Source organism: Dreissena polymorpha, chromosome 9, assembly GCF_020536995.1.
Source record: "Dreissena polymorpha isolate Duluth1 chromosome 9, UMN_Dpol_1.0, whole genome shotgun sequence".
Taxonomy (NCBI): Eukaryota; Metazoa; Mollusca; class Bivalvia; order Myida; family Dreissenidae; genus Dreissena; species Dreissena polymorpha.
Genome location: NC_068363.1, coordinates 90913800 through 90985888, shown reverse-complemented (window position 1 = coordinate 90985888; position 72089 = coordinate 90913800). Strand labels below are relative to the sequence as shown.

Here is a 72089-nt window from a genome sequence, read left to right as displayed (position 1 = left end):
AGGGACTAGAAGCAAGTTACCATTACAGAAAGATGGTGGAGGATATTATCGGGCTTCCGTCGAAAACAATTCCGCTAGTGGCATATATTGACAACAAAAGTGTTATAGAGGCCTTATCGTCTACAAAGTTAGTGGACGACAACAGACTCAGAGTAGACATAGCAGCCATTCGAGAGTCGATGGAGAGGAACGACGCCATTGATATCAAGTGGTGTTCAGGAAAATTACAACTGGCTAACTGCATGACTAAACAAGGGGCGTCTGGATATAAACTTCTGAGGATCCTTCAAAGTGGCAAAATGTTAAAAGACTTTCTGTTACCAATAATAAGCTGAACAATTGATGGATTACCAAGTACTTCATTGAGTATAACTTCTTAAATGGGGCAGAATAATCCCCGAGACCGGAGAACAGTCTAATTCCATGATGGTCTCTTAAAAAAATACACAAATATTTTTTAATTTTTCCTCTTATGTTATCAAGTAACACTGTGTCAACAAAAGAAAAAAAAAATTAGATCATGAAAAGACAAAAACTTAAATATAAGGAGGGCCATGATGGCCCTGTATCGCTCCACTGTTTTTTCTTTGCGAAAAAAACGTGCAATGCGCATGGGTTGAAATGTACTCAAGCATGTGACTTTCTCTTTCTATCCCTCGTCCCACTGGGCGCTTAAAGTTGAAAGGGTGAGCATTTTTATATATGGAAAAAAGTTACTACCGTGTTAACTAAACAGACTAAAAAGCCCGGGAATTGTTGCACAGGTCCTTTGCTTATAACGTAGGTACATTTATTTTATCTCTCCAAAAGATATTGTCGTTCTTTCTATTTCACATATTTTTAGATGCTGAAGCTCAAATCTACGCATTTGATTTGAAACAGATTCACAAGACCCATAGGAATCAAAATGCCTTAACCCTTTACCCAACAACACATTTTGGACTTTCCCAATTTGAAAGAGGTTGTAGACGTCAATTAATTTAAAATGGAATATGAAGGAAATGATCAGGTAGGATAGAAATAATTGTGATAAAAGGAGAAATTGCTCATCAACCCACACATCCTTAAGACCAACAGGCCTGAGAATATTATGATAATTTAAAGATTATTTCTTTATATTTATAAATGTATTTAATTAAGTAATACATTTGACTTCTAAGATCAATTCATAACTTATATTAAGAAAATTATAAAATGGTCAGAAATATATATGGATTGTTGAGCAATTTACAATCATATCCACAATTCATGAGTCACGATTCACAAATGGAACAATGAATCATTAGTTATTAAAAAGCAGCATATACGATAGTTAAGAACATTGCACTTCATTAATTTCAACACCTCTTGGATACAAAGTTTGAGTTTACCGTGCAGTATCATATATTGACTTTTCTTGAAATAATTATGTTCATGGAAGTTGTGTTTTTAAAATCAATAATATATTATTAAACTGGTTTTAACACTACAAAAAAGACATGAAATTAACATGTCATCCAAAATATTTTCATCCGGATATATGGTCACTTTCGACATATTTAAATAAAACCCGACTTTTTTCAGTTTATAATAAAAACATTCATAACACATGTTCTTACTTCAATGCCTTTGTAAACAGTCACCATCTGAACTAAAATGGCACTAAATGACAGGGTTTTATCTCATTTTTACAAGATGTTGATGTTGTTGTTGGTCACAGCCAAACGGCCGCAGTAATATCCACTGGTAAACGTCATATGTTCAGTTTTGTGACCCCCGGGGCCGGGTCAAATTTGAGCCCAGGGGAATAATTTGAACAAATTTGGTAGAGGACTATAAGATATCACTACATACAAAATTTAGTAGCCCTAGGCTCTATAATTAAGAACAAGAAGATTTTTAAAGTTTGCACAAAATAGGCCTTATTAAAGCATATGTTCATTTTTGTGACCCCTGGGGCAAGGTCAAATTTGTTCCTAGGGGCATAATTTAAACAAACTAAGTAGAGAACTATTAGATGTCACTACCTACTGAATTTGGTAGAAATAGGCCTAATGGTTATGGACAAGAAGATTTTTATAGTTTGCACAAAATGGGCCCAATATAAGCATATGTTCAATTTTGTGACCCCTGGGGAACGGTCAAATTTGACCCAGGGGCTTAATTTGAACAAACTTGGTAAAGGACTATAAGATGTCATTACAAACCAAATTTGGTAGCCCTATGCCATACGGTTATGGACAAGAAGATTTTTAAAGTTTGCACAAAATATAAGCAAATTTTCGATTTTTTGACCCCCCCCAGGGCAGGGTCAAATTTGACCCTAGGGGCATAATTTGAACAAGCTTGGTAGAGGACTTTTAGATGTCACTACATACCAAATTTGGTAGCCCTAGGTCCAATGGTTATGGATGAGATTTCTTTTAAGTTTTCACAAAATAGGCCTTATATAAGAAAATTTTCATTTTTTTGACCCCCCGGGGCAGGGTCAGATTTGACCCCAGGGGCATAATTTGAACAAACTTGGTAGAGGACTATAAGATGTCACTACATACCAAATTTGGTAGCCCTTGGCCCAATGGTTATGGACAAGAAGAAAAATAGGCCTTATATAAGCAAATTTTCAATTTTTTGACCCTCGGGGCAGGGTCAAATTTAACCCCAGGGGAATAATTTGAACAAACTTGGTAGAGGACTATAAGATGTCACTACAGACCAAATTTGGTAGACCTAGGCCCAATGGTTATGGACAAGAAGATTTTTAAAGTTTGCACAAAATAGTCCTTATATAAGCAAATTTTCAATTTTTTAACCCCCCGGGGCAGGGTCAAATTTGACCCCAGGGGCATAATTTGAACAAACTTGGTAGAGGACTATAAGATATCACTACATAGCAAATTTGGTAGCCCTAGTTTGCACAAAATAGGCCTTATATAAGCAAATTTTCAATTTTTTAACCCCCCAGGGCAGGGTCAAATTTGACCTTAGGGGCATAATTTGAAAAAAACTTGGAAGAGGAATATAAGATGTCACTACATACCAAATTTGATAGCCCTACGCCATAAGGTTGTGGACAAGAAGGTTTGTAAAGTTTGCACAAAATAGGCCTTATATAAGCAAATTTTCAATGTTTTGACCCCCAGGGGCAGGGTAAAATTTAACCCCAGGGGCATAATTTGAACAAACTTGGTAGAGGACTATAAGATGTCACTACATAGCAAATTTGGTAGCCCTAGGCCCAATGGTTACGGACAAGATTTTTAAAGTTTGCACAAAATAGGCCTTTTATAAGCAAATTTTCAATTTTTTGACCCCCGGGGCAGGGTCAAATTTGACCCCAGGGGCATAATTTGAACAAACTTGGTAGGGGACTATAAGATGCCACTACATATCAAATTTTGTAGCCCTAGGCCTAATGGTTATGGACAAGAAGATTTATAAAGTTTGCACAAAATAGGCCTTATATAAGCAAATTTTCAATTTTTTGACCCCCCGGGGCAGGGTCAAATTTGACCCCAGGGGCATAATTTGAACAAATTTGAAAGAGGTTCACCACAGGAACATTCCTGAAAAATTTCATCAGAATTGAACTAGTAGTTTTTGGAGAAGAAGATGTTTAAAGAAAAAGTTAACGCACGGATGCACACACGACGGACACAGGACCATGACATAAGCCCCGCTGGCCTTTGGCCAGTGGAGCTAAAAATAGTAATTTGTTTAGAAAGAAATAAGTAAGAGAAAAGTATAATGAATGTTAATATTACCAATCCAAGGGAAGTAAGCCATACTAGAATAGAATGGTTGGTTCACTTGGGTTATCTCTCTTGAATATGTTTGCTAATCTCCAACTAGAGAAATTAGGTTAGGTGTGGAATGGTGTATTGTATTGTTTTGTTAATTCTAATTATCCCCACGCTTTTTGAAAAGCGTGGGGATATTGTGGTTATCTCCGCCGTAGGTCCGTCTGTATGTCTGTCCGTCCTGGCCACTATCGACTCCTACACTATAAGCACTAGAATCTTGAAACTTACACACATGGTAGCTATGAGCATATGTGCGACCCTGCACTATTTGGAATTTTGATCTGATCCCTGGATCAAAAGTTATGGGGGTTGGGACGGGGCCGGGTCAGAGATTTTCACTCATTTATTTGTGTTATTTTACATTAACTCCTTCATGTATGCACCGATTTACTTCAAATTGATACTGATCCTCTCTTATGACAATACAGTCAATCTCAACTATGCATGGCCCGATTACCAACCCTGGGGCGCTCTGCCCACATAGACCACACCCACCCAAAATTGCCTTTTACTAAAATTTCTTCATTTCTACACCGATCCACTTCAAATTGATACTGAACCTCTTTTATGACAATACAGTCAATCTCAACTATGCATGGTCCCATTACCAACCCTGGGGCGCCCCACCCACATAGGCCACGCCCACCCAAAATTGCCTTTTACTATAATTTCTTCATTTCGACACTAATTTACTTTAAATTGATACTGAACCTCTCTTATGACAATACGGTCAATCTCAACTATGTTTCCCCCCATTACCAACCCTGCGGCGCCCCGCCCACATATGCCACGCCCACCCAAAATTGCCTTTTACTATAAGTTCTTCATTTGTACACTGATTCACTTCTAATTGATACTGAACTTCTCTTATGACAATACGGTCAATCTCAACTATGCATGACCCCATTACCAAGCCTGGTGTGCCCCTGGGTCAAACATGCGGCGTGGGGATACGCGTCGGCCTCTGCTGCGCCATTTCTAGTTTAGTTTTTTATGACTACTGTTAAAGCTTAAATCATGTCATCAATGGAAGCAGTTTCAGTTGCAATCAATATTAAAATCATCCCAATTGTGTGCCACGTTTCAGCTATTTTTTACCCAATTGGGAAAAGTACCAGTGCCTTACCAATTGGGGAAAACTTAGCGCCAAATACACTGAAATTGGGAAAATTCGCGTCATGAAATATTCAGATTGAGGATTATGTGTCTTTTTATTGCTTGGTATACATTACACAAACCGAAATTTCTTTAAAATCATGCAGTTTTCCCAAAAATCCTAACTTACACCAGCATTTTCATTTCCCAAAGCAGTAATTTTAGCGAGAATTAATCCCAAAAGTAGCAATTTCTTCCCAAAATCCAATGGCTAGGGCCTCTTCCCAATGAAGCAAGGAAAACCCCTGAATTCAAAACCATAAGCATCTTGTAAAATCTTGTATCAGAGGGCCATTTATGCAGTTTGGGCTGATTATGGACATCCGACAAAGCTCTGCCTTGGGTTATTGTTAACAGTACTACTACATATTACTGTATTTTGTTCACTAACCAAAAATTATTACCAGACAAGCTCTCCCCTTCTTTTATTTTCATTCACTTGAAATTTATGATGTTGCATCTCTTGTGCTGTAATTTGTCTGATGAAACACACCAGTTTAAGCTAGACTCTGGATTTTAGCAATAACAATACGGATGTGGTTGTTTTTTAACACTAAAATATTTTTTAAAGCATCTAACAAATCCAAAACGTATTTCTGATTGTGTATTTGTCATGCATGATTGTAACCCTTGAATGGCATGCACCCACAGAATTGGAATTACATACAGTCGATTGGTGTATAGCGGATTTTAGTGAGTAACGGATAGGTTAAACGTTTTTTGCAAAATACTTTTATTTATGTTAAGATTTATAGTTTTCTATGAATTGAATACAGAAAGCCTATCATTGTTAAGTCGATTCATGTTTTTGTTGACGTGTGTCAATGTTTACAACTGTTTCTTTTTTCGAAAGCAAAACAAGGTCACGTTATGTACGCACCGTTTTTGTGACGACAGGAAGAGTGCAGACGAATGGTTTCTTGAATTTTGCAGATTTTGTTTGGTAAACAAAATGTTCATTGATGTAATATTTTAGTATTATGTGTCCTTTAAAAAGTAAGAATGCTCAGAAACCAAATTGATGCGTACCATATAAAATAGGCATGAAAGCTGCAACTCGGGATTTAGTGAATAACGGATATGTGGTGACCCATATTCAGGAATGTGGGGATTGTCTCAAAATAAATATAAACTCAATTGAAGTTGTCCAATACACATGTGGTTAGCGTTAGGCTATGATATTAATTAGTGAGCACATCATTTTTTAATAAAAAATAATCAAATTATAACGAAAAATCGATTTCACTGAAAACATATTTTTCACTATCAAATCTATATATATAACAAGGTATTCAACTCAAATGACCCGAATATAGGGTGCATCACTTTGAACAGCCATTACTTCATCAATTGTGCAACGATTTCCGAGAACTTGGTCTTATAAAACGCAGAAATGAATTTCCTTCCTGGAAATGTACATATATTGCAATTATTGTTTACAAATGCTGTGTCAAAATTCAATAAATAACCCGATACACATGTAATCCGATAAAGACCTAAGCGATCCGGTAATGGCTGAATCAGTGTACCATAAAAATCGCGCTGTAAACAAAAAATATTTTTTCGGAAATTTAAAACCGCTGGAATGTTTCAATAGGAAAGACATGTGCCTATCTAGGTTTAATGGTTTAATTACTGAATGCATGGTGTTTACGTTCAAATGAGACTCGAAGTCCTTAGCTATCCGTTATACACCAATCGACTGTAGATCATTTTATGGGTCAGAATCGTTAGCATTCGATACAAACATTATTACGAAATATAATGGTTTTAAATAGATTTCAATAAAGGGATGAACTAACAGAAAATGAAAGTGCATATCGTTTTCACTTTATGAATGTCAACTACCCAGCCCCAGTGTGTATTTCAACACAAAAAATAAACAAAGATGTGCATACATTATTATTTGTTTCTTGAAATATAGGGGGAAACAGATGGACAAACGAAAAGATTCTTGTACATATATATGGTTGTTACTGGTTGAGTTGTGGGTTCTGTTTGATTCGTGGGTATAGAAATCGCGTGAAATCTCGCAATAGAACGTTCGCACATGATGCAGTTCGTTACGGAAAAATGTTTTGACACGGTCACCATTTTTATCCGATCAAAAATGCGTCAAAAACAATTAATAGTGTAATTCATCATAACTTGATAGGTCCTTATGAAGTATTTCCTCATTTATGTATTGTTCATATAGTGTTTCAAAGTAACACAAAATTGTTTATTTATGAGTATTTACCATGCTAAATCGTCTGTTGACATTTTTTCACAAGAAATTAACCTGTCCTGCAAGGTCAGTTTAAAGGCTATTTATAGTATGCAAATCTTGAAATTCTGGCAGCCAATCTGAACCCACGAATCAACCGGAAGCTTATTTTCATGATGGTAGTTTGACACTATCAACACAGTCGATTATTTTGATGTTTAAAGACGATAAACATTTGGAAAAAAGCAACATATCTTAAAGAAGAAAGGTTAATTATTATTTTCATTATGATTCATGGTCATATATTTATAAAATGTTTGTGATGTATAACAACTTTATGAAAATAACCCACGACTCAACCAGACTATAGCATACAGATATATGTACTGCCTTAGGTCTCCCTCTAATCCCTCCCCTCTCCACAGGCAGCAGTATCATTAAAAAAAAATGGTTTAACTTTCCAACAACGAATATCGACAAAAAAGAACAGTTTAAAAAAATACCCCTCTTATAGGTATTATATATACACAAGGTATGAAACGCACTATATGCCTATTGCTGAAAGATTGTGGAACAAGAGACGTGACCGATTTCATCGAAAACACACATGTTTCCATGCACTTGCCGGACAAAGGCAACTGGATTCAATAAATGACATTAAAAGCTACGTAATTACACACCTTATCGATCATCTCTTCGGCAAATAACCTTAATATTCAATTAAATTCAAGTTTCTCGCTATATGTCTGTGTTTTGCTGTCATATTTTGTCGATCGAATGCTCGGTTCTTAAACGCCATATCATTGGCCAACAAAATGAGAACAACCAACCAGGTGACGCGTTATAAAATTAAAATGGTGTACATGTGTAGATGAAACACCGAGTGACATACAGGGTTGTCATTATTAACCGATTGCCGATCGAACTCATCGGTTAAAATCGCCAGAAAATCGGTTGTTTTTCCCGAATCTTTAAAATTGCGATCGGAAGTTTGTATCATGCAAACCTAAAATAATTGACGAGGAATAAACGTACTATAGTAGAGCGACGCCCGGTCATTCAGTCAGTCCATTAACTCCGCCTAAGAGCTACTGTTTTCAATGAATTTCTCAGCGAGTGGCCAATATTGATTTTTTTCAGCTGTCAATCAAATTCTTCTTGGTAAGAACGTCAACCAATCAGCGCTCGGGCAGCCGAATACACGCCGACTCCACGTGAAATTGTATCAAATAGCTGTACATTTGACAGATTATTACTGACCGTATCTCAACAAATGCTGCACTGTAGAGCGTAATTAACTAGTTTTTTTAGTTAGAGAAAAAGTTTCCACATATTAAAAAAATCATATTAAAAAATGCTCTCTGATTTTCTACCATGCGACCTCTGCGCTACGAAGTTGTTATTCAGCATCTAAATATTAAAGTCCACGCTTTCTCCAAGGAAGAATGACGTGATGTTATACATGAAGTCTAACTTTGGCATGATTTTAATCTGTACATGAAAAACACGAGAAATGTGTCTCTGTTGCTATAATTTTCTTAATTTTCCATGAATAATGAAATCTGAAAATGATTTCGGATAACACATTTAATTATACGCATTTGAAAATACTTTAATTAAATAATGCATTTTGTTATACAAATGGTCATAACACATAATGTAATAAGTAGGTAACTAACGTGTTTTGAGATTGCCAAACTATGCATACATATAGGTCTACATGCATGAATGATCTGACAAGTTATACCACGATCCGGAATGAAAAGTACTCGGTAAAATTTAAAGAAAGGCGCGTTTTTATTTTCAGAAATCCACTTTCACTTTCGCAAACTTTTCTGAAAGGAGGTACCGTACATGTAACAGTTTAGATTGACTGTTTGACTTGTCGTTATTACTAAATATAAACGGTTCTCAATGCTCTCAAATCGCGTCACGTGATTCACGCATGTTCAATCGGAATTTCCTAATCCCACAATTCAATTTGTATATGCACTTGCACTAAATGGCGGACGACATTCATCGTCAACATTGGGCGTAATTTGGTTTTAAAAAAAAGAAATCGTAATAATACTGGATTATCGGGTAATGGATATTATTGGAACATGCAAAGATCTATCAATATAATATGTTTTTACATTGTACAGTATACTAAAAATGTGAAAATCTTAAAATTCGCTATTCTTTTTAGACCTCATTTTAACTTTTTATGCTCTGAGAATAGCAGTATTTTGTCCCTAAAATGTCTATAATTCGTTTTCGGTCGGAGGGCTTCGCCCACCTGACCTCCCTACCAGGGCCTTGCCCTGGACCTACAAGGGGGCCTAGGTGGCCCCCTTGACACCCGGCCGAATCGGTTACTTTTCCAAAAAAATCCTTTGTTTACAATCATAATGACAACCCTGTGTGACATATAGCGAGAAAGTCGAATTTAATTGAATATTCAAGTTATAAGCCGAGCAGACGATCGGTTAGTAGTGTAATCTCGTTGCTTTTACTGTCTTTTAACGAATCCAGTTGCATTTTGTCGGCAACTGCATGGGAACATGTGTGTTTTCTATGAAAAAGGTCACGTCCAGTGTTCCACAATCTTTCAGCAATAGGCATATAGTGCGTTTCATACCTTGTGTATATATAATACCTACACGAGGGTTATTTTTTCAAACTGTGTATTTTTGTCAATATTCCTTGTTGAAAAGTAAAACCATACACAATAGGTGTACATTTAACAATCTGGAACCCTTGGGGTAAGCTCGGGGGGGGGGGGGGGGGGGGTATGGTCCGGGGGGGGGGGGCAATTTTTTTTATTTATTTTTTATGATACTGCTGCCTGTGGCTGTGCCCCTCTCAGGCTCTTTTACGGCAATTTTTTTTTTTTTATTATAATATTGAGTTTCAAAATGTTGATTGGATATTCATATTTTAACCATCAAATACCTTTTTAAATGAATAAACAAATATTTACCGGTTCCATTTCTTCTGTTAGTCCAGTCTGCCATGTCAACAATTTTGACAGTTCATCTAAATCACACAAAGTGCTTGTTTTTGAGCCAATGCAAAATAATTGCTTTGTTAAAATGCTAAAGGTCACATTCCACTTACAAATACTTGAGCATGTGGCATAAGCGAAACAAAACGTACACGAAATATGTATATATGATTCTTTAGATAAATAGAAATAATATGATAATAGGTGCTACCTTAAATACGTGCAAAAGCTTATTTGATAGCCATGTATTGTAATACAAATTTGGACATTATTGTTTACAAAACAGTTGAGCTGTTAAAAAAAAACTTCCTAAAACTAAAGCTATAGATTCTAGCATAAACTGATTTAACATGGGTAATCAAAATATTGTGTCATATCAATTTTGATTGTTAAGATTATGAATGTATACTTATGTGGAACTTAAGGACAGCATACATCTTTTGAAATTGAAATATTGCATAAATACAGGTATCACACAGGGTTGTTATTATTTTTCTCAAATTTGTGTTGCCTAGTGTAAATTATGTCGCCATTACAAAACTAGTTATTTTGTAACAATTCATAAATCACAGTCGCAACTGCAAACACTTAATTAGTCTGTTAATTGCTGTATATTAAAGAATTGAATGAAAACACAATGTTATATCATCAATATTTTGTATAACACATGGGACAAATATAGATATATCAGTAATCATATGAGCTTGTTTATATGTCAGTCATTGTCTTTCTCATTTTGCTTATACATATATATATATATATATATATATTTACTTATATGGTAATGTATGGTGATACAAAACACTTTGTGTCATTTCTTTGCACTTAAAAGAATAGTAACGCAATACGCTATAATGTTTACGAATACGTGCTTACAAATTGAAATAATCTCTTTAACAAGAGTTCCGCGGCCGGAAGCATATGCCCCCAAACAATTAAGGCTTTAAACTAGTGACCCCAATTTCAATACGGGTCATCTACTATCCGACGCCAATGCACATGTGAAGTATCAAGCCAATTGTTCATTTTGTTGACGAGTTATTGATTGAAAACAATTTTTATACCTATTGTGACAGTGACCTTTGGCTTAGTGACCCCAATTTCAAAACGGGTCATCTACTGTCCATGGCCAATGCACATGGGAAGGATCAAGCAAATCGGTTGATTCGTTGCTAAATTATTGATTAGGAACGATTTTCACACTTATTGTGACAGTGTCCATGACCTTTGACCTAGTGACCTCAATTTCAACAGGAGTCATCTTCTGTCCTAGCCCTATGCACATGGGAAATATCACGCAACTCGGTCAATTTGTTGACGAGTTATTGATCGGAAATGATTTTCACACTTATTGTGACAGTGACCTTGATCTTTGACCTAGTGAACCCGAATTCAATGGCAGTCATCTCATGTCCAAGGCCAATGCACAAGTGAAGTTTCAAGCTAATCGGTCAATTCGTTGATAAGTTATTGATCGGAAACGATTTTCACCCTTATTGTGACAATGACCTTGACCCTTGACCAAGTGACCCCAATTTCAATAGAGGTCATCTACTGTTCAAGGCCAATGCACATGTCAAGTTTCAAGCCAATCGTTTAATTCGTTGGTGAATTATTGATTGGAAACGATTTTCACACTATTTGTGATAGTGACCTTGACCTTTGACCTGGTGACCCCAAATTCGATAGGGGTCATCTACTGCCCAAGGCCAATCCACACGAGAAGTATCAAGCAAATCGGTAAATTTGTTGACAAGTTATTGAAACGAACTGGTCTACCGACAGACAGGCAGGCAGACCGACCGCTATCCAGCAAAGCAATATAACCCCTCTTCTTCGAAGGGGGGGGGGGCATACACAACTGTCGAATCAATGAATTATAAACCATTCAGTGCATGTAAAAAAAACAAGTATAACACAGCATGCAGTATGCAGTTTTTTCAATACAATATCTAATAAGTTAAATCGTATTACCTTAAAAAATAACTATGCTGCGTTCGTAATAGCTTATTATTATTCATTTATCGTGGAACAACAAGTAACAGCCTATTTATTTATTGCAAAATAAACAGGAAATCATAGTAATCAATTTATTCAAAAAGATGGTTGCTACTGTACACTTGTCATACTAAAAATGATCACAACACAGTGTTATAGGTACTAAGTGTAGCTATACATACTTGTGGAAAGTTTTTTATTAATAGTTTAACATGTATTTACAGGCACTGGTCAATTTGCATGGGAAAAATCGTTTTTCTTCTTCAACATGCTAATTGTCCTCAAATAGAGAATTTAACTAGTCGTTGACAATGTTTGAACATCCGAGCATTATTATTCATAGCTGTTTCTTGCTTACCGACATACTAATAAAAGCTCTTTAAAGTTTTATGACAGTTCACATATGTTCCATCGAAGTAAAGCAACAGAACAAAGTTAAAACCTTGGCTAATAACTTTATTCCATGTTGATGTAGGGAAACCAAATCTGCCAGTTTTGTTCAACAAAATGGCTTGTGTGATGCCCAGCGCTATGCAGAACAGTTTCTAAAAAATGAAGAACAAACAAAAATCTTAAAATTTTACATCAAACAAACAAAAATCTAAAAATTTGATAAATGATGCTGTCGTATTTTAAATGTCCGTTTTGTATTGATTTCGAACAATCCGGGAGAACTGATGAATATTGTTGATTACTTCAATAACAATCCTTTTCATAAACGTTATTTAAGAAGAATTTTTTTACCATCAAACCCCATTCGTCATTTATATAAAATGGTATATTTTTTATGTTCTCAGTTACACTAGAGAAATAACCCGCGACGAATCGTTTAAATAAACGTTCAATACTTGCTTGAGAAACAGGAGTTTCCACGGTAACAAAACTGCTGTAAAGACGTTGAAAGTTCGCATCAAACTCGAACAGTTCAAGTCGCTAAGCGTTTATGTTATCTTTAAGTTCGCACCGTAATGTTAGCTGGGGAATATGTAAAACACTTGAATTCAGAAGAAATTTTTGTAGTCGTGTATACATAAATAACATTTACTAAGCATTGATATTTGGAATATTGGTTATTAAGAAGCATATCGTTTTTAAAACAAAAGTGTTGACTTTCGTACTAATTTACACATGTAATCCATTGCTAACGCATGAACAAATCGTGAACTTATCGATAAATTATACGTTCAACGATGTAAAGGTTGCTTCATTTACTTGTCAATGTCGAGTATATTAGTCTGGACGTGAAACACAAAACCTGGATTTATAGGACGCATACAATGTATTTGCATAAACGTGTTCTACAATATGTCCTGATTTAGAATCCTTCGGATGCCACTCTTGATATGGTGAGCATTTTTGAAAAATCCAAGATGGCCACCAAGATGGCGGCCAAAAAATGAAAAAATCATCATATGTCTTCAAAACATTATGTATTTGCGTTATTTCGTCGCAAATTAAGTGTACGTTTGTTGTTTCTTTGTTGAATAATAATGTTAGAACATTAAATAAAAATAAATACAAATTAAAAACACAAAATGAAAATCCAAAATGGTCGAAAAAATGGCCGTTTTTGAGACAAACGCGGCATTTTTCACGAACAAACTTTCACCATATTGTTTTTGAGTAAGACCCTTTATCTTTTAATCATTTTTTGATTTCAAATGCAAAATTCTGATTTGAATACAGTTAAAAAAATGGAGGTCAAATTAGCAGACAAAGTGTGATATCCATATAAAACAAAGCCCCATATAAGTTGAATACTACACCATAAACTTTTTTTTAAATTTTGACCAAAACAATATGGTGCAGGTACTCATTAGAACCGTCTCAATTATACGGTTCTAAAGAGTACACACAACATACAGGGGGTGGATCGTACGCAAGTAACTGGCGTGGCGTAAGTGAGAAAAAAAGTAACTGTTGTTCAAAATGGCGGTTAACGAATGATTTTTGAATGTTTTCGTTGGGAATTTTTGAAAGGTTTGTACATTTACCATACTTATTCGGCATTATGCTTACGCGCAGGATGATCTACTGATATCCAGTTAACATCGGTATAAATCCTGTTGATTTATAATCAATATCTAAAAAAACTTTGAAGACTTAATACGCATGTGCAGCGTTGTTTACGATTGACACGGTTCACTGTATGTGCATTTTTATGTGCACTGTATATAAGGTTATCTCAGCAGTTTTCATGGAACGGTGGACTCAAGAACCATCATAGTTTACCTTGCATGCGAACCAGGATGCTTCTAACAGGCAATCGCAATATATGCACTTAAATTCGAAAATTAACCCCCATTTCCATAACTGTTGAGCACAGTAACCCCACTTTCAGTAACTGGTATTTATGCAAAAGTAACAAATATATGGACCAAACACACAATTGTGGACAGACGATGTAAAAACTATATGCCTCCCGTCGCGAGAATTATAAAACAGTATTTAAATTTAATTGTGGTTTTTGGATTTCTCTTTATGTTACAAACATTAATGTTTCAGAAACCATGAGTTTGACGTAAGGACTCGGCACAAAAGAAAGTAGGGAACGATCAGCAACCTCGGCGGAGTTCCGAAAGGCGTTCAGTCCATTCGGGAACACTACAGCGTTAATGAAGCAAAACTACTACATTGTTTAAGACTTGACATAAAATGATTTAAACGAACTCAAGATAGAAAACGAACACGGCCCATTTATAATACATGATTTAAAGTGATTTTGACATTTAAATGGGATTCATATCGACGAAGTTTTTTTTAATTATAAATTAATGATACAATTTAAGCAAATGCAAAGTTATGCAACAGAGATCATTTTATTGTTATCAGTATTCGAACATGAAATTATGAAATTTAATGATTTGAACCCTTTACCCTTTTCTGAATTGTTAATATTCTTTATAACCGTACTAACTTTATAAATCATTGTCTCGTAGTGATATATGTATTTGTTATGGTACTGTCAAATGTCATGTAATAAATATTAATGTTAAATAAAAAGCTTTGTTAGTTGACTAGACGCCTAGGGTTAAAACACGTGTGCAAAGATCAGGTGATTTTATAACAGTGCAATTATACGTATTGCATACAAATGGCAACATTGTTCAATATCGTTTTGCGCGGATCAGATTGGGTATTTTACTGGTTAAAAATCATGAACATTCCCGGATGTGGACCTGAAGCATACCAATTTATATTTTTTTATTAAATTGGAAAATGCGTATCATGCTAAAACGAGTTAGTACATGTATTTGTTATACATTACAATATCATTGTCTTGACAATATGAGCTGATAAAAAGCAATATCTATAATATATATCTATGAATACACTTTAGATGTCCAAGATGTCAAATTATTGATCAGTACGATATTTAAAGTAACTTTTACATGAATGCATGATTATGTATAATATACAACAAATTAGCTGTTCCATAATCATCCACTTAAACCTTTTCCACAGACATGGCAAGACACTTTCGGAGCATCGTGTTTATTCATATGCTTTGTTTCAACAGCCTTCATGTCTTAAACGTGTTGGTGCCTGTTGCACATGTAACCTTTCTTTCTTCATGGTCCGGAAGGCTGCATTTGTTCATTCCAAGAATCAATGGGTTTTGTGCGATTTCGAACATATTTCACAGACGTATATTTTTTCATCAGAATGTGTACTTAAATGTTGTTGAAGAGCGTATCTTGACTGACATGGCTTCGCACACAGTTTACAAGAATACTTCGATGCATTGCCTAGATGAAGCTCATAATCATTATTGTTTAAACAATGCGTTGTAGTGAACACCTTCCCACACTGACTACAAACATTTTGACTATCGGCGTAGAACGGGTGTGACGCTGCATTGAATTTTTACAATTAAATGATTCCACACCTTGCACACGTAGGTGGATCTACTTAGAAGCTGCATGTGACGCTTTAAAGAGTATGCGAACGATGAAGCAACACCGTACTCTTTGGATGTAGGTCGTCTCCGTTTGACGATGACATCTGAAATAAGACATGAAATAATTCGCCTAATATGATTCAAGGCTCACCGATTTCGAAAATGACTTTGCTAGACTGCGTTGATTACACATTCAATGACTCCAGCTATACTTGTCCATGAACAATAAGTGTATCTTATGTGTGTGTAGTATTTAAGGTTATAAAAAAATTGCACAATATGGATTCATATTGTATAATTGTAAGGTTTAAAACCTTTCACGGCGGCATAGAGGGGACATTGGCTTTTTTATTTTGAAATTTTCCAAATCTTCAAAAGTGGTGTTCTTGCACAATTCTCACACATTTAAGAGATACTCGTTCTCATGTCTTACTAATGATAAGTTTATGCATCAGCAATAATTTAACAAGAAAAGTGATATATAAGTTGAAATCAGTTTGCTATGTAGGAAAACAACGTTAACCGTTTAGACGTATGCGGTATATTTTGTCTAATTATTTGAACTAAAGTGAATACTTGCGCACGGAGGTGTGTATAAATGTGTATTAATGCGAATGCATTTTCTAATTTTAACATGCGCACGTTAAATCAATATGTGCGCATGTAAAAGCAATACGAGCGTACGAGAAAGCAATACGTGCGCATGTGATAAATAGATCAATGAAAAGGTAAAACGTGCGCACGCAGAACGTTAAACATGCGCACATAAACATCAATACGTTCGCACATAAATGTAATTCGTGCGAAAATGAAAGCAATACGTCCGCACGTGTATTGTAAAATATACTGTCTTTTTTTTCTATGCCCCCGTACACTGTATTATGACTCCACAAATTATAGTAACCGATCACCTATATGAAAAGCAGATCTAACATGCGTATTTTTATTTTGTTTTCCTGTTTTATCTGTGTACTCTGACTTTTACATAAATACCAGTTACTGAAAGTGGGGTTACTGTGCTCAACAGTTATGGAAATGGGGGTTAATTTTCGAATTTTTGATGCATATATCACGATTGCCTGTTGGAAGCATCCTGGATTCATGCCAGGTAAACTATGATAGCTCTTGAGTCCACCTTTGCATGAAAACTGCTGAGAAAACCTTATATATGGCCTAAAAATGCACATACACTGAAACGTGTAAATCGTAAACAAAGAGACACTTGCGTACAAAGTCTTCAATAACTTTTTTAATATTGATAATGCATCAACAGGATTTATACCGAGGTTAAATGGATATCAGTAGATAATCCTGCGTGTAAGTATAATGTCAAATAAGTATGGTAAATGTACAAACCTTTCAAAAATTCCGACGAAAACATTAAAAAAACGTCCGTTAACCGCCATTTTGAACAACAGTTACTATTTTTCTCACGTGCGTCACGCCAGTTACTTGCGTACGATCCACCCCCTGAATATAGGGATTACAGAAGAACAACTAGTTATTTCTTGATAAAGAGTAACGTACTCCCTCTTATTGTGTTATGTTATTTGTTTGTTATTCTTCACATTACTGCCACACTCCTCCGCTTCAACGTCACTATTGTTATCTGCCTCCTTTATTAATCTGTTCGCATAGTTGCACGTTTGAAAGCAGCGAAAACAGTTTACTATAGTCTATGTGTATGGACCAAATAATGATAACACCGCTACTATATACACACCTTTTTCTGATTGGAAGTATTGTGGACGAATGGTTTATAATGGTTTGTTGATTTCAATTCAGTTTTAATAACAAATCTTGATTAGTGTTAATACACAACAAATACTTATAACGTAAAATAAATAAACATTTTAACACACTTTATAGCTAATAACACATAACATGATCGGTTCAGATGAATAAATGGAGAACGAAAACATGCACATTTGGTTTTTCTTGGTTACGCATGACTTTTTACTCTATATGAGAGATTGTAAAATCGGAATTACTTATCGTACATATTATTTGTGTATCAACCTTGTTTTGGACTTTGAGAATATTCCACATGGTAAAAAACCTTTGGAATTTAATAATTCCTTTCATTCAGATAAAAATGCATCATACTCTACCAGTGTATGGTTTCGAAAATATTTCTTCAGTCTGTAATGTGGATATAGAATTTGTAATTGACGTCGCGCTTTATTTAGAAACACGATATATGTAAATCTGATGCTCGACAAGTGTATAGGCCTCATTAAAAAAGAAATGTAAAATAGATAAAGAAAATTATATAATGAAACAATGACAATGTTACGATTAATTTCAATCAGGACAAGGGCTGTTTGTAAAACATGCATGCCCCCCATATGGGCTCTCCGTTGTAGTGAGAGCCATCGTGTGAATATGTTTTTGTCACTGTGACCTTGACCTTTGACCTAGTGACCTGAAAATCAATAGGGGTCATCTGCCAGTCATGATCAATGTACCTATGAAGTTTCATGATCCTAGCCATAAGCATTCTTGACTTATTATTCGGACACCATTTTACTATTTCGGGTCAACGTGACCTTGACCTTTGACCTAGTGACCTAAAAATTAATAGGGGTCATCTGCGAGTCATGATCATTCTACCTATCAAGTTTCATGATCCTAGGAATAAGCGTTCTTCAGTTATCATCCGGAAACCATTTTACTATTTCGGGTCATCGTGAACTTGACCTTTGACCTTGTGACCTGAAAATCAATAGGGGTCATCTGCGAGTCATGATCAATCTACCTATCAAGTTTCATGATCCTAGGCCTAAGCGTTCTTGAGTTATCATCCGGAAACCATTTTACTATTTCGGGTCACTGTGACCTTAACCTTTGACCTAGTGACCTCAAAATCAATTGGGGTCATCTGCGAGTCCTGATCAATCTACCTATCAAGTTTCATGATCCTAGGCCTAAGCGTTCTTGAGTTATCATCCGGAAACCATTTTACTATTTCGGGTCACTGTGACCTTGACCTTTGACCTAAAGACCTGAAAATCAATAGGGGTCATCTGCGAGTGATGATGAATCTACCTATCAAGTTTCATGATCATAGGCCTAAGCGTTCTTGAGTTATCATCCGGAAACCATTTTACTATTTCGGGTCACCGTGACCTTGACCTTTGACCTAGTGACCTGAAAATCAATAGGGGTCATCTGCGAGTCATGATCAATGTACCTATGAAGTTTCATGATCCTAGGCCCAAGCGTTCTTGAGTTATCGTCTGACAACCACCTGGTGGACGGACCGACAGACCGACCGACCGACAGACCGACCGACAGACCGACATGAGCAAAGCAATATACCCCCTCTTCTTCGAAGGGGGGCATACAAATGTGGAGATATTGATCACTCTAAAAATGATAAACAATTAATAAGAGTCGAAACAACTACAGGACATTTAATTTCGTAATTTAGAAAAGTACAATTACATACACAACTATACTATTCTTAGACTAGTGTGAATGACCGATCAGCTTACACAATAGATATATTTAGATGTGCAGGATTGAACATGAAGATAAGGAGAAGGATAAAAAGTAACATCAGAAAGCAAGACGATGTTGACGATAATAATGATACTGATGAAGCTTATATATTTATGACTATGACGACACTGATGATGAGTATGATGATGTTGGCGGTTCTGCTGATGTTGATGATAATGAAGAAGAAGATGATGTTGATGGTGCTGTTGTTGTTGTTGAGGATGATGATGATGATGAAACGAAAGTCATTGTCGTTATTCGTATTTAGTAACACTGCAACTTTCAGGCGGCATATGTCAGCACTTCAAGTGAAATACAAGCTCAATAAATCCAGACCATCGACCATTGACGCGGGATTACGAAACAGCAATAAAAATTCTGCAAAATACTTGAAGGCATTGAAAAACAAGTTATAAATGACAATAAGAATGGTTTTGGTAAACTATACAAAAAGAATATTCTTCGTAAATCACTCGTTGGATAATCAAGCTGTAAAGCATAATCGAGTAATTTTAATTTTCGTAAAGATCGACTAGTATGATGGAAAGAATTTCCATTAATTGCTAATAAGTCATTATATCATACTTAAGTAACGAAAACACTACAGCAGTTTATATTGTATAGTATTTTTGCATATACCCATATTTGATTTACACATGCGTTAAAGAAGAAATAATAGTTTTCTATCATGGTTTGTTGTCGAATAACCCACAGTATGGAATATAGATGCGTAGGAATCAAATCACGAGTGCGAAGCACGAGTGATTTGATAACACGCATCTATACAACTTACTGTGGGTTATTCGACAACAAACAATCATAGAAAAATATTATTTCGATTCTCACACGATTCTGATTGATTTGGTTCAAGCTTTAGGACGTGAACTATATTTTTCAATACTCCACCCTTCTTAGTACTAAGTTCACTATTTATTAACGTCATTGAATTGTACAAACATATAACCTCATTTTCATTCATAAATATTTTGCAAATGACGTCACTTTCATTGAAAACAACAATCGTAGAAACTTAATGACGTCATGTTTATTGATGCTACTGAAAAGCTGACATGCTATAAAGGTTTTCTGAATTACGTTTCCTAATAAATAACATTCTTTGTAGACGTGGTTATGCCACTTATCACCAGATATACAATTTATTGTTTCATTACATTTATATACATGCTACATTTATTACATTTCTTTTAGAGCAAGTTTTAGCACGTGCATTTTACTGCAATATTTTCATTATTTATTCGGAACTATTTTCGAAACATTAAGCTCCGCCCATAAGTTATTGCAGAATAACCCACACTTGATTTCCTTCTTTGTCTATAAAAAACAAGTCGCGTGCCGCGTTAGAACTAAGAAATAATATTTTTCTATCATGGTTTGTTGTCGAATAACCCACAGTAAGGAGTAAAGATTGGTTACCTCCCCTTATCTTTCGCTACTCTCAATATAGGGATCGGTACAAGCTAATTTTACCGGTCCAAAATTGGACCGGTTATTTTAAGAAACATATCAGGGGAAATAATCCGTGTACCGTTTCCGGTTTATTTTCCCGAACTTTTTGACAGCTGACAGGTAAGAATGAAAGCTCGTTCTAGTCAAATAAGATTCATAATACATATGCAACTTGAGTACTTCATGATACATAATATCCTCGCGTTACTTAAAAGTGGAAATTCTTGATTTGTGAGCATGTGAATTTTTGTATTTGATCTAGTTATCAACGGAATGATAGAGAGATTAAACAAAATAATCCGGGGAATGCCGCGCGCGAACCATAACATTGTAACGTCACGTCACGAACGGCGCTACCGATTGGTCTTCGCGTTATCCAATTAAAATCGCCAATACATTAGCCTGTACCTGTTGTGTATTATAGTCAACGAAGTCAACGGTTATATTCAACGGGGGACCAGTAAATAAGGAGTATAGATGCGTAGGAATTAAATCACGAGTGCGAAGCACGAGTGATTTGATAACACGCATCTATACAACTTACTGTGGGTTATTCGACAACAAACCACCAAAGAAATTTTTTTTTCGATTCTAACACGATTCTGATTGATTTGGTTCAAGCTTTAGGACGTGAACTATATTTTTCAATACTCCGCCCTTCTTAGTACTAAGTTCACTATTTATTGACGTCATTGAATTGTACAAACATATGACCTCATTTTCATTCATAAATATTTTGCAAATGACGTCACTTTCATTGAAAACAACAATCGTAGAAACTTAATAACGTCATGTTTATTGATGCTACTGAAAAGCTGATATGCTATAAAGGTTTTCTGAATTACGTTTCCTAACAAATAACATTCTTTGTAGACGTGGTTATGCCACTTATCACCAGATATACAATTTATTGTTTCATTACATTTATATACATGCTACATTTATTACATTTCTTTTAGAGCGGGTTTTAGCACGTGCATTTTACTGCAATATTTTCTTTATTTATTTGGAACTATTTTCGAAACATTAAGCTCCGCTTATAAGTTATTGCAGAATAACCCACACTTGATTTCCTTCTTTGTCTATAAAAAACAAGTCACGTGCCGTGTTAGAATTGTAGGCAAAAAATAGAACATTCAATAAGATGCATATTTCATAATGTTTTTATGTAAAACTAAGGATGGTTGTTGCTTCAACAAGATTCAGCTTAAAATCTGAATATTACTACAGGCAACCGTACATTTATTTGTTAACATCGACATTAAAAGAGCCACATTAAGAGCAATGGGCGTGTTGTTAGTAATGCTTGTCACAAGAAATTCTCCTTCTTTAATATACTAATATATATGCATATTCAATAAAACAAACGTGCATTTATTTTAATAACTGCTTATATAACTTTATTCTTCAAATGAATAGCACAACATATTTTTTATCAGCGAACACAAAATGTTATTGTTTTTATTAAGTCAAAAAGATATAAACCATTTTATTTCAAAACGCTGATTATTTGTTTGACGTTCAATATACGTAAATGTTGAGCGTCCCTAACGTTGATAAACATGACCTGTTGCACCAGCAAGGGTACTGTAATGCACTTCAGACTGTTCAATAGCTATATTGTCATAAACGAGTCTTGTGCGTTCGTTCCTTCTGTTTCTATGGCCTCGTTAACATTAGCTTGTACATAAAGCCTCATTTGAGAAGCATGTTGACCTTCCGGTTTCATTCCTTTCAGTGCCCATGAAGGATTATACGGGGGTGGTGGCTGTTCATTTGCTTCTGCATTATGCCTCATTTGAGAAGCATGTTGACCTTCCGGTTTTATTACTTTCGGTGCCCATGAAGGATTATACGGGGGTGGTGGCTGTTCATACGACAGCGTCACTTGCGAGTAATTCGCTGTTGTACGTTGCATAAGTATGCCGGAATTCTCGATCAAAAACCCTTGGTCAAAATGGCCAGGATTGGGAGCTGTTGCGTCAACATCATGCATCTGAGGCGCTGTAGGTCGGGTTAGCTGCAAAGTGTGTAGTTAATATAAAATAATGACGTGTCTACAAAACTGAAGCTTCATTTTATAGCAACAATATCCGTAAGACGCAACCGAGTATGTGCGAGCATTAAACTTAGACAGTACTTTAACAGCAACGCACTTAACGCGTATTATGCGCAGGTCTGAACAATAAATTTATATACACATGTATGTGCTTGATCATATACCATGTTTATATAGCACATTTATCAAGAATATACTAACCTGTGCGGGTGTTCTGGTGGCTCTTCTTCTGCAACAGATAAATGTGGTCGTGAAAACGGTGGCGGCAACGCCAACGGCAACGACGGCGACAACGCCAACAACAATGCCATCACTTTTTGCACCAATTTTTTCTCCAGATGAGGGGCGATTTAAGTCGCTGCTGTCCAACAAACACCCGGACTTGTTACCGCAAGAATTGTAGCCATTGCATTTTAAAACCGCATCGATGCACCACCCGTTGTCGCAAACGTGGCCCCAGCTTGGGCACGTTCCTTTTAAATTATTGCAGAAAATGCATTAAAAATATGTATTATTTATACATTTGTTGAACATCATTTAATGAATCAAGGCAGATACTGTTATTAATACATACTAAAGAAACTAAATAATAAAACGCTTTGCACAAAGTTTTTGCCATTTATAACACATATTGTAACCAAATAAGACTGGGGAAACTAAAATCAACAACCTGGGTGTGGGAATCTTGGTTCCAATCGAATACAAATTTGGAACTGCATTTCATTAAGAATGTCATCATATTCATTTTCTATATTCCTGCTCCAATAATAACATAATAAAAGATGCTACAGCACAACCAAACAGAAACTACCTGTCTAAATATATCTAAAAGAATTGACTTTGGACAGCAAATGTATGTTGAAACTGCAAAGGTATGTTATGTTATATTTGACTGCAAAAGTTTTTGGTTGAATTATAACGTAGTATACAAGTTCTGTAATGTGTTTACCTGTTTACACATAAATGGTATAAGAAAAACATTACAATTAAACATTACCTGAATCCGAATACAGTGTTATGATCAAAGTGAAGAAGGAACCGTAAGTCCATCCGATTTTTTGGGGGTTGTATTTTATCTTGACTGCTCCATCGCTTGTGTACATTTTGCTGGAAGGAACGTTACCGCATAGGGCTTCCGGTAAACCTTTAAAACGAAAATACGTTTAAATAAGCCCACAGAGTAATTTAATCTGATAGCTGCATACATTGTGCAGGTAAACTATTGTAAAAATAAACGAAACTCCATTGGGTTTTATTGTCGTATAATTAAAAACAATATGTCACATATCACCTTATACGTTGTTACATTTGGTTTGTTATATAGAATTTCGTCTTAAATTGCAACATGCGCGTTATATATTTGGGCTAATTCGACATGTGTTGTTGTGTTACGTGGTCGCTGGTAGATCGGTCAATGTGAGGTCTTCATAACAATATACATTTCATATCAAAAGATATATTTTTGAATGGCTGCCACATTAACTGTATAGTTTTACTTTTTATGCCCCCGGATCGAATGATCGGGCGCATATTGATTTTGCCTGTCTCTCTGTCATTCTGTTATTCTGTCCCAAAGCTTTAACCTTGGTTAAACTTTTGAGATAACTTTTGCAATATTGAAGATAGCAACTTGATATTTGTCATGCATGTGTATCTCATGAAGCTGCACATTCTGAGTGGTAAAAGGTCAAGGTCATTATTCAAGGTCAAAAGTCAAAAAATACAATCCAAGGGAAGTAATAAGCTTTAAAAGGGAGATAATTTCTAATCCTGCCAAATGATATATTGAAATATTATTTCAAAGCGGCGCAATAGGGGGCATTGTATTCCTTGTTAATATACCATCTGGTGGCCGTCCATATTGATTCCTTATGGTGACATTTCCGTTCAAGCAGCTCACTGAAAAACTTTTGAAATACAGCATCATCATCGGAAACTGGCGTGTTGTTTCTATTGTAACCTTACACTCATAGTCGTAGGCAAATTGAAGTGCAAGTTGATGATCATCGTTAAGTGTGATGCGCGACCCACAGTAATCATCCATGTCTTCTGAAATACAACAATAATCACATATGTCTTGTGAAATACATCACTTATTTTCTATTTCTTCTGAAATACAACAATTATCATCTTTGTCTCCTGAAATACAAAAATTATCACCCATGTCTTCTGAAATATAACAATAATTTGCATTGTCTTTTGTTATATAACAAAAGACATTCAATTCGCAAACTAACTCCAGACACTTTATCAGAAAAAACTTTTTGTTGTGTCCACTACTTTAATAACAGAACACAAACATGAAATGATTAAAAGATGTCATTAAATGATTACCATTAATGTCTTCTAAAATATAATAATACTCATCCTGTCTTCTGAAAAATAACAATAGAAGTCTAATCACTTCTTTAATTCAATAATAACGATCAATGTCTCTTGATATAAAACACAAATCATCCATGTATTCAGAAATTACAATACAGCAATTTTAATACAACGAAATCAGCCTTTTTTCTGAAATAAAACAAATATCCTCAATGCCTTTTGAAATATAACAACAGTATTCCTAATAACAAACAATAAAAACTCCAGAAACTATATCAGGATATACACTCTTTTCTTATCAACAACTTTTGTAACAAAACACCAACTGTAAACACAAAAATATCAAAACATTATAACAATAATCATAAATGTCTTTTGAATTTAAACAATTATTATCAATGTAATTTGAAAATAAACAATTATCAATAATGTCTTTTAAAAAGCAAACTAAGAAATATATGCGTATACAGGCAATAGTTTTCACAATCAGCACGAGATCCGTCATTTGTATCAAATATAAACAATGCGATACTTCAGCTGCACCAGCAGGAGATATATCTTATTAAACTACTTTATTAACTCCTTGTGTGTCATATTAAACTACTTTATTAACTCCTAGTTTGTCTTACTAAACTACTTTATTAACTCCTAGTTTGTCTTACTAAACTACTTTATTAACTCCTTGTATGTCTTACTAAACTACTTTATTAACTCCTATTATGTCTTACTAAACTACTTTATTAACTCCTAGTGTGGCATATTAAACTACTTTATTAACTCCTTGTATGTCTTACTAAACAACTTTATTAACTCCTAGTACATTCATGTCTTATCAAACTACGTTATTAACTCATAGTATTGCATATTAAACTACCTTATTAACTCCTAGTGTGGCATATTAAACTACCTTATTAACTCCTAGTATGTCTTACTTAACTACTTTATTAACTCCTAGTATGTCTTATTAAACTACTTTATTAATTCCTAGTATGTCTTACTAAACTCCTTGCATGTCTTACTAAACTACTTTATTAACTCCTAGTATGTCTTACTAAACTACTTTATTAACTCCTAGTGTGGCATATTAAACTACTTTATTTACTCCTTGTATGTCTTACTAAACTACTTTATTAACTCCTAGTACATGTATGTCTTATCAAACTACGTTATTACCTCATAGTATTGAATATTAAACTACTTTATTAACTCCTAGTGTGGCATATTAAACTACTTTATTAACTCCCAGTATGTCTTACTTAACTACTTTATTAACTCCTAGTATGTCTTATTAAACTCCTTTATTAACCCCTAGTATGTCTTACTGAACTACTTTATTAACTTCTTGTATGTCTTATTAAACTTCTTTATTAACTCCTAGTATGTCTTATTAAACTACTTTATTAACTCCTAGTATGTCTTACCAAACTACTTTATTAAATCCTAGTATCTTATTAAACGACTTTATTAACTCCTAGCATGTCTTATTAAACTACTTTATTAACTCTTAGTATGTCTTTTTAAACTACTTTATTAACTCCTAGTATGTCTTATTAAACTACTTTATTAACTCCTAGTATGTCTTATTAAACTACTTTTTTTAACTCCGAGTATGTCTTATTATCTACTTAATTAACTCCTAATATGTCTTATTAAACTAATTTATTAACTCCTAGTATGTCTTATTAAGATACTTTATTAACTCCTAGTATGTCTTATTAAACTACTTTATTAACTCCTAGTATGTCTTATTAAACTACTTTATTAACTCCAAGTATGTCTTATTAAACAACTTTATGAATTCCTAGTATGTCTTATTAAACTACTATATTAACTCCTAGTATGTCTTACTTACCTACTGTATTAACTCCTAGTATGTCTTATTAAACTACTTTATTAACTCCTAGTATGGCATATGGTAAATACATATATGCAGAAAGTGGGTTGCATATTAGTAAAAGTAATACTAAAAAAAAATCGTAGTGCATCAAACAAATACGTAAATCATGACTGTTAAAACAACAAAACTATCTTTGACCGTAACATTTTATTTCTATGCTCGCTATTTTTTCTAACACCCCTCTTTGGTCAAAGCAATTGAACGACACTTTTCCTTCTGCTGTTTTTGTTCAATAATTATCAGTAAAAATGTATTCGGCTTGCGTCAATTATTCGTTTCTGAACCTGAATTGGAGCAAATAAATTATATGCGAAATGGTCATACGTGCCATGTATAAAAAGAATCATATACCATGTTTGTAGTGTGCTATACATGTTAATAGTTTTACCATTTGTATAAGAATCAATACGAAAATACACAACATAAATGTACACTTTTATTTCATACACGGTATGAATTTGAACAGGATCTTGTAAATTAATTAAACAGTTTTTTCAATCCTTTTGTCTGATAAATTTGGATCGATTCGTACATTCGATCTTGTTCGATAGGTAACGTTGAAAAAAATGTATTATCAACCTTATGCTTTATTGCGTACACATGTTTATAAGGTGTTTTGTAATCTTAAAAGCAGAAAGTAAAATTGTGAGTATAATGTATAATACTTACTATTATTTGTTCCATCCGTTAGGCAAATTTGTATTTCACAATATATAAATATGTTCCTTAAATAAAATAATCATATTCAACAATAAGTTAAACAGACTTACTATGGACTGGAATAATGTTCGTACGTGTGCCCCCTATTTCCTGAATAGCCTGAAAGTCCGCGACCTGATCTGACACAAGCGGGTTCACACTGTGCTTCATAAGGTAACCTAAAAAAAGCACAGATCATATGGTTCAAACACAACAACAAACAAATAGTGTAAGACTTTGAAGCTATATTTACGTTTGAAGCTAGTGTTTATGATTAATAAAGCTTTCATAAAAAAAATACTTAAATGTAAAGGATACACGTTGACTCTCACCTAAATATCATTACAATTTTGAAACTATCCACTGCTATAAGGTCTAACTCCGCTCATAGCCCATATATACATAATGCATTTGCTCAAATTAAATACAAACACTATGATTCCATGTGATTCATAACTAATTAATCTCCTGTGACAATTAATAATCTATAACACACGTTACACCGGTCAACAATTCAACAATGAATTTTTGATATACGGAGGTATTAATTGCTATAAACATTAGAAAAGTTCTACTAATTTTAGTATTTATAAACATGCATACTTTTAATACATACTATTGACGGATGACACCATGGTTTACTGTGGTATTGCAATTTACCTGATGAGGCCGATCCATAAGCATAGAACAATGTAAAGTCTTCATTTAGGTTAAAGAAATCGGTCGGCCCCTCCGCGGCCCGCTTCTTACGCCCAATGTTAGATTGGGCGACTTTTTTCCTTTTAAACTTGCATATAATGACTCCGTCTTTTGAGGATGTCATCACATCAGTTAAACCAAATTGTGGCTGTATGATAAATGGTGTAAACAATAAGACACAGGTTTAATGCGTATGCAATTTCAACCTTACTAGAACCCCATATTTGTAATTTTTGAAGTCAATGCAAAACAGCTCTAAAGTTAGAACGTTAAAGATATTAAAATTCGTTTTAAATTATTTCCGAGTCCATGCTTTTAAAATCAAAAGCTGACTAATGTATGCCAGAAGAAGTTATCGAATTTCATTGTAGCGCATGCCTATAAAACCGTTTGATTTTCGATGAACAAGATTAAACACGCAAATATATATTTCTTATTTTTATTTAAAACTATCTGACTTTATTTATAAATAAAGCTGTAAGCGAATACCTGCTCCAGACGGCTGTTACTGCGCCCATCATTGTAGGACGAGAACACACTAACTTTGTCACCATATGCGACACATTCAAAAACACTGTCGTCACCCTGAAAGTCAACACAAGTGAAAGGAAAGAGATCAATTAATATGGTACGTTTCGGATACATTCAGCTGTCATGCTTTCCTGAATTTTCTAGCAGTAATGTATTCATTTCTGATTATATATGCAGGTAATGCCACAATTTAAATAATAATTCTTCTGGATTGTCTTGAATATAAGCACATACACAGAAAACATCATCCAACATATGACTACGGTATAAATTTGACGAATAAAAACAAAACAACAACCAACCATTTTCTTATCCTTGGACAGCCCTATTGCACAATAGGCATTCTGAGGTCTTTTGCAGGCAAGGGAGAATAGAATGTCATCCCCAGTTTCCTTCCAGGTCAGCATGAAGTCACAGTTGCCTCCCTTGCAGCCATCGTGAAAGCAGCTATAAACTTTACCACAGTCTGAAGGACGAGAAATTTTCTGAAATACAGGCCATGTTTACAGATTCACTAAACGCATAGTGATTAAATAAATAACTTAATGATTGTAAAGTAAGGACAAGTAAAAATTAGTAATGAATAATATGTGTGTTGCTTTCAGTTGTTCCACCAATATATCTTTTTTTATTTAAACAATCTTCTGCTACGAAAATACTAATGAAAACATAGTTGCGTTTGGATAACCATTTATGTATTTTTTATGTTCTAGTATTAAATACTGGTTAATTAATAAATATGGATCGTTCAAATTGTCATCATTTGTTTAGGATATGTCACTCTGTGTTACTATATGTGTCTATGTCTTATGTTCTATTGTTTATATCCGTTGTCTTGTATGTGTCCATTTACATCTCTTGTGAGATTCAGTCCCTTGTCCTGTGTGCGTCCAGCCATGTCATACTTTTTTGTCCAGTGAGAATGCGAATTATCAAATAAACAAGATTTGGATTGGTCAGTTCCAAAACCCTCGTAAAATCCAGTGAAAATTAATACTTTCCTTTGCTTCCAGGCTGTCGAAAGACGTACACGTTTTAATACTATTGATGTGTTTCTGTATCTACCAACCTGGCGAGTTTTATATTATTATTATTATTATTTTGTAATTATGTATTTGTATGCAATTTAAATGAATTTTTATTATCTTAAAATAATGTATTAATGTTTGGAAGGTTGTGACATGCGTTTATTGTGTTATTTCTTTAGGTTTCTGTGTTCTGTTATATGTGTTAATACAATATATACGAGTATTCCGATATACTTTCGGACAGTCACATAAATATCGAACCTTGGGCGGCGTTTCTATTTATTTGAACCCCTACCCCACTACATTTGCTTATGTTTCCGTCTTATCCGAAATTATATTTACGCATAGTTATCGGGACAGGAAGCATATTTGTGCGTTAATTTTGTGTTCACATATCGTATGTTTAAAATAAAGATTGACCAGAAGACGAACGCATGTGTTGTTTGGTCAATATTTATTGTCAACGATGTGGCATTATTTACCACTGCATTTTTAATAAATACTTGTTTAACTCGATACTTCATTCAGAAATATACATTTGTAAAATATATGTATCTTCATCCCATACCCCTGTTTGTGTGTCCGGAACGGGCTGTGTTTTAGTCGTCCAATCATAAAGCTTGGCTCCGCCTAGGAAGTCGATCTTCTCAGCGGAGTAAATGTCAGGTTGCTCAGAATGCATATAAATGTTTCCTGAAATATGAATGTGCACGGCTTTATATGTTTCACTTTTGCATGAATGTTTTCATTTATTTGCAAGATTTTGTAGATGTCAATTTGTAGCCTTTTGAATATTTTGTCTAGAATTTGTTTCGGCTTTTATCTTTCATCTCATTATTTACGTTTTATATTAAAGGTGAGTATGGCATGTTGCGATATTTGTCTTTATTTAGATAAATATTGTCAATACTGTCCTTAGCTGAGACATTGATATAAGTTCTTTGAGGTAACTGTAAAATGTAAATGTAAATTATTGTTTAAAGTAAAATATTCCAACAATATTTTGCTACGTGGTTCTATTAGGCCTGTGTAAAGTTTTTTTAAAGCTTTGAGTTTCTTTTAGTTGAATAATAATTACTATAATTTATAAATTATTGTACTCGGTTTCGTATCCAGTAGTGATAAAAACAAATTGACACAGCACAAGTTTCACTCCTTCATGATATATAAATATGCTTTTTTAAAGTTTGTTTGTCCAAATTGGCTACATTACATCACTGACGCAACATATTATCTTAATCAGCTAGAAGAGATTCAAAATACAGCACCACAGGGAGCGCTACTATGGTGTTTTGATCTTGCCAAACGCTACCCGTCGTTTTGAAAAAAAATAAAATTAGAAGCTTGTAAATATGCATTAAATACAAGAACATGCAAGACAATCCCAACTGTTATCGACAACGATATTATAGTATTCAATGGTACAAAATATAAATAAATAAAAGATGTTGCCATAGGAAAAAAAAATAGGTAGGTGTTATGCAAGTAGCTAAATGCGTAAATGGAATGAGCAACTGATGAATAATTCATGTCTACCAATCTTTTATAAGAGGTATATTTAAGATGGTTTTGGACTTAAGACTCATGGGGGTGACCAGCTTGATAAATTCCTGGACCAACCAATATGATCAACGAAAGCATACAGGTAGAAATGAGAGTAGATGCCAACCAGATAGCATTTTTAGATACAATTGTTAAGATCGACAATGGGAAGTTGGCTACATCATTATACTCGAAACCCACCAATATACACATGTATCTTAATCAAAAGTCAAGCCATCCTACAAAAACGGAAGAATCCATTCCATACAGCCAGGCCATACGACTCAAAAGAATATGCGCCAAATGGAGAAGAGTATCAACATCATAAACTAAAACTCAGACACCATGTTCGCAAGCATGGATAGAGTGGCAAGATGCTTGATAGACAGTTTAAACGGGTCGATAGATTAAGTAAGGGAAATCGCTTGAGACTAAGCGAAAATAAGAAGAAAGACAAGAGAAAAGTACCTCTCGTTCTGACAAACTCAAGAAAACTGCCAAATATTCACAATACTGTACGAAGATACCAGCCCTTGCTGCATCAGTCAGAGAAGAAAAAAGAAATGTTCACTACAACCCCGCTTATCGCATATAGAAGGGATAGAAATATATCTTATGTTCTTGGTCATGGGAAAACAAATCGTTTTGTGAGACGTGGGGTTAACCAAGAAGCAAGATACAACTATGAAGGTTGTTCTCTTGCTCTGGATTCATCATTTGAGTAAATAAATTCCATAACTCAGAGCAATATATGCTTACTCGGATATTTCGACTATATCACATAGTCTTCATCAGCGATGTGCTGGTCAGTTGAACGAGTCACGTGACGTAGGATGGTCACGTGACACGAGGAGAGAATTGTACACAGGCGGAAGTTCTGCGTCGGGTCAAGGAGGCAATAAACATTAAACAACGAAGACCGTCGCTAAACCGGGACGAGGGGCTGGAACTTCCGCCTATTATAGTTATTATTCGTATGATAATTGATTTATGATTATAATCAATTCTGTTTGTATTTATTAAACTATTTCTATATCATGTGTAGTAATTTTTGTTAATAGTAAAACATACGTATTATTGGATTAATCATGGCAGTAGAGATTAAATATTTTATTGATATTAGTACAAGGATGAAGATGTTATGTAGCAAGTATTGTAATCATTATTATAAGGGTTGTAAGTATTAGTTATTATTATTATTATTACTATTATTACCTATGTTTTATAATAAGTTTATGATTATGTACCTCATAATACAAATAATTGTATTTTCATTTGCATAATTATTATAACATTGTATTTGTATAAGCACGTGTCTTTACGTCGTTGCCGTTTTAACGCCACGACGTCATTTCCTGTGTATTAGTTTTTTGACGTCACTTTACAGTTGTTTAGTTGAGAAACATAAAGAAAATTTAGCCTATTTGCAAAAACAAACTCTGAAAAAGCCTATTTAGGCGAAATATATCATGAAAGAGTAAAACGTGTTCTGTGTCAATAAATTATTGATAATATGATCATTTCAAGATTATATAATACCGATGGTATTTAGGCTGCAATATGTCCTCATTTTAGTCACAGATGGAGAAGCGGAAAACTATAACGACGTTCATACTCAGTTTTTCATACTAACCGGCATACGCATTGCCATGAGCAATTAGAAGAAAATATGGGTAGCTAAGATCAAAGAAACGACTGTCCTCGCTTCGTAATGGTGCACCTGAGAGAACGCTGACCCTTCTCTCAAATTTACAAGTGAGTACACCGTTTATGTAATCGCCAATCAACATTGTAACGCCAAACGTCTCCTGCAAAAGCATTAATTACAAGAATGCATATTTATAGTAGATAGCCATTGTGAAATTAGAGTTAAATTGGAAATACATTAACAGCAAGAACGATCGAGGAAATGATTGACATTATAACACGTATTAAACACGAACTCTTTACATTAACAAATAATGGACCTGAGTATTTAAAAGGTAAGCAATATTACGTATTAGAAGTCATAATTAAGTTCAATTTAAAACTATTCAACTGAGCATAGACATTAAAAAGCATTGGGATCTTTAACTTAAACACAATTAGATCAAAGCAACGATAATGCCCCCCCCCCCCCCGTAAAGGAATGCTAGCATTGGAACTTGAAATACTAGGACTCTTCTTGTTAAATTCATTTTATCAACTTTAGATGAATTAAATAAAGACTACAATTATGATGAAAGAAGGTCAGTATATCTGTAATACACAGTCAAGCTAATGATCATGATATATTATTAACGATGCCTATACCACGTGACTTTTTAAGAAATGTGTAGGGAGAATAAAGCGCGACCCAGTTAACATTTTAATGATGTCTTTTTAAATATTTAACTATTTTTAATGGGATAAAGTGGAGAGCCCGCTCATTCGTGAGAGTTTTCTATAGGTAGCATGATCTTTTTAAACAAATAAGTATTTTTTCAGTAAAATGCAACCGCGCATTTGTAATAAGAAGTCCCCTCACTGATTCGGCATTTTTCTAACCTTTCAAACGCGCGGTTGCACTTTACTAAAAATACTTATTTGTTTAAAAAGATCATGACACCTATAGAAAACTCTTACGAATGAGCGGGCTCTCTTCTTTATCCCATTAAAAACGGTGAAATAATTAAAAAGAGATCCTTAAAATGTTAACTGGGTCGCGCTTAATTCTCCCAACACAGATCCGAAAAAGTCACATGGTATAGGCACCGTGTTATCAATGCTCGGCCATACTGGTCAATCTAAGTGATGTAAGGATTTGCACTTTCAAGTTCATTCGGTACTTTGCATTCTTTATTCTACAGTAACGTAGCTTACATTAACCTTTGTATTTAGTATGCTAGATATAAACTCGTGGCATGAAAAAACACAATTACAGAAATGTTTCTATGATTATATCACAGCAAGATTCGTGTTGTTTTTGTATCGTCCGTACTCAGTGTTATACGAGGAGAGTGTTTTTGGTACTCCATTAAATGTCACACATTCTGTCACACTATCATGGCCCTGAAAAGAAGAAGGCGTTTATGTCAGTATGTCAATGTCGAAACTCATATGCAATTGCTGTTAAGCTTTGTCAGCTTTGTTTTATGGTAGTGCTGGTCTGTAATAAGATAGATGATGCATATAAGCCTCGCTCTGTGAAAAAGGGGGTTTAATGAATATGTGTTAAGTGTCATCCTAGATAAACCTGTACAGTCCGCACAGGATAAGCAGGAACGACACTTTCCGCTTTTAATGTATTTTTCGTTTAAAGAAATTCTTTTCTTAGCAAAACTCCATTTTAGGCGGAAAGTGTCGTCCTTGCACATGCTTATCTGGGACGACACTTAACGCACATGCAGTAACCCCCTTTTCACAGAGCACGGCCCATTTAAAATTTATTCACTAAAGCCATTTTACGTAGACACACCCGAATAGTCAGTTTACAGAAGGCTTTGCTTATCAGCTGTAGAATAACAGGTACTTAGCACAATAGGATAATATTAAATGACCTATGTCCGTCATTTATTCAAAAGTGTAATAATGTACTGATGAAAATTGAAAATGAATATGCTAATTATCGGAGGTACAATTGGGATATTATCACCATCTGAAGGTCTTCTGAAAATCCCAGAGCCATGTAGTAATTGGGTGACGACGTCTTTCTCTTCACTTCAAATTCCACCACGGTGTTGTTCTTGGTCGGCCTCCACTGGACGCTGTACTGACAGTTTTGTGAGCAGTTTCGTGGCATTATGCAGCTCACTGTGCTCCCGCAGCCGATAGGCTTGTTGATCTGCAACCGTGACAAAGTAGTTATTTCTTCGTGCGCATGATATCAAATTCAGATTAAACTATTAACAAATGGAATCAACTTGATCACGTGATGTTCTTGTGATATTGCCTTATCTATATTCATGTGCTTAAAGGGATCTTTTCACGCTTTGGTAAATTGACAAAATTGAAAAAAGTTGTTTCAGATTCGCAAATTTTCGTTTTAGTTATGATATTTGTGAGGAAACAGTAATACTGAACATTTACCATGGTCTAATATAGCCATTATATGCATCTTTTGACGATTTTAAAACCTAAAAATAAAGCGTTGCAACGCGAAACGATTGAATAATTTGGAGAGTTCTGTTTTTGTCGTTAAATTTGTGAACTACGAAGATTGCTTATATAAGGTATAAAATACGTTAAGGAAGTGTACTCGGCGGAATAGCTCAGTAGGCTAAAGCGTTTTTACTTCAGGACTCTGGCAGGACTCCAGGGTCACTGGTTCGAACCTGGTCCGGGCAATGTTCTTTTCCGAGTGATATTATGGGCATCTAACAGTATATGCTATGTTTATAGATGTCTATCGCAACCGTTGTCTATTTTTGGTGTTTCCTTCATATACACTTATATTTGTTAATGCAGCATCAACATACTAAAACAATATCCCGGAAAGAGAAAAAATGCATTTGAATATCAAGCGTACTTTCGTTTTGAAAACTGACGACAGAAATGATTCAATGTACGATGTGAATCTAAATTTAGTTTTAGTGCAGGTTCGTTCATACGACACAAAGACACAATTTTGTTTTACGGATCATTTCGACTTAGTGGACTGGGTGAGTCATGTAAAATATCGAATATAATATATATTTTTATAAACAACTGGTAGCAAGATGAGTTGCAGATAATTGGTCAGTAACCACATTTTAACTAACTTTTGACCTGTTAATTCTTTTCAGCTCAATTCAACAGTGAAAAATGCCCATAATATCACTTTAAAGTTTAATTCACGACTAAATAGGAGATTGAAAAGCCTTGTAGTCATTAGGGAAAAGTATAAAACTATAGCTCAAAATGGTTCTTTAAGTTAATTATTAAAATTGCATTGCATATGATGAACTTAAACTAGATCGAACAACACACTGATGTTTAAAATAAAGTGAATCTGTCGAGTTTACATATCAAATAAGTCGATTTTTACCTTATCTAAGTATTCCAAAATCGATGACGGCTCATTTACCCAAAACGTATCCGCGTTCTGCACAACAGTGTACCTAAGGAAACCAGACATAACTAATTACCATTGTTTTTTATTCACATTTATATTACATTAACAAGTAAATTGATGTAATGTCTTATTAATAAAATAATTGAATATGCCTCAAATACAATTCTAAGGGTCATAGAAGCTATTTTTGAGGCTATTTTGTAAATCAATATTTACGAAAAATATGAATTGAATTTCTCATTTTACAAAGTTCCTATCCCTATGGACCACAATGTGTTCACTTACAAAAACAAGATGCTTCCAACATTTTTGTCCGGTGCGGTCCAAGTAAGGTTGATGAACGGTTTGTCAACTTGGCCAGTCTGTTGGTGCGTGGCGGCGGCCTGAATTATGAGCATTTACAACTTAGTGTACATTTTTGGTTGTTTAAAATGTAATAAATAATAATGTATTACCTAACAACGTGCTATGTTATGTTACCGATGTATCATTTCCGCGCGCAAGGGGATGTCAAATGTAAAACAAGCCCATTTAATGTCAATTGTGTACCTAGGACCTAACTCTAAGTACTCAAGGTTATTGATCGAACTGTGAAATAATGTAAATTATATGTAACACGCTAGGTTAATATTCAATCACATTTACTTTTTTTTAAACAACTTTGTAACGTGTTTCTTAAAGAAGAAGGCCATACTTACCCAATCACAAGGATTTCCCACACCAGCCTGTGCTGCAAATGATCCTAACGGCGCGTAATAAGATGCATATATAGAACGAATCTGTATCATGAATCCCCGGAACTGCGTACCAGATGCGATGCCTTGTAATGAGACTGAAAGCCAAAATAACATGAACATCAATATTATTTCTCCATGATTGATTTGAAATTAAATGTTAAATACTTCACTTGAATGATCATTATTTTACATGAAAAAACACACTTGAGTAACTCAGTTAACAGCAAACCATACATATCAGAATTAATATCTATTTCCGACGACGCTATGTGAAATGCAATAAATTGCTGAAAGACATCGCATCAAGTCTGTATCAATTGTTCTTTTAATTTGCGTGCACAACACATAAAATTACATTGACTGGAAATCATAAACATATCTCTGATGTGACCCAATATAAACATATTTCTATATACTAATATGTCTATTAGTGGTGCATTATCAAGTCACATGCACTTCAGCCTTTTTCTTTTAATCTCTCAAAATAAGTTTGATTGGCTGATACTTATTTTTTTTTAATAGACTTTGATAAGAAAAGCAAATAATTCCTTTATACAACGTTACTTGTAAAATAAAAGTTGATCTAAATGCTTTCATGCGTTTAAAGTATCAGTTAACACTTCCCGGTAAACAATTTCCGTTATTACTAAATGTTAAATCATGTTGACCTCATGTGGTCTGTGGTGTTGAGCGTCATTAAATGACAGTTATCAATTCAAAGTTACATATGATAGGCCGTGCGCTGTGAAAAAAATGGTTTAATGCATGTGCGTAAAGTGTCGTCGCAGATTAGCCTGTGCAGTCTGCACAAGCTAATCAGGGACGACAATTTCCGCTTTTATAATATTTTCTGTTTAAAGAAAATCGCTGCTTAGAACAAATACAGTTTAGGCGGAAAGTGTCGTCCCTGATTAGTCCATGTGCGGACTGCAGAGGCTAATCTGGGACGAAACTTTACGCACATGCATTAAACTCCCTTTTCACAGAGCACGGCTCAATTTCATTATTTAATATCAGAATCATACCATCTTTATTCAACTGATAATGTATTTTTACTTTTACGTTTTAAACTCAATTTATACCGACAGGAAATATACATGATCCCATCATACACATGCTAAACAAGAGAAATCTTTAAAAAGATAGTCGGCGTGTATCATGACTGTGAAATAAAATAAAGGTGGAAGATTTACTTATCTAATTTGAATTCAAAATAACGGTTTAATTGTTGGTGTTGTTTTTTATTCACTTGTTAGTCGCATATCCACTGCATAAAATGTGTAATATTAAGTACACGTAGTTTTCAACCACACATAAGTGTTCGTAAATAAAAATTATACTACTGGAGATCATATCATTTGTGTCCCCACATGACTTATTATGACTTTATTTTTGCGGCATTGAAATATATAGTATATATATATTTGATTAATATGCAATTTTATATCGACACATCCAAATAAAACCGTGTCGTGCGAAAATTGGTTTTATGACGTTCCGGTAAGCGTAGCTCAAACAATTACGCAATTTGGTCACACGCTGTCCGCTATATTACATGGTCACATTATAATTTAGTTATCTCCTAACGGGACTGCGCGATGCCCTGGCTGGGCGGTAGGTACGCCGGTCGAACAAAGCACTAAAACCAATTTTCGCATGACGCGGGTCTTAAAAAGTCTCACGTCTTGTAAATGGAACATATAATTACAATACTTTTCGATAGAAAATTGAAGTCAAACTGTGTTATTTACAGCAAAATAGCAATTTTTGGTAGGGCATTCAGGTTTTCATGAGCGATGAAATTTGTGGTTTGATAATTAAACGATTTCCCTCTTATAATGACACTTATCTATTCCGGCAGATCGCGGTTTCTCACAACTCAAATAAGTGTCATTTACCGGTAGGTTTTCATCAATTTCTTTCTCTTAAATGCGTGACTGTGTATACCTTTAAAGCAATTCTGTTTTATAAACATCTGCCTAAAGTCTATTATGTCTCCTTCTGACGATTTACTAACCGAGTACTGACCCTGACATTCTGTGAGATGGATTTTAACGCGTAATTGTAACTGGGAAAACTATGTCTATGGTTCTTTTGAATATACACATAGTAGTCCGGAATTCGCTTAGCTAAAATGTATTACAGAGAGAAGTCTGGAATTCCCTTCACTTAACAGTGCTACAGAGAGTAGTCTGGAATTCCCTGCACTATATAGTGTAACAGAGAGTAGTCCGGAATTCCTTCACTAAACAGTGTTACATCCTGTTCGCTGTACACAAACGCAGTGATTTGGCTAATGTTCTGTTTTTTGTCTCAAATCAGCTAATGAAATATTCGAATGTATTCAATTGTGTAAATTTGCAGGAAATGTCCCCAAAATTGTAAAGGCGGTTGATAACGAACATTTAATGTGAAAAGTTCGGTTAAACAGTTACGACGCAAAAACACGCAAGTATGAAAACCTTGAATTGTTTCTGATGGAGAATAAGTATCCTTGGACATAACAATCTGGTACGGGTTGGCACCAGTCTGTGCAGAGACTCCATGAGATGGGACCATTGTATAACAGGCGTCGCGTGGGGGTAACGTGCTGTACCCCATGACCACTCTCATCAGGGTCAACACCATAATTGTGGAATACTCCATACCCTGAAATAAACGATATTGGAAAACATATTCACCAATAATCGCCGACGCTTTAAATTATCTAAAATAAAAGTGGCATAATTTTTATAATTAGTAGGAGTTCAACCTAGTATTGTTTGGTTCCTCCACTACATCTCTGGGCACGTGAATTCGATCAAATCGAGAAAATATTTTATCATCGAAAACAGTATGACAATTTCGCATACAATACAATTAAGTTTACTTCAATTAAACAAATTGCAAGGTTTACTTTTCACTTGTTCTAATTTAAGGTAGCATGCAGAATGGTTCCGATCTCTATGCATATACTATAATTTCTATTTTTTTTCCTAAATTATAACATAATTCTTCTCCAAATTCTTTACCCAAATCATCAAATCGTTTTCAAACTCATCGGTAACATTACACACCCTCGATAAGAGATCGGATACACACTACTCCTTTATTGTTTCACTCCAACGCCTTTCCCGATGTGCCATTATGACCTCATACCATCATGAAACGTTCAATTATTCATGCATTTTATAATGAATCATGATTTTTGTTATACACTTCACAAGGTGCGGAACATCCGGTGTTGCGTAAGTGCATAACAACATGTCGTATACGTTATCGGTCCAGCAATATGATTTATCTAAATAAATTGTTATTCTTACTAATGTAGTTACTTTGATATTGATATCACATCAATATGATAATATCAGTTTGTACTCAAACCACATGAACGATATTTAATACTTCTGTTTTAATATCAATGAACTGAGGAGCTGCGCCATGAGCGCATGATACGCCCGTCGTTCGCCAATGAAGTAGTAAGGTAATAAATAACCCTTTGAATCATTTTTTTACTTCAGTTTATTTGTATTTGAATACATGGTTTATTTTATAAGTACATGAGCATGGAGCGCCGTCTCCTTGACATTCATACCATATCTTTTTTTGAGTATATGTATGCATTTCTTTAGAGGATATGGAGTTGAAGTAAACCTGTTATAGATATTTTGACCAATAATAAAAGAGAAATGTAGATGGGTAAGTGGTAGTGTACAATCGGAATAGAAAAAAGCTCACCTTGTTCAATTTTTGACGAACAAAGTCCCATAACTCTGGAACGACAATTCAGAATTCCGTCAAAAACGAAAGGGGATCAGGGTTTATCAATATTAAGATTGTGTTGAAATTTGAAAAAAATCCATCGAAGGATATTTGAGCTACAGTAGGACATTCAATGAAATCACGAAATTTTGACGAACAAAGTCCCATAACTCTGGAACGACAATTCAGAATTCCGTCAAAAACGAAAGGGGATCAGGGTTTATCAATATTAAGATTGTGTTGAAATTTGAAAAAAATCCATCGAAGGATATTTGAGCTACAGTAGGACATTCAATGAAATCACGAAATTTTGACGAACAAAGTCCCATAACTCTGGAACGACAATTCAGAATTCCGTCAAAAACGAAAGGGGATCAGGGTTTATCAATATTAAGATTGTGTTAAAATTTGAAGAAAATCTGTCAAAGGATATTTGACGTAGCGTACGACATTAACAGACGGACGGACGGACAGACGGACGGACGGACAGACGCGGGGTATACCATAATACGTCCCGTCATAGACGGGCGTATAAAAACCATATATCTTTAAATACTGATTAGTAGCGAGATAATTACTTAAGTACTATTCAGAGAAAAACTATAAATCGCATAAAAGCAAGTCTTATAAATAGACGTATTTGTTTAAAAAAAAATCTGAACTGTTATACTCATGTTTAATAATCTAGCTCGATATAATAGCGATACTATGCAAGCGAACTTAATCCAAACATTAGATGATCAAGTACATCAGTAGATCCTAAATTCCTTCATTTGAACAGTAAATCAATGTTTCATATTCGGACAATGCAGCCATATAGAAAAATGCTTAAAGGGACCGTCAACCACGAATGACGAAAAACGAAAAGTTCTAAAATACCGTATTTTATACAATTATTAGTTTATATAGATTGAAATAGCACGACTGGCAAATTACCTTAATTGAAAAAAATTGTTCAGTTTTCATATTTTCAGTATATTCGGTAATAAATTTTACTGGGTACAGGTACCAGGTAACTACCAGTTAACTATAAATAAGGCAAGTAGATTGATCATCATCGTCACGTGGTAAACCCAGGAATGCAAATTGTGCATGCGTAGTGAATTGTATATATTTTATATATAAAATGATCTACTTGCGTTATTTATAGTGGGTATATTGTTATGTCATCTATTTGTGCGATGTACTTTCGATTTCATATCGCGAAATTTATTACCGAATATACTGCAAATATGAACTTTTTTTCAAGAAACGTGATATACCAGTCGTGTTTATTTTAATCAATATAAACTAATAATTAAAAAAAACACACGGTATTTTAAAACTTTTCTTTTTTCGTCATTCATGGTTGACGGTCCCTTTAAAGGGGCCTTTTCACAGATTTTGGCATTTTTTAACTTATTCATTAAATGCTTTATATTGATAAATGTAAACATTGGATCGTAAAAGCTCCAGTAAAAAATCAAGAATAAAATTTAAAAAAGGAAAAGAACATTGCCCGGAGCAGGTTTCGAACCAGTGACCCCTAGAGTCCTGCCAGAGTCCTGAAGTAAAAACGCTTTAGCCTACTGAGCTATTCCGCCAAGTACACTTACTAGAAGTATTTTATACATTATATAAGCAATCTTCGTAGTTTCACAAAATTTAACGACAAAAACAGAACTCTCCAAATTATTCAATCGTTTCGCGTTGCAACGCTTTATATTTTTTAGGTTTTAAAATCGTCAAAAGATGCATATAATCGCTATATTAGACCATGGTAAATGTTCAGTATTACTGTTTCCTCACAAATATCATAACTAAAACGAAAATTTGCGAATCTGAAACAACTTTTTTCAATTTTGTCAATTTACCAAAGCGTGAAAAGATCCCTTTAAAGTATAGTCGCAATAAGAAATGAATCAGTCTAAGGCTAACCAAATACAGTTATTAAACGTCTATAAATAGCGTCACCTTTCCTTAATAATATATGTATCCCGGAAAAAAGAAACTTTTTGGAAAAACCCACTAATCTGCTGGTACAAATAAACATGACCCATTTATAACCCTGTCAAAATTACACACCGTATCAACCGTTATTATTTAAAGTAAGCTATAATTGGTTGATGTAATGGACCAGCGTTGTTTGTACCGGGGTGATTAGTGGGTTTTTCTAAACTCGTGTCTTTCCGGGATCAGTCTATCACGAAATCGTATTTATTTCCTATTCCATATATCCAGACCGGGCACAAAGCTATAAATAAAAGGACAATGATGAGTAACGAAGTGAAAAGTTACACTGGCTCACAATCAATACACTGTGTCCTTCTAGTTTTTGTTCCCGGTCGTTTCACCCGATATACCATTCGCGTTGACAAGCACTCAAATTGTTGCATAGTTGAATATAAGTTGAATATTGACTGCACGCATCATGTACTTCAATGGTCGCGTTTAAAAGTATACAATCATATCCAAGGGTAAGATCGTACGCAATATCTATTAAAGCGCACCCCAGGAAACCCGATTCCTTGCGGGTCGTGTAATACCATAGGGGACAGTGCTGTGCATTTAGACATGAACTTACATAGGGTAAGTAAATTGGAAAAAATAAATTTTTCAAAGTCCAATTTGAGACAACTATGTATAAACATTGATAACAAAGGTATTGGCCTACATGTAGAACAAATCCTGACAAATGTTCTTTAAAAAATGAGCGAAATGTGGCTCCCTGAAGTAGAAGATCGGGCAAAACGGGCCATGTTCAGGCATTTAGGGGAGAAAAAACTGCTTTAATTTGCAAGCCACTACCATTATCAGGGGTGGCGAAATCTCAAAAAACTATACTTGTCCACGGACAACCATTTAGGAAATTTAACTTGTCCGTTGCTGAACTACACTTGTCCGTTAATGTTTATATAAATTATAAACGCATTTATTGATTAATCTTAAATAATGAATAAATCAAAATGAGTACGATTTGCTTGTTTTGTTTATAATTGTATTTCAATGGTACATTCATTATAGCAGTATATTATAAACAATATAAAGACTTTGTCAAACTTTAAATCCTGCGAAGCTAGTGTTATTAAAACATGTGCTGAACATAAGTACATTGTAATCTTAATAAATTAAACTAGTCCAATATGTGGACCTCATCAGACTGCGGCTCTGCTACTGGTAGCAATTTGATTATATAAACTGGTAACCATTGAAAATCTGTTAGCCAAGTTTCTTGAAAAGTTCTGGTGCGTTTACTTAGTTTATATTTTTTATCATAATCTTTCTAAGTTTTTTGGGAGGTGGGCTGCTCAAAGCTTCGGGTTTCTGCTCCGTTGTTTAAGATTAAAAAAAAAGTTTCATCTTTACCATTAAAGTCGTCTTAAAAAACAAGGTAGACCGTGTTTTGATTATCTTAGATTGATACTTTTTATTTCCGCCTGATTGTAAAAATAAAGATACCAGTCTGTACACTGTCTAACAGTCAGGCCGAATGTTGAAAATGCGGCATGCTCCCGGTCTCTTATAGAATAAGGGAGATCACTGCGCAGGAAAGTGCACGTATTTTAGCTTGATTGCTCCGCAAATAGCACTGACAATGTAATCGTGTCAACATCCGGTTTTGTAAAACTTAATTACGGCTTTTATACAATGTATTTTTGTATACCTGGACGCGACTTTTAAAAAACTTGTTGTCCACGGACAACTTAATTGAAAAAAGTCAGTTGCCCAGACAAGCAAATGTACGACTCGGGCAACTCGGACATTTGATTTCGCCACCCCTGATTATTAAAGGATTTATACAAACTTTCACATGTCTGCTATAACCACTCAGCAGGGTTTCTCCAGAAAACTATTTAGTGTGGAGTATATTTGCGTTTTAATGACTATGTTGGGAAATCATTGATACCATCTGGGGAAGACCAGGAAACCATATGTGGGCAGTGACTTAATAATTCTTTTTCGTGACAAAAAAACGAATTTTCAGCCATTTTAATGCAATTTCTTTGCTTTGTAGAGGCCTATAGTAAGTGTATGTGGGCACATATGCATACAAATGTACTTGTAATGCTTTTTAATACATTCAATGATATTATTTGGCTTTCATCCAACATCATTTCAGAAACTTGAATCCTTTGTCTTATATATAACGTGGTTATTCAATGTCCACTTTAGATATGTAAAAAAGCTATCACAATGCTAGTGTTGCCCCCCTCCCACACACACATTATTATAACGACACAAAGTCTGTTTGGGAGGCTATATAGGAATCAGTTTATCCTGACCGTCCTAGTCCCAGTATGTTACGTCCGTCCCGATTTTTTGTCCGTTTGTCTGCCTGATTTATTTTCATGAAATAAATTTTGAACAAATTAACATACAACATTCAAACTTCGTATGTTGATGCAACCTTATAAGCTTTATATATACACCCACCGTCTTTTAGGTCACTAGGTCATAGGTCAAGGTCACTTAAATCTTTTATAGAAAACTTTATCATAGACTGTTTAATGGAAGTGCTTCCACCTACAGCCTTCAAAATTCATATATTGATGCACCTCTATGAGTTTTACAGGTCAAATCAAGTGTCACATCACAAGGTCAAATGTCAATGTCACTTCAACCTCTAATAGAAATTTTTATGTTGTCTTCAGAACAAAAATGCTTCCATCTGCAATCTTCAGACTTCCTTTGTAGATACACCTGACCTAAATGAATTTTACATTATCACACTACATTATGTGGCCATTAGGTCAAAGGTCACTGTGTTCTCTGATAAAGAAACATTACAATGGCCCTTCCTGGGTTCTAAAAACCTCATATGTAGATGCATCAATGAATTTTGCGCAACACATACCGTTAAGATCACAGGTGGAATGGAATATAAATTATTAAAAATGCATACTGTAATAAAGTGAGTATAGGTAAAATGTCTTCAACATTCAAACATATTATATCAACATGAGAGCTATTGTTACTCTAAAATCTATCATTGTCATTGCACAGAATCAAAGACTGCTTGTGATTGTAAATTTGTTACAGCAACTAGCTGTATTAAGAGCTTTTATTAGTCCCATTTTGGTTGGCAACTTGCATTATTACATCTGCAAGTGGGATAGACAGGAAAAGTTGCTTTTGCACAGTGTTCCATTTCATCCTCTTAATATATCACATGCATTTAGCAAACATGCTTAGTGTTTTCTGGCGGTGTGGTATTAATACCTTATCAAACTTCTTCTCAAGAAGGTCAGATATCTATCTATCTATCTATACTGTCTAACTCCCCTTGCGGTTATTATGGACAATATGGTGGACGAACCAGTGATCGAACACATAGGGAATTACGTTAAAATTTAAACACTTAAAATAATAAAAACATTATGATTTAACAAATGACTGAAAGTTTAATAATTTAATAACTTATCTGTAAAGTTTTCCAGCAAATATCCTTCAAGAATTCATAACAATGATTAAACTTGTCTGTGAACAAGGTAAGTGCTATTCTTTTAATCAACTGTACTTTGTGTGGTTAAATGTATAAAATCGGTATCAACGTCATGTGTTGAAGTCTTGCTTGCGGCTATAAACTAGCAATGGCCAAATTCGTTAAAAGGGGAGTAACAAGTCAGCTCATTGAAATTAAAAAGTCAAAATCAACTATTATTTTGTTTGATGGACTATTCTTTCCAAGGCCAGTCTTTGCCGATTTTAATGTTACTTAAATACGCTTAACAGTAAAATCACAGAAAACTTAAGGCAATCTAAACAAAATTAAGCGCAAGTTTAGCGACTTCATTTCAAATGAGTTTTTCTCATTATGACACTTGCCGAATTAGCACCAAAAGTCTCAGAACACGCCACATAAATATTATACATAAAAACCTAATATACACTTATTAAGACATCATTTTTATGTACCTAACCAATTAATGTATGCGACAAAGCAGTCAAGTCTTTCTTTATATTTTCCAAAATAGTGTTAGTAAAAAAGAAATAAAACTCGAGAATGTTGAAAAGGCACTATTGATTATATATAAGGCATTAAAAGTACAATTGAATGCATATGTGCCCACATACACTTTCTATAGGCCTCTACAAAGCAAAGAAATTGCAACAAAATTGCTGAACAAGAATTATACAGTCACTGCCCACATATGGTTTCCTGGTCTTTCCCAGACGGTATCAATGTTTTCCCAACATGGTCATTAAAAACGCAAATTTCTCCACAATAAATAGTTTTCTGGAGAAACCCTGCTGAGAGGTTATGGCAGACATGTGAACGTTTGTATCAACCCTTTAATTATTGTAGTGGCTTGCAAATTAAAGCAGTTTTTTCTCCCCTAAATGCCTGAACATGGCCCGTTTTGCCCGATCTTCTACTTCAAGGAGCCACATTTCGCTCATTTTTTAAGAAAATTTGTCAGGATTGTTTCTACATGTAGGCCAATACCTTTGTTATCAATGTTAATACACAGTTGTTTCAAATTGGACTTTTTTTGGAATTTTATTTTTTCCAATTTACTTACCCTATGTAAGTTCATGCCAAAATGCACAGCACTGTCCCCTATGGTATTACACGACCCGCAAGGCATCGGGTTTCCTGGGACGAAGCGGCCTTTTCACGTTTTGGTAAATTGACAAAACTAAAACAAATTGTTTCAGATTCGCAAACTTAAGGGCATATCACTTCCTCAATTGGTCAAAAACGGGTGGGGTAATTTAAACAAAAATTTCTTATATAAGCATTTTATATTAATTTCGGAACAATATGTACAAATAAAATAACATATATTTCAGTGATACATGCACCATTTGTAAATAAATCTTTCAAAAATAGTCAATAATGACATTTTTTCACCTCATAAACCACTTTCTTCTTGGGAGTTGTAAGTCCTTATTTTCTTCTTGTATTCATATATCCACTGACAGCAGCTGGAACCTATACCACTGTAGAAGATAATGTTAGAGTATTATTAAATATAACTCACAAGAAACACTTAAAAAAGTCTCCATTATAAAGTCATTTTTTAAGAACAAAAGGTAAACAAATGGAGACAAAAAATAGTTCTCTTGAAAAAGTATGGTGGGCCAGAAATGACAAATTATTTAAAAAAAGATATATGTGAGAGGGAACGCGATTTTGACTATTCCGGCGCTAACGTCACAACGCGAAAAAACGCGTGACAAAAACATGTTTGAAATTACACTCATTTTTTCGTTCGTTTGCGTGCACAAAATAGACGAAAACCCTACATGAGAAACCTACATTGTTTCGAATATTGACAAATGAATCAAGAAAATCGTTTTTCTTCCGTTATATAGTATAAATTAACCGTAGATGTCTGCGGATTTTACATAAAGAGAGTTTTATCTGACTGGTTGCTACGATGTAAAATTTCCGGTTTTGTAATTGACACATTTGTTTGGTAAAACGCTTTTATTTCCGCTATTAAGTAAGCAACTGAGTGTTAATTGGATCGTTATTTGTACGAGGTAAGTGTTATCTATTGCTTTACATGTCTACCTAATTTTGATAATAAACTATTCGTTTGAATAGCTTTAATTTAATTGACCCGGAAGTAATTGTGGGTTGTGGGAATCAGTGTTGACAGTTTAACTTAGCAACTGAAAATGTCGGCAGGTTAATACAAATGTTTTTATGAAAATCATTAAAAATGAGCCAGTTTACATCATCCCAGGCATCAACTATTCCCTACATGCTAGATTCATCACAGAATGACCCTGAATTTATTAATGAACTAAAGGAAGTTGATCAACTGTATTTCCAGGAAAATGTTTCTTCACATTCCCCTCCCATTGTTGAAAGGTCCCTTCTCGCCACTCTTATTAATAGTGATGAGTGTGACAGCTTTGATGGTGTATTTGATAACAATGAAATTGTTGGTGATGAATGTCCAACTAATTCTTTTGTTGAATGCATGGAAGAAATGAGGACAATGAAGAGTTAGAAATTATCAATAGAATGCGCCAAGACTCTTGTCAATGTATGTCAATTAATCGCAAACCTTGTTCGATGGTGGTGGACTTTGACAGTTTAGTTTCTTACAGAAATTCATGTTTAGAAATGAGTAGAAGTGAGCGGGAATTAGTGATCAAGAGCAGCTTATTTGCACACCGGGTTAATACTTCACAGACCTCAACAAACAGAAAAAAGGAAAAAATACGTAAAAAGCCATCACAAACATATTTCTTTATGGGGCAGAAAATTTGCAAGAAAACGTTTGTGTTTGCACATGCCATTTCATGCAGTACATTGCAAAAAATTGCTATTTCTCTTGATAAAGATGGTATTTTGCCCAGGGTGCACGGAAACACTGGAAAACTTCCAGCAAATGCCTTATGCTTTGAAGATAGGCAAAATGTTAAAGATTTTATTCATGAATACGCTACTGAAAATGCACTCCCTCTACCAGGACGCCTGCCCAACTGCCCAGATCGCACAATGCTGCTCTTGCCTTCTGATAAATCAATTGCACAAGTGCATGATTTGTATAACCATAGTGCTGAACTGTCCCATTACAGACAGATTTCATTAAAGACATTTAGATCACTTTGGAATGACCTATGTCCACAAATTGCGCTGGCAAAGCCAATGACTGACTTGTGTATGACATGTCAAACATTTGGGTCTAAGTTAAGTCAAACAGGCCAATTTACTGATGAACAAAAAAATGAAATTGTCATTAGTTATAAGTCCCACTTGGATCTGGCTCACAAGCAAAGAGAACAGTACAGAGAGATGACAGCGAGTAGCAAGCAAATTTTCTTAAATGAAAACTTACATGAAGGTGTGCATTACCATACAAAAATATGTTGGAGTAGCATATGGATAATAATAATAATAATACACTTTCACAAAATGCTGTTATAAAATAAATATGCCTTCTAACCTTATGAGCTTCAGATGTGCCAACAAATGCTTATTCAATTCTTGTAAAATATTTCTCCTGAAATTTATTGTCTCCTTTTTAAGTTTTCAAAACTCAGTTTTGTTTGTTTGCATAGGGCCGAGCCTTGTAGCAGAGACATCTGCTACCACTATTCATGGGACTTTGCACAGAATGTGCATTACCCCCATCATGCACAGCAAGTGGGCCCAATATACTTCTGCAGCCCCAGAAAATGCCATGTCTTTGGCATGTGTGCAGAAGGGTCAGGTAAAGGCATAATGTTATCTCATCTTCTCAGCAGAATTGACAAATTAACACCCCTTGGGATGAACTGAGTTATATTCCACATATTTGAATATAGCAAACACACACACTAAAATGCCATTATTTTTTATCCAGTTATTAATTTTTTAGTCACAGTAATTGTGTTAATTTGACTGAAAGCCTGAAAGGTTGAACCGGTTCCGCTTCTGGTGTGAAATAATAAAAGAGTAAAATGCAATAGTTAAACAATAATAATTTATTAATTTATTGCTTATAAATATCATGATTTAATTGTTCTTTTGTTGCAGTACCATATTGATGTTTTTACAATCTTTTGTTGCAGTACCATATAAATTTTGTTACAACATCATTTCATTCTGGTTTTTTTTCTTTCACAGGAAAACAAGTGTTCTATCTAATCGATGAAGCAGAACTGCCAGAGAAGGGTGCTGAAAGTGTTGTCAGCTTGGCTCACCATCATTTCCAACACTTTGGTGTTGGAGAAAAGCATGCAGAGGTAATAATATAACAATAATAATAATAACCTATTTGATTTAAATACATGCCTTATGTTGCCTGCAGTATTTTGTTATTTCTTATTGTGTTTCTGTTAGATATTTTATCTGTTGTCAAATTTAATTAATTTTGTTGGAACATATCATTCATTAGAGTTAACACGGTGTCTGGAGCCTACTTTTTATGCATCCTTCTTCGAAGAAGATGGGGTATATTGTTTTTGGCCTGTCTGTCCGTCATTGTTTCTTTCTGTGTGTATGTCTTAAAACTTTTACCTCTAGGGTAAAGTTTTGTCATAACTTTTGCATTATTAATGACAGCATCTTGATACTTGGCATGCATGTGTATCTCATGGAGCTGCACATTTTTAGTGGTGAAAGGTCAAGGTCATCCTTCTAGGTCAAAGGTCTAAGGTCAACAACAACAAAAATTCAAATTGGCGCATTTGGGTGCATTGTGTTTCTGACAAACACATCTCTTGTTCATTACTCTTTATACAATAAATATATCTCCTTTTGCATTGTGATAAATTTCCAAAGATTTATGTTTCCTGGTTAAATATTTACTTCTATTTTGCTTAAGCAATTTGCAATTTCAGATCCACTTTGATAATGCAGTTGGACAAAACAAGAACCACACAGTGATTTGGTATGCCATGTGGCGGACTCTGACAGGTATGCGTTTTGAATTTTCTTACTGATGAGTTTGTTTAAGTATCCATAAACTCAAGAGTTTGGTGATTTTTATGTTTAATCTCTAACTTTTGTATGCCCCCTTCTTCGAAGAAGAGGGGGTATATTGTTTTTGGCCTGTCTGTCTGTCATTCTGTCTGTCCCAAAAATTTAAGGTTAAAATATGGAACTTTAAGGTCAAAATATGGAATTTTAAGTCAAAATATGGACATTTTATTTCAAAGCGGTGCAGTAGGGGGCATTGTGTTTCTGACAAACACATCTCTTGTTTGTTTTTGTTTTATGCCCCCGTTAGGGGTGCATTTAGCAGTTGAACTGTCCGTCAGTCTGTCTGTCCGTCCGAAAACTTTAACATTGGTCATAACTTTTGCATTATTGAAGATAGAAACTTCATATTTGGCATGCATGTGTATCTCACAGAGCTGCACATTTTGAGTGGTGAAAGGTCAAGGTCATCCTTAAAGGTCAGAGGTAAAAAAAAAAAAAAAATCAAAGCGGCGCAGTAGGGGCCATTGTGTTTCTGACAAACACATCTCTTGTTTTAAGATTTTTTATAAGAAAGATCTATTTATCTATCTCATAGTACTGCCTCACGCCTCTCGCGAGTATTATGGGCAGGGTGCGCGTTGGCTGTTAGTAAAGTAAAAGAGTAAAAGCTGAGAAAGGTATCTTTCAGCAAGTTAAGAATTTGTGCAATAATTAGGATAGTGTTGTTAGGTTGTTAAGAGATTTAAAAGTCATATAGTATACAAGGGGTAAAAAATGGATAAAAGCAATTCCCATGGGTTTAGTGGCTAAGTTGGGCTACTGCCTGCTTGAAGCTCTCAAGGTCAGGCAGCATTGCGACGGGGTGGGGTAACCTGTTCCACAATACTGTGGTGTGGGGGAAGAAAGAGTACTTAAAGTAATCGTAACCTGTATGGACTTGACGAAGACTGAGGGGATGCATGTGTCTGTTTAACCTGGTTGGGGCTTCAAGATAAGATGGGAGGGATATGGCCACAAGATGGTGGTAGACTTTGTAGAAAAGGACGAGTTTGGCATCTATGCGTCTGTTCTCAAGGGTGCGCCAGTTGAGTGTATTTTGAAGTTGTGTGACACTGGTGTAATGGGAGTAGTCATTTTTTACCCATCTGACTGCTCGCCGCTGAATCATTTCTATGTTGTGTTTGTTAACCTGAGTTTGTGGTGACCATATGGGGGAAGCATATTCAAGTTGGGGACGTACTAGTGTTTGATAGGATAGTGATTTGACCTTTTCATGTTTTGTCTCGATGTTACGTTTGAGGAGACCTAATGTTTTGTTTGCATTTGTTGTGATCCTGGAGATATGTGTGTTCCAACTTAAATCATGGCAAATGTCAACACCAAGGTATTTTGCATCCTTAACTGGGGATAGGATTTGACCATGAAGCTTGTATTGGTGCGCAATGGGCTTACGATTCCGTGTGACATGGAGAACCTGACACTTGCCAGGGTTAAACTCCATGTCCCATAGCTCTTCCCATTTCTCTAGTTTACCGAGATCGTCTTGTAATCTTTGACAGTCCGCCTCTGATGTCACTGTTAGATAGATGGCAGTGTCATCAGCAAAGAGGCGAACTTGGGATGTAACAAGGGAAGGGAGGTCATTTATGTATAGTAGGAAAAGGAGGGGGCCAAGGACAGAACCCTGAGGCACTCCAGAGGTAACTGGCACTTGGTCAGACTTAGTACCATCTACTACGACTGATTGGGATCTGCCGATTAGGAAGGATTTGATCCAGGATATGGTCTGGTCAGAAGCACCATGTATCTTAAGTTTATGCAGTAATTTGAGGTGATTGACTTTGTCGAAGGCTTTACTAAAGTCTAGTAGGATTATGTCTGTCTGTTTACCTGATGCAAGAGTTTTCGCTAAGTCATCTACTAACTCTATAAGTTGAGTCTCACAGGACCGCCTTTCGCGAAACCCGTGTTGCAGCTCATAGAGTATGCTGTGTTTGGAAAAGTGTGTGGATAGGCTAGATGCGATAATGTGTTCTAGTAGTTTGCATAGGACACATGTGAGTGATATGGGCCTATAGTTTGCTGGGTCGCTAGTGTTACCTTTTTTAAATTGAGGAGAGACGTTTGCCTTCGTCCAATCTGATGGGAGTTGACCAGAGTCTAAGGACTTTTGGAAAATCAGTGACACTAGGTCAAGGATCTCATGCCGGAGTTCCTTGAGGACAATGGGTTTGATCATATCTGGGCCAGCAGCCTTATCTACTTTAAGGTTTTGGAGTAGTTTCAAGACTCCTTTGGGGTCTATTTCTATCTTGGGCATGGTGGGGTACTGTGAATTTCCTAGGGTATTTCTGCATAGCTGGGATAGAGACAGAGGGGAGACTCCTGAGAAAACAGATTGGAATTGCCGGTTTAGTATATTGGCTTTACCAAGGCTGTCTGAGATAAGGTTTCCGCTTGTCTCGCATTTGAGTGGAGAAACACCTTGAGCGTCTTGTTTTGCATTCTTTATGATGGAATACAACTTTTTAGTGTTGAATTTGCTGGAGTGAGTGTCTGCAGTGTTGTATATCTAGGATGTCTTCAATGTATAGTTCGTATGACCTTTTTATTTTGGATTGAATGAGGTGTTTGATGGTTCTGAATTTCCTAATGTAGGGGTTTTGACCTTTGTGTTTTTTGACCTTTTGGTAAAGGGAGTCCCTTTTTCTGATTAATCTTTTTATGTCTTGGGTAACCAGGGGAGAAGTCTTTTGGGGCCTACTTTTTTGATAGGGACAAATTTTGAGATACCTTCCTGGATAAGGGCCTTAAATTGGTTCCAGAGTTCATCCACTGATGAGGTCTCTGCGTTTTGGAGGATGCTGACTTTGGAGGTATTGATAAAGGATTTGAGTTCATCCCATTTGGCTTTCCTAAATAATGGGATTTCCCTCGGGGCTTGCCTATTTATCTGGGGTTTTAATCTGGCCTGGGCGATAACTAAGTCATGGTCGGAGATACCTGCTTGGACATTAACATGGCTGACTAATGTTGGGTTTGACGTTAAAAACAGGTCCAGGATGTTATCAGTTCGGGTGGGCTTGTTGACCATTTGTGTGAGGCTGTGATCATTGAGGATTTCAAGCAGCTTGTCATAAGACTGGGGAAGGCTACAGTTAGGTTTGGTTATTGGAATGTGATCACAGTCCCATGATAGTTTGGGGGTGTTAAAGTCACCAAGGATCCATTTGGTTCCTTTGAGGGGTCTTGAAAGTTCAAGTGACCTGCCAAACTCCGTGATACTCTGAAGATCATTTTCGTTTGGTCTGTAATAGGCAGCAACATACAAGGGTTTGGACTTATTCATATTTATTTTCACCCATAAGATTTCACAGGATGTGGTGAGTTGTTGCTGTACTGAAGAAATAAATTTATTTTTGACCAGAATGAATACGCCACCTCCTTTACCTTTTTTCCTGTCATTACGGTAGGTGGTGTAGCCTAGCGAGGATGGGAAGATTTCGCTTGTGAGGTGGTCTTCATTTAACCAGGACTCGGTGCCTACAACAATATCAGGGTGGTGGGTATCAAGTAGGACGTGGAACTCTTGTTTTTTGTTTGCAACAGATTGACAGTTCAAATACAAGACCCTTAGGTTGGCATAGGGTGGGATTTTAGATTTTACCTTGCCTTTTATTATAACAAGATAACATGATAAATTGTGATGACCTGTCAGAACCATATAAACATATCATTAAAAATGTGCATTAAATATCAGATTCATTGTTATGAGTCTATGACAATGTCACCTTGCATTTGCAGGACTCCATGAAACCATGAGCCTGAACTGCATGATTACTGGACACACCAAGTTTGCCCCAGACTACCACTTTGGTCATCCAATGCAGAGACCATGGAGGAGATTGCTGGTAGTGTTACAGCTTCATCAAAGTCAGGCCACAATGTTCCACAGCTGGTCCAAGATGACAACAAACCGGTTGTCTTCTTCGCTTGGAAAACTTACCTGGAACAGTTTTTCAAGCCATTGAAAAACATAACCAAGTACCACCATTTTACTATGGATCGGTCGAAACCAGGTATTGTTACCTGTAAGGAGAACATGGATTCGGAAGAAATGTGTTTCAATATATTGAAGCCTTTGAGTCCGGCAGCTGGAGAACTCCCACCCACCAAACCAGCCCCGGGCCTTGACCTGCGCAGACAGTGGTATTTGTCTGACTCAATTAGCCCATTCTTCAGAGCATACAATGCCAGGGATACTGTGTGTCCAAAACCATCAAAGCCAAAAGTTAAAAACCAAGGAATGGACAGTGACAGCCTACCTAGAAAAAGGAAGCACAGCCTTTAACCGTTATCTTAACACCATGGCAACTAAAGTGTTCCTTCAGCCTTGTAGAAATACATCAAGATTTATCAATGTATTTCATCCATTTAATGTGAGGTTTTACACATGTATGTATGACAGAGATAATATTAATTTAAATATCGGTAGTGTTACAGATGAAACACAAACATTGCTGTTATGTTCAATATAAAACTTGCTATGACATATTTTTGACAAAGTGCCATTAGGTTTGTGGTCTCATCTTTTTCTAAATGTAAATATTGTTTTAAATTTTCGTTTTAAAGATGTGCATACCAACCTATTTGAATGTGTGATCATACATGTGTTTATAATGTTTGCCATTTATTTGTTGAAAAGAGATAATGCCACCTTTATTCGATTATATAAGGCGGAAAGAATAACAATTCAAGTAGTGTTTCCATAGCAACAGGAAAATTATTAAGGTTATTTATTAATAGGTCCAGTTTACAACAACAAATAAAAAGTATATTTATATATACATTATACAGTTATAGGCTTACACTCCATGGAATCTTTAAAAAGACTCATCTTAATTTGTATGTTATGGTGAAAAAAACTTAATATTTAACACATTATAACATACTTTAAAATGTCCAAATAATGCAACCCGGTTCAGTATTGTTACTCTATGTATCAAAATTAAGGCTTTTAAAGCAGGTTCAATGTATTTCTCTCCTAACATATTTGTTTAAATACTACAAAATGTTTAGTTTTATCATTTCAACCATTTAAGGTATATTTTTACCACGGTTGCCATGGCAACCGTTTTAAGAGTTAATTTGAGATTGTTATGGAATCATCTTAAAGGAATAATATGTTCTGGGTTGCAGTAGATTTATTCCATTACTTGTTTGTTGGTTTGAAGTTGTTAACATTGAATGTTTACATTAACTTGTAAATAAATTATTTAAAAGTAACAGCTTGATGTTTCTCAGGTTTCCCATTTCTTCAGTTGCACCTTATGTAGGAAAATCGTCATAACTTTTTTATTTTTTGGATTTGTACGCTCAAATTTTAGATTTAGGTTATTGAATAGTCCTTTTGTTTGAAACAATAAAAATCTCATTTTGTGATTCTTGAGCCAGAATAGTCATTTTCCCATTCCCTCTCACATATACAGAAATGTGGAAAGCATTCCAATAAATTCCCTTTATAATGATTTTGTGTATATAAATACTTTTTTTATGTTTCCCACATAATACTGTGGGACATATTGTTTTTGCCATGTCTTTTTTTGTCAAACAAACTTTTAAATTGGCCAAAACGTTTGCAATATTGAAGATAGCAACTTGCTATTTGGCATGCATGTATATTTAATGGACCTGCACATTTTGATTGGTAAAACTTCAATGTCAAGGTCATCCTTCAAGGTCAAAAGTAAAAAATATATTGGGGGACATAGTGTTTCACAAACACATCTTGATTTTTGTTTTTTACACTGTTTTCAACATGTTTCAATAAATGTTACATTACAGCAATATAAAGCTGTTACATTATCTCTTAGTTGCAGGTTTTACTAAGTTTTGTATTAATTTGTACATGCACTGAATGCATTAATTTTGTTATTCTACCATTTTTCTTTCACACTACATATACACTAATTGGAATACATATGCACTTAAAAAACTGTATTTGTAAATAATAATAAATTGTACTTTATTTATATAGGGTTAACAGCACATTACTAGTATTTAAGTCATAATGAAATGCAAATTGATGATGAAAGAATACCCCACTTGATTAAGCATTGTAAGATACAATTAAGGTTGCTTCAGTGATGTCACAAATCCAACTTTGGCATACAAGGATTAAACAAGATATGTTTAAACAAGAAATACAATGTCCCCTACTGCGTCGTGTTGAACCCATATATTTGACATTTTACCTTGAAGGATGACCTTGACCTAGACATTTCACCAATAAAAATGTGCAGATCCATGATATACACATGCATTCCAAATATCAAGTTGCTATCTTCAATATTGCAAAAGTTATGGCCAATGTTAAAGTTTTCAGACGGACGGACATACTGACGGACAGTTCAACTGCTATATGACACCCTACCGGGGGCATACACATTGTTCATACAAAGATTTCAATCCATGCAGATAGAGACCATGTCACGTCAAGTGCCAAAAACACTTAAAATAAATATTGACAAAAAGGAAAAATTGCTTTTTTAAATTATTTATACTTTTATTCCATTGGTTACATGTAAGTATTGGATTGAAGCAACACTGGAGGCATTCAAATTCATCCAATTTTGACTTTGTTCAGTGTTGCTTCAAACCATTGAGATGGCACTTTCCATATATGCTATTATTGTTTTATGTCATTTCATTTAATTTTGAGAAAAAGCACATTTCTGAAAGTTGCATGCCAATTAACATATTAAGTATTGATATATCAATTTACCAAATGACAAATAAATATACCTTTTTCGCAATGTTTTCTTGTCTATATATCAACAAACTTCAACGAGCCTTCATCTTAATCCCGTTGAAGCCAATCCACCTCATATGGTCTGTCTTCTCCTTTATACAGGACTTCATGTACCGCTTGTGGATCACCGTCTTTTCCTAAACAAATGCATTAAGTATTTCAATCCTTTTTAAGTACAAAAGGCATCTGAAGAATCTTCAGGATAGGTATTTGGAAAAAAAATTACACAAAATCAGCATTTGCAAATTCTTATTGTCGTATGGCTTTAAATTTTACATAAAATTAATTCCTACTTGAAACAATTTTGCAACTTGATAACCTTCAATAAATTATATAAAATTGCAAGATAGCCTATTGTGAGAAAAGAAGAAATTGCTCATCATGAGTATTTAAAAACAATAAACCATCATTAAGAATTCCTTCTTTGATCACAAACTTTAATAATATCATTTGTTTCAATATAAAGATTGATGGGAACAAAGACTTATTTTCATAAATAAGCAGTTTATCATAAAGAATTTTTTTATTTTGCAAACATTAGTTAACATTTTTTAATATCCTTGTTTATAACAGGACAATTGGGAAATAAATGTGAAATTATTACATTGGTATATAATACATCATAATTACAAGCCTTAGTATACATATATGTGCTATATTAGCTTTTTAATACATCATTAGCCCTTTGCAAAAGGTATTGAAAAAGGAGATATTGGTCATTATGAAATATTTCTCTTTTAGTTACCATGTTTTCAAAGGTTGTAGATTGCAAGCCACATTAATTTGTATGCAGGCCAAAGAATTAAATTAATTGATTAAACAATTATATATTTCTAATAATAACCTGATACTACATCTATCACTGTTCCAATATACCATTTGCTCTTATTGGTTTCCTTATCAACAATCCATTTGTGTCGAATCTGTCGACCAACAAAGTTTAATGTTCTCCATCGACCAGTCCATTTATTGGTGCAAACTTCCTATAATAAAATAGTATTTATAAACAACAGGGCCTGAAAGGCCCAAAGTCGAAATTGAAAGAAGATTGAAAGGAACTGACCTGGCCTGTTCAGCCCCAAATGTCATTATAACAAATGTTCTTACCAACTTTCATGAATAGTGAACACCATGGCGGGCACGTTTTTCAACAGACCGGATACATTTTCATACACATCCAACATATTATTATTCGACATTAAAACACAAATTTTGACCAAGTTTCATGAAGATTGGACAATACATGTGACATAAAAAATGCAAACAAGTTTTTTCAATAGCCATATAAGGAAAAATGCCCCAACCCCAGGTGGTCATGTTTTTCAATCAACTGGAACGATTTTTGAACTCATCCGAGAAATTGTTAGGACAATTCTTGTGACAAACTTTCATGAAGATCGGACAATAAATGTGGCCTATATTGATAACAATGTTTTACTAAAGCCATATATAGCTATATAAGGAAAAATGCCCCGCCCGCCCCCTGGTGGCCATGTGTTTAAAGCAACCGTAACTATTTTCGAACTCATGCAAGATATCAATGACACCAATCATCTGATGAAATTTCATAAAGATTGAACATAAATAGAGGGTTAGTTTAAACCTATTTATTTTAGCTCGATTACATCGAAAGCCTAAGGCTTATATAAACGCTATTGAGTCCGTTTCCTGAGACTAGAACCAGTACTTGGTGTCTTTGAGGGACATGTAAAGAACGCTCCCATGGCGTGGATCAAACCTGTGACCTCCCGGTCGCTAGACGGACACCATATCCACCACACCACTGCGACCTAGAGTGTTAACAAGGCAAATGTTGATGACGCACGCCGCACAACAGACAAAAGGCGATCACAAAAGCTCACCATGAGCACATTGTGCTCAGATGAGCTAAAAAAATTGTATACATGAATAATCAGACTACATGCATGTTCAATTAACATGAAATTCTATTTTCTATCAACATAAACATTAATTGCCAAATAAACGAAGTTTGACGGAAGGACAGACGGACAGACAGACGGACGGTCCGATCACTATATGCTCTCCTTCGGGGGCATAAAAAATACATAGAGGATATAATTTTATTAAGGTTTTATACACTATTGTTCCTGCCTACATACCAGTAGATATTGCTAATTTCACGAATGGTTTACTATTGACTTAGAAGTCATGTCAGACAGGAGACATTTAAATGAGCCTTGTTCTGAGAAAACTGTGCATAATGCATTTGCTTAAAGTGTCTTCTCAGATTAGCCTGTGCAGTACACACAGGCTTATCAGGGACGACACTTTACGTCTCAATTGGATTTTTGCTAAGAAGAGAATGCATTTAAACAAAAAATGTCATAAAAATGGAAAGTGTTGTACCTGATTAGCCTGTGCGAACTGCACAGGCTAATCTGGGACGACACTTTACGCACATGCATTATGCCCAGTTTTCTTGGAAGGGGACTCAAATGGAAATTGAAAAATTGATATTGCTCTAATAAGCCCAGAGTTGTTATGTCATAGATCTATCCTTATACCATATTGCTCAACCTAAAACATTAAGAAAATTGGCTGTCAGTTGTAGTGTATTCAAGTCACTGTGACCTTAACCTTTGACCTAGTGACCTGAAAATTAAAAGGGGTCATCTGCCAGTCATGATCAATGTACCTATGAAGTTTCGTGATCCTAGGCCTCAGCGTTCTCGCGTTATCATACGGAAACCATTTGGCGGACGGACAGACAGACCTACGGACAGACGGACCGACATGTGCAAAACAATATACCCCCTCTTCTCCGAAGGGGGCATAAATATAGTGAGTAATTACTAATACATACATCTTCATACAGCGATAACCATGATTACTTTCATCATTTCTGTACATGAAAACAAGAGCTTTGTTTGTGAAACACAATGCCCCCTAGGCCCTACTGCGCTTTGAACCCATATATTTTACCTTTGACCTTGAAGGATGACCTTGACATTGACCTTTCAACATTCAAAATGAGCAGAAGCTCCATGACATACACATGCATGCCAAATATAAAGTTGCTATATTAAATATTTCAAAATTCATAACCAAGGACAGGTTAAGCTACTGTACTGACACACATGCAATGACAGACAGACAGGCCAAAACAATATACTCCTGATAAATCGATCAGGGGGCATAACAATGCTATTCTGCTGTAAGTTATTAATTATCTTAGCAAGATGAGTTAATAAGAACAAACAATAAATGTAATTTAGATGATTATTTGACTTAGTTACAAGGAAAATCTACAATCCACATTTAAATATGCCTACAATTTTACTAATTTTTCACTTTTACAGTTTGCATATGAGGAATTTAAATCATTTTTATAAAAATGCATATCAATTTACTTTTGTTGTTTTACACGTAATTTGCCATTAAAAACATAGTGACAAAAATATAAATTTGTCATTATGAACTATTTATCGTTTAGCCATTAGGTTTTCAAATGTTGTCGGTTGCAAGATACAAATGATACTATCTAATGTAACTTCTTTTAAAGCATGGATGGTAATTAAGTTTTTTCAATGTGCATTATTAAATATTTCACTATGTTACTAAAATTACTTTGAAAGCATCAGCAAAATTACCAAAATCTTTATTAAAAGCTTGTTTTGTAAATAATAGTAAATCATAAATATATATATTCTATACCTTTGGTGTTGAATTGTTATTGACATCCGTCAATGTATCATCGCATAGATGGGATGGACCCGCTGTTTGATCATCTACATGTACTACCAATTTTGAAGGTTTTACTAATGGCTTGGAAAAGTACTGTATAACATAATGTTTACCCTTTTCATGTTCCCGAATTCTGCATAACACTAAACCATAAAGATTTAAAACATATATGAAATATTTCATTTATTTTTATTAAAATCATTAATTAAAAATGTGAAATTCTGTACTATTAGAAAATTCATCATATGTTGCATTGTTTTAAAATTTATTTTCTTTAAATATGTCAGAATGTAATTGTATTAGGAAAAAGCTTAATTATAAAATTGATGTCAGTGCATAACCCAGAAAGGGTTATTAAAAAAAATTAATATATATATATCTATATATATATATATATATATATATATATATATATATATATATATATATATATATATATATATATATATATACAATTTAAGGTAACTTTGTGAGGGACATACATTTGTTACAAATCATCAGACTAGGACAAGCTGATAGTATGTGTATCTCCTCTTGGTAGTGATTCTTCCATTGAAGCTCATTGAATTACAGTAACTGTTGTTGAGATAGACGGACAAACAGACAGATAAATATATGATACCCCCAAAAATAATTTAGGGGGTAGCATAAAACATATAGACAACACTTACCCATGGTTTGTTTGGTTGTCTTATTCCAGTATATGTTCCCATTCTTGGGAGGGCTAATTCAGTAAGCATGAACTTCATATAGAAGGCTAGCAAGATTTCCGTCTCCCATAATTTGCAGTTCTTTTGTATTCGTTCAATGAACATGTCATATGGGTTTGTTCGTCTTACCACAAAATCACACCATGGTTTTTCAAAGATATTTAATTGTCCTTGAATTTGGTAATAAAAGCTATGGGTATTTTTAAGCTGAATTTTCCCTTTTACACATTCCAAACAAAAATGTGGCACTTTTTCCACAGCTTCTTTTATTAAATAAGAATTTGTTTGAAGCAGATTCTTAATTTTCAAAAGACCATTAGATTCTTTTGATAAGACAATTCCATCAGTAGAAGCTGCTAGAAAGGGGTGTTCTTTACAAATTCTCAATCCAGTTCTCTGTACTTCAACATTTCCTTTAACATTTTTATATTCTATGATAGTATTGTCCTCTTGTGCTAGTCCTCTTATTGTATGGATGTTACCAGAGAATTTGGAATACAGCATATTATTGACTAAAGCTGTAGATACATTTGTGTTGCTGCGAGAAATAACCTTTCCAAAGTTGGAGCTAGTTAGCCTAATACTTCTTTCTTTTTTCCATAATTCTGATTGGGATTGATTAATGCTGTTTTTTTTCAATATCGATTATTACGTCAGTATCTGTTTTTAATATTTGACATTCATAAAATTGGTCACACACAGTTTTGAGTTGGTCTGCTGGTACATCAGGTGAATCATCTAAATTGCTCCCATAATGAATTTTAGCTTTTTTACAAGTGTTTTCCTTCAAATTTTGAAATTTACGTTTACGTCTTAATGATTTACATTCTGGTTTAGCCTGATATTTGGCACTTGCATAATTTTTCTTTGTTTGTCTGTGCACAGCTTCAAAAAAATACTGTCCGCCTTGTTCTTTGCTTACATGTTTAAATGTTCTTACAGACCATTCCTCACCCAGGTTTTTTCGCAAAGCACCACCAAAACATCGTGCGTGCCAAGATCCTTTTCCACATCGATTCACAACCTTTCTTCAATCAAATTTTGTTTCTTATTGACATCCAGCTTTCGCATAAATTAGTGGTAACATTTCCTATCAAACGATCGCTTTTGTTTGCAATTCGGTTTTAAAATACTTGCAAATCCCTTACTACTTCTGTTAGTTCCGCCTTTTGACACTGTTTCTTTAATGCATTTCGGCTGTTTTCGATTTCAAGATGTGAAGGCAATTTCCAAAATTCATATTGTTCGTCTATAATTTCATTAAAATAATCATTATCTCCATTTTCATTATTTAATTTATCAACACTGTCAATGTTTTCTTTTTTAATCTTTTTGGTGCAGAAATTACAACATTTCTCGTGAAAGCCTAAAATGTGATATATAGAGTTTATTATGTCTTTTTTCAATTGTTTAGGGTCATTTTCGGAAGATCTCATTTTTATAGCGCATCTCACAGAGGTTGTGAGCCTTACCTGATTCAGTTTTGTTAGTTTTCCTTTTCCTTTGAGGTGAGGTGTTTCAGCCACAAGCTTTTCCAGGTTTGTTCTTAAGCATTTGCACGTGTGGTTTGCACATTCCAGTTTTTTTTAATACTTTTACCCCATACGGGAATTTGTTTTTGAAGTTGGGGATACACAGAACTGTCTCCATCCCCTATAATGTAAATGTATCCATGTGTAGATTCTGCTTGAAGGAAGCCCTGAAGTACTGAAGTATAATATATGTTTCCATTGCCTGGGAACTTTCATGCCAGTTTTTAAAACATTGATGTGGTTTAACTTCAGTATTCGTATATTTTGCCCTAGAGCACAATATGCAATACTTATTTCTGACACCAATGTACAATAGTTTCTTCGTTTCTGCCCCGAAAATAACAGCTACACCACCTGATGCGTTGTACGTGTGCTTGTGTGTTCTTTTGGACCAGCCACCATCACACATGACAGTAATATAGGGGATTCCTTCATGAAAATGCCCCTTTTCAATATCTTTACGCCTCTCTTCTGCACCAGCCTTCAACATTTCATCTTTAATGGACTTTGACCACCATTCACCAATAGTGTGTTCCAAGCTAGAAAACATATTTGATGTTAAAAGGGGTATATTTAAAGTGCTTAGTTGTTCTTGCAGGTCAGTTGCACCTCCTCCACTTGCCATAAATCCCCAAACAGCTCTAAAATTAACGTCGAAAAGGCCATTACCCTGTCTTTTAATTGTTTCCAGTTTGAACTCTTTATTACATTCAGCACATATGGCCATCAAAATGCTAAAAAGTCCACTCTTGCATTTTTCATATTTAAGAGTCATGGGGCTTTCATTTGTTGTTGCAATAATAATTGCTTTGGGACACAAACATACATGCGCTGAAATGGTAGATATATGTTCTTGCAAACAATCTAAATTAATCACACGATCACCTGTCAATTCTTTCTTGTATTTATTCATTCTAAATTTCAATTTATTCTTACCACTCTTTAGTAGTCTGCTGCTCCCCGCAGAATTGCATCTTATGCGACGCACTACCAACTTTGTTCCACAATTATTTGTAATTGTCACTATTTGATATGGACTTACATGTTTATCAACACCAGTTTTGTATTTTTCTTTCATGTGGCGAAATAAAGCTGACTGTTTTCTCTTACTCTTTTGACTGTTGCGGCCAACAGCTTGTCCAAACAACCTTTTATTTATTCCATACTTGCCCTTCTTCATTACAGCCATAATTAAAACAATTGTAACACACATGAGTACACAAAAAATGAAGTTTAAAGCACTTAACAAACTCTTAGTCGAATATGCTACACACTGTGACACGTATGATCCGCCATGCTTTTCTCAATTTTCATTCACGTAATTTTACGTTATGAAACACGGTGAAACTTACCTTATGTATATCGAAACATCGAAACACAAAATCATTTAACGGTTGGTAGAAAATTGTTCATATTAGTTAATAAACGTATTTCAATGATCAACGTACCTTGATCAACAACAGGTTAACTCAGCAACACCAATTTGTCGATAAGACTTGCTGTTACCATCGTCGGAAGTGGACCGAATGACATACATTTAAAAAACCCGGATGTTCGTGCAAGAAAATAAAATCGTTCAACAAAAATTGGAAAGCAGTTATATTTGTGTTTTTTGGATTTTAATTTCAGTCTATTACGAATAAAATGCAAATAGACATCAGAAAAACCTGTATGCATGATGTATTTTCACATTTATAGTGTTTTTGTATAAAAAAAAACAATAACAACATACAGAGTTATCGTTCGTGATGTGTGCGGCGTACAAATACAGTTATACGGTTGTAAAATGGAAAACCATCGTCATGTCAATTTTTCATCGTGTTTTTTTAGGCGTCATAGCTGAGAAATATGTTGTGATCGTTCATTTCAAGGTATGCATTTTGCATAACAGTTAATATTTTTTAAATGTGAGTAGTTTTGATGTGCAAAAATGTTTGTAGTGTCATTTTCGAGCCATGCTGGTTTGTTAACATTTTGTTATGAATGAAAAAAATGGCGATACCGAACGTCATTAGTGTGAGACGTGTTAATTAGGGGCTGTTCTTCTCAACGGGGGTAAATTACATTACAATCCTCTAAGACTTTGTTCTTCATATATTCATTTTTACATGTGAACAAAAAGTTTGTGTTCAATTGGTCTCCTATTTGTGTTTGGACGTCCAGCGATTTGGCTATTCTCTCACAGGTCGTAGAACTAATTAATGGACATATTCAATTTTAGTATGCAGTTTAATATTGTAAACTCCAGTGGTGACTGATATATAACTAATTTTAAATCACAGGTATAAAGGTAGCAGAAAAATTGGTATCCATTTTTTAAAGCATTTTCAATCATTTCAGAAAGTGATATGTCCTTAAGTCCATGCAGTTGGGAAAAATTATACGTTATTAATATGATTATAAATTACAGTATGCCAATTGTTTGTAAATGAAAATTTATCTTATAAAGTGCTAGGCAATTAAATTGCTGTATAATAAACTCAATAAATCAATTATTCAGTTTATTTGAAAAGTTTGACCTATTTTTGGGGGAATTTTGGTAATATGTTTTGGGAAAATAATGCTTCTTTTTGCCATTGGAGAAAGCAGCATTTTTCTACGTTATGCAATTGGGAAACAGCTTGTTAGAGGTTGTAATTTGGGGCAGAAGTACATGCTTCCATGACATTTGGTAAGAGATATGCAGCAGATATATACACAATGAAGGCTAAACTGTTGACCTTCAAGTGTGACATTGCGCTAGTGTGAAAGACTTGTGCCTTTCAAAGATCGTCTGAATTACCTTAAGATTTTATGTTCAGTTTCTTAAAAACCCAAAAGGGCCTTTGGATATAAAGCGAAGACAGGAACATAGGGACTCAAACGTTTAACCATTTAGAATGACATTGACCGTGTTCAAGCGTGACTGACTAATATCTCTTGCACATGCCTCAATGACCTTCATATTTTAGTCATGTTTAATGAAAATCCTTCCAAGAATATCATGGGATGTTACATTAAATCATTTGAATATTCGAGGTTCACATTTCGGGCACTTTACAATTTGTGCAGTAAAAATTTTGAAAAAGAAAATTTGAACCAAACGCGCATAAAATTAGTTATGTAACACAAGATCTGGCTGAATGATGGGTGAATGCCCCATAAAAACAGTTTTTATTAAATGCAATAAATATGTTTACCAATTGCTACAGGATTATACTTTTAATTAACAAGGGTATATCAGGTGTAAGATAATAAGACGTCTTAGACCAGAGATAATGATATCACATCCTGTCAAAGAGGCATTTTGTTTATCCAGTTAGCTTAGCGGTTGGTGCATGGGCTTCTCAACTCGATATGGGTTCAATGTATATGCTGAAAAGCATAAGAGTTGGTTGGTGGTAACCATAACAAACAGGTGGGGTTTCTGATGGGTACTCAGCTTTCCCCCATAACCCAAGACCAAACCAAAATTAAATAACTGAAAATTGCAGACATAATTCAAAATGTGTCTAACATTTGTGAGTCTAGTAAGTTAATTGACTGACTAAAAATTACATTCACAGAATTATTAATTTGTTGTACAACATGTTCGTTTAACCTTATTTAGTTGTTTTTGATTATATCAACAACCCTGGTCTTATTCAAACACTGAAGTCGAACTGCCAATCTTTTGAAACATTGTTACCCCATTTTGGCATTATAACAAAAACGATGCTCATTACCAGCCATGTATTTGCTTCTTTATAAAGTACCAGAAAACGGCACTTTCCTAATGCGGAAAAAACTATACATTTCTCAATTGCTGTCCAAAAAGTTGCCTTTTTGTAAATAAAATCATGTTAATATTAGATCATTTCTTTGCCACTTTATTGTCATAACCATTGGATTCAAGTTGTCATTCAGGTAAGCGTTTCCTTTAATCTAAATTTAGATTTGTATGACCCCTGTTAAAGCTTAAATCGTGTCAACAATGGAAGCAGTATCAGTTGCAATCAAAATTAAAATAATCCCAATTGTGTGCCACGTTTCAGCTTTATTTTTGCCCAAATGGGAAAAGTACTAGTGCCTTACCAGTTGGGGAAAACTTGGCGCCAAAAACACTGAAATCGGGAAAATTTGCGTCATGAAGTATTCAGATTGAGGATTGTGGGTCTTTTTTATTGCTTGGTATATATTAAAGAAACCGAATTTATATTCATTTACATGTATTTGGCTTTAAATATTCAGTTGCAGTGCTCATTTTATTTGCTCACTTGCAGATAATGCACTTTGGGAATGAAATTGACAAAAATCTACTTTCTGTTGGGAATATATCTGACGGCCTTGGGAATTAAGTTGTTTTTCCTCATAGGGAAAGCCCCTTTTACAGCTACTTTATATAGAAGGGAAAAAATCGCTGTGTTTAATAATAATTGATTTGAGGCTAAATTTTATTAAAATACTGATTTGATGCAAATTTCGTCAAATTTACAATTAAATCCTTGTACTATATGCAAGTTTAAACCTATTCATTGTAGCTTAAATCCAAAACCATAAGCTTCTTGAAAAAACTCGTGTCCGAGGGCCACATATGCGGCTTGGGCTGATTATAGACATCCGACAAAGGTCTGCCTTGGGTTATCATTTATTGTACATATTACTGTATTTTGTTCATTAACCAAAAGTTATTACCAGACAAGCTTTCCCTTCTTTTATTTTAATTCACGTGATAATGAAATTTATGACGTATCTCTTGTGATGTAATTTCTCTGATGAAACACACCAGTTTAAGCTATTCAGAGAAACACACCAGTTTAAGCTTGACTCTGGATTTTAGCAACAACAAAACGGATGTTGTTGTTTAATAAATGGTAAACTAATTTTTGAAACATCTAACAAAGCCAAAACGTATTTCTGATTGTGTAGATGTCATGCATGATTGTTACCTTTGAATGGCATGAACCCACAGGATTGCGGTTACATAGAATGGTTAGCATTCGATACAAACGTTATTACGAAATAGAATGGTTTAAAATATATTTCAATAAAGGGATGAACGAATAGCAAATGGAAATGCATATCGTTGTCACTTTATGAATGTAAACGTGTGGCAACTACCCAGCCCCAGTGTGTATTTCAACACAAAAAATAAACAAGGATGTGCATACATTATTATTTGTTTCTTGAAATATAAGGAAAAGAGATGGACAAACGAAAAAATTCGTGTACATATGTAAGTATGTACTGTCTTAGGTCTCCCTCTTATCCGTCCCCTCTTTTACGGCTAAGTTATTTAATAATAATGTTGAGGTTTAAGAAGTCTATTGGATATTCATATTTTAACCATCAAATACATTTTTAAATTAATAAATCAATATTTACCGGTTTTTGAGCTAATGCAAAACATTTGTTTTATTAAAATGCTAAAAGTCACAGTCCACTTACACATACATGAGCATGTGGATTTAGTGCACAACGTAATAGAAAAAAATCGTAAACGGAATCTATATATATAAGGAATCTTTTTGTATGATTCTTTAGAAAAATAGTAATTATACGAAAATAGGTTCTACCTAAGTTACGGGCACAAGCTTATTTGATAGACATGTATTGTAATACAAATTTTAACATTATTGTGTACAAAACGTACAAAACATTATTGTTAAAAAAATAACACGTCCAAAAAATTAAATATGATTTTTTTGCTACATGAAGCGTTTTACATCTGCCAAGCATTTAGATCTTATATTTTATAATTGTGTGTTTTTTAGCCTCTAGAATTCAATGATAGTGTGGTGGTTGTTGCGTAGTGGATATAATTATATGGTGTCCGCTAATCGACTTGAATGTTTCGGTTTTGACGCTTTAACTCGAAATGTTATTTATATCAACTTTTAGACACCATTCCTATACTGGTCCTATACAGGAAACGTGTTGTTTATCATGCCTCAATGAAACTAAAGCTGGTGATTCTTACATTGTATTGTAACAATAAAAGGGTTGAACAATTGTCATACACTGAAACGACGTTTAAATTGAACGATTCATTGCGTAACCAATTTAGATCGGGTATTATTAGCAACTTACCTATGTTTAACACAATTGTAGAGGATTTAGATTGTACAAGCTGTGACTCTATAAATAGTGCGTTAAATAAATTCACTGATGTTATACGTAATGTTGCTGATCCTTTATTTTGCAAAGATTATGTTATAACCAATACATCAAAATTTGAACAGTGTAGCGCTGTAAGGCATGCTGATTGGTTCGATGTGGAATGTAAAATTGCACACGGTCACTATGTTTCCCTGTTAAAACAATTTAACTGTAATAAGTCGGAAGACAATAGACTTCAATTGTTGCAATGTAAAAAGGAGTACAAACAAATTATCAATAGAAAGGAAAAATGCCATTTGAGAAATAAGGCCAATGAGATTGAACGTTTAAAAAATCGTAGACCAAAAGAATTTTGGAAATACTTTAAATCAAATAATCAAACTAAAAATCACAATATCCCTTTGGAAGACTTTCAACATTTTTTCTCTGATATTAGTCATGGTTTGTTTGATTGTGTTAATGATGAGGCTGAACATTTTTGTAGTACTCATAATTTCAATTTGCCGAATTCACGTTTCCCCGAACTAGATCAGCCATTTACCGTTGATGAGATTAAATTGTCTGTAAAACGATTGAAACGCAACAAAGCATATGGAAGTGACTATATTTTAAACGAATATTTGATTGAATGTATTGATATTTTAGCGTTGCATATATGTGATTTGTTTAATGCTGTGTTGAACTCTGGTCATTTCCCCGATAAATGGACGGAAGGTATTATAATCCCTTTACATAAGAAAGGTGATAAATCTGATGTGAACAATTTCAGAGGGATTACTCTTCTAAGTTGTTTATCTAAGCTATTTACCTCAGTTGTTAACAATAGATTAGAAACTTTTTGTAGTAACTTTAATATAATTTCGGACGCCCAATTCGGATTCAGAAAAGGGCGCTCAACAATTGACGCTATATACATTCTCATGTCCCTGGTTCAAAAATATATAAATGAAAATAAAAGACTTTATGTAATATACGTTGACATGATGAAATGCTTTGATACTGTTTACCGTAATGCATTATGGCTGAAAATATACAAGGCCGGCATAGAAGGTAAATTGCTTAGAATAAAAAATAATATGTATGAAAATGTTAAATTATGTGTTAAGCATTGTTCATCATACTCAGACTATTTTAACTACGCTGTTGGATTACGGCAAGGTGAAGTTATGTCCCCTTTGTTGTTTTCCTTATTTGTAGAAGACTTAGAATTGTTTTTACAGAATGACGTCTCTTCCGGCCTAAGTATTGATGACATTGTATTGATTTTGTTACTTTTCGCAGATGATATGGCTATTATTGGTAAATCGCCAGGGGAAGTGCAGAAACACTTGGATCTTGTTTCAAATTACTGTTAATGCTGGGGATTAAAGGTTAATACCGATAAAACTAAAATAATGGTGTTTCGCAAACGGGGTAGATTATTGCCATCTGAAACATGGACATTTGAAGGTCAGCCAATAGAAGTAGTAAATGATTTTAATTATTTGGGAACTGTTTTTAATTTCACTGGAAATTTTAATTTAAATCAAAAATATTAATGTGGAAAAGCACTTAAAGCTATGAATATTTTATTTAACAAATGTAAAGAGTTTGACTTGAAACCAAAAACACAATTCCAGCTATTCGATGCTTTTGTT

General features: G+C 34.6%; 3 protein-coding genes across 6 annotated transcripts in view; 1 reads left to right on the top strand and 2 right to left on the bottom strand.

The window, feature by feature from the left end:
* LOC127843922 (BET1-like protein) overlaps positions 1–10253 on the bottom strand; it is a 21620-nt gene extending 11367 nt beyond the window's left edge. The window contains exon 1 of the mRNA XM_052373820.1: positions 10106–10253. Coding sequence (XP_052229780.1) covers positions 10106–10139 — 34 coding nt within the window. The 5' untranslated portion in view covers positions 10140–10253. The remainder of the gene's footprint in view (positions 1–10105) is intronic.
* Positions 10254–21774: 11521 nt separating this feature from the next.
* Positions 21775–48560, bottom strand: LOC127843912 (uncharacterized). 2 transcript variants are annotated; one of them, XM_052373807.1, is made up of 18 exons: positions 48512–48560; positions 48104–48192; positions 39990–40176; positions 37489–37622; positions 37076–37173; positions 36764–36836; positions 35393–35581; positions 34703–34809; positions 33413–33588; positions 30806–30930; positions 29512–29694; positions 29168–29263; positions 28640–28826; positions 28051–28158; positions 24901–25107; positions 24056–24202; positions 23260–23531; positions 21775–23019 (listed from the first exon to the last, which is right to left on the bottom strand). In XM_052373807.1, the coding sequence occupies exons 3-18, from the start codon at positions 40171–40173 to the stop codon at positions 22615–22617; spliced, it is 2691 nt and encodes an 896-aa protein (XP_052229767.1). In that variant the 5' UTR covers positions 40174–40176; positions 48104–48192; positions 48512–48560; the 3' UTR covers positions 21775–22614. The 2 variants fall into 2 exon arrangements, with proteins under 2 accessions (XP_052229767.1, XP_052229768.1); XM_052373808.1 differs by lacking the exons at positions 39990–40176; positions 48512–48560 and having other exon boundaries at positions 48104–48349.
* LOC127843918 (uncharacterized) lies at positions 48482–58426 on the top strand. 3 transcript variants are annotated; one of them, XR_008032446.1, is made up of 6 exons: positions 48482–50054; positions 50272–50423; positions 50819–50937; positions 51535–51610; positions 55090–55178; positions 55421–58426. XR_008032446.1 is itself a non-coding variant. In XM_052373815.1 (5 exons), the coding sequence occupies exons 2-5, from the start codon at positions 50405–50407 to the stop codon at positions 55645–55647; spliced, it is 441 nt and encodes a 146-aa protein (XP_052229775.1). In that variant the 5' UTR covers positions 48499–48738; positions 50272–50404; the 3' UTR covers positions 55648–58426. The 3 variants fall into 3 exon arrangements, 1 of the variants encoding a protein (XP_052229775.1); XR_008032445.1 differs by lacking the exon at positions 55090–55178 and having other exon boundaries at positions 48483–50054; XM_052373815.1 differs by lacking the exon at positions 55090–55178 and having other exon boundaries at positions 48499–48738.
* Positions 58427–72089: the final 13663 nt, after the last annotated feature.

Coding starts and splice junctions, on each gene's coding strand:
- LOC127843912 (XM_052373807.1), bottom strand. CDS start 40,173: ATGGAGTATTCCACAATTATGGTGTTGACCCTGATGAGAGTGGTCATG. Junction 37,174..37,488: donor TGGGAAATCCTTGTGATTGG/GTAAGTATGGCC, acceptor CTCATAATTCAG/GCCGCCGCCACGCACCAACA. Junction 30,931..33,412: donor TCATGGCAATGCGTATGCCG/GTTAGTATGAAA, acceptor TTCATATTTCAG/GAAACATTTATATGCATTCT.
- LOC127843918 (XM_052373815.1), top strand. Junction 50,938..51,534: donor TTGGAGAAAAGCATGCAGAG/GTAATAATATAA, acceptor TTGCAATTTCAG/ATCCACTTTGATAATGCAGT. Junction 51,611..55,420: donor CATGTGGCGGACTCTGACAG/GTATGCGTTTTG, acceptor TTGCATTTGCAG/GACTCCATGAAACCATGAGC.